The sequence below is a fragment of the Pinus tabuliformis genome, chromosome Q (assembly GCF_031772625.1).
Source record: "Pinus tabuliformis cultivar Carrire ecotype Pingquan chromosome Q, CPIR1, whole genome shotgun sequence".
Taxonomy (NCBI): domain Eukaryota; kingdom Viridiplantae; phylum Streptophyta; class Pinopsida; order Pinales; family Pinaceae; genus Pinus; species Pinus tabuliformis.
Window position 1 is genome coordinate 800,962,951 of NC_142296.1, and position 72,089 is coordinate 801,035,039.

The window sequence follows — 72,089 nt, forward strand, 5'->3', positions numbered from 1 at the left end:
TAAAGTACTTCACTCTTCTTATATGATAAATGAAATCCTCATCTACTACAGACTTCACACTTTAGGGAGCAATATGTTACACAAAATATTGTCACCATGACTATTTGCAGTTAGTATGGGTCTATCATCATTCATACTATCCTCCTAAGCAAGTCTCAAACCTCAGCTCTTCATGTCAAGCTTTGAAAATGAGAGAAAGACCTTAAAAAACATTAAAGCTCTAGTTCTGCACTTTCTCTCACTGTTTCCTGCGGTCCCGCACCCCCTATACATGTTACCTGTGGACTTGCCCGCTCTGTCTCTAAAGAAGTGGGTGTGGACCCCTGCGAAAGTCAAAAAGGCGCAAGTTTATTCTTAAAAACTCACTTTGGGTTAATTCTAGATGATTCTAGAAGGAATCTTGACGTGGATGGTTCGCTACTAGGTGGTTCATGCATCCCAAAAGAGAAGGAGCTAATCCCTTGATGAGAGGAGCTTATCCCTTTGAAGGAGGACCTAGTAACTTCCCTCCATTGCACTATAAATTAAGGGATTGGGCTGGTTACTAGAGAGGTTAGAAGCTGAAAATTTTTGAGGGTAGATGCTGGTGGAATTAAGATTTCCTAGTTAAGCTTGAGAGGAGAGATCACATACCTTTTGGCTTCATTGGGAAGAGAGTGAAGCTTGTCAAAGTAGAGGAGACTTCTTGATGGACCCTGGGAGGAGCTTGTACAACATCAAGGCACAGGTTGTAAAGTTCTTCTTTAATTTAAATTAATACAATCAGATTCATTTTTCTCAAAAAATTGTCTTATGTGATTTGTTTCATGAATTCCTTGATCATCATGATAAGTATGCTTTATTATATTGGATTTTTAGGTGCTATTTAATTTGTGTTCTTGTTTGTGTTTGAGATTCTCTACAAGGGAGCTCATTTGGATCAATGGAGTGAGGCTTCCACAAACTTGCATTGGACCCAAGGTAGGCCTAAAACGCTTGTTTTCCTTTATTTATAAACTGCATATTTAGAGAAAGATAGAAGTTTATTGGTTTGTTTGTCGCTAGATATCATTAGATACTAGGGAGGTCGGTCTTGTCCGCAAGAACGACTCATTCTGTGTGATAGCCGGGGCGCGACATGGAAACCCCAAAATTTTGGGCATCAAGGTGCAACATGGAAACAACAAGATTTTGGCTGCAGGAGTGTGACATGGAAACCCCAATTTTCCCAGGCTTCAGCGCCTTTTCTATCGCGGCGTGGAAACCCCAAATTTCCCACCCCTAAGCAATAAGAAATTGTCATCTGGAGGAAGAGGCAAAGGCGCAAGAGTGGGAGGGTTGTCCGGATTTGTTTGTGACAAGAGCGAAGCTTTGAATCAAGATGACCAAGGGTTGAATCTCAATGGATCATGGTAGCAAGGCCACTCTACCACTTACAATACCCCGTCGCGTATTTAATTCATCTGCAAAGGATTCTTCTCAACGACCATTTGGAATTGAACTTTAAATCTGCCCCGACGCCCCTAGGGGCAACAAAACAATGCCCCTACTACAGGTCGAGATGCAGTCGAAGAGTGACATGCACCACTTCTAGCGTGGATTCTAACTTAGAGGCATTCAGTCATAATCCAACACACATTAGCTTCGCACCACTGGCTTTTCAACCAAGTGCGATGACAAATTATGTGAATCAATGGTTCCTCTTGTACTAAGTTGAATTACTATTACGGTGCGGTTCATCAGTAGGGTAAAACTAACCTGTCTCACAATGGTCTAAACCTAGCTCACGTTCCCTATTGGTGGGTGAACAATCCAACACTTGGTGAATTATGCTTCACAATGATAGGAAGAGTCGACATCGAAGGATCAAAAAGCAACGTCACTATGAACTCTTGGCTGCCACAAGCCAGTTATCCCTGTGGTAACTTTTCTGACACCTCTAGCTTCAAATTCCAAAAATCTAAAGGATCAATAAGCCATGCTTCCACGGTTTGTATTCGTACTGAAAATAAAAATCAAATGAGCTTTTACCCTTTTATTCCACACGATATTTCTGTTCTCGTTGAGCTCATCTTAGGACACCTGCGTTATCTTTTAACAGATTTGCTACCCCAGCCAAACTCTCCACCTGACAATGTCTTCCACCCCGATCAACCCGTCGAAATATTCATTAAGGCCAAAAACAGGGGCAATGCCCCATCTCCACCCCACAGAATAAGTAAAATAATGTTAAAAGTAGTGGTATTTCACTAGCACCAAAAACGGATCCCACTTATTCTACACGTCCCAAGTTATTTCATAGAGTCGGACTAGAGTCAAGCTCAACAGGGTCTTCTTTCCCCGCTAATTCTGCCAAGCCCATTCCCTTGGCTGTGGTTTCACTAGATAGTAGATAGGGACAGTGGGAATCTCGTTAATCCATTCATGCACGTCACTAATTAGATGATGAGGCATTTTTCTACCTTAAGAGAGTCATAGTTACTCCCACCGTTTACCCGCGCTTGGTTGAATTTCTTCACTTTGACATTCAGAGCACTGGGTAAAAATCACATTGCGTCAGAATTCGTTGGGACCATTGCAATGCTTTGTTTTAATTAAATAGTTAGATTCCCCTTGTCCCTACCAGTTCTGAGTCGACTGTTCGATGCCTAGGGAAAAGCCCCCGGTAAGGGGCATTCTATGCCCATAGCCCAATCGGCATGTGACTGCTCACCCTCGCCACGAGAGCAACTCAGGTAGACTGCCGATAGCCCACAAGTTTAGGGCATAGACCCCTATGCCTAGCCCTCAGAGACAATCCTTTTCCCAAAGTTACGGATCTATTTTTTTAACTTCCCTTACCTACATTGTTCTATTGACCAGAGGTTGTTCACCTCGGAGACCTGATGCGGTTATGAGTACGACTAGGCATGAACTGTACTCGGTCCTCCAGATTTTCAAGGGCCACCGAGGGTGCACCGGACACCACAAGACATGCGGTGCTCTTCTAGCTGCTGGACCCTATCTCCGGGCGAACTCATTCCAAGGTGGGCAAGCTGTTAAAAAGAAAAGATAACTCTTCCTGGGGCCCCCGACGACATCTCCGGATTTCCTAACGTTTCCACCCACCGCTATGTCCCGGTTCATGAATATTAACCTGATTACCTTTTGATGCTCATGCAGAGTGCACCCTTGATACAAGGCTTCCCCATCTCTTAGGATTGACTAACCCATGTCCAAGTTGCTATAGCTCTAAATCTCACTCTTGAGGTTTGTGATGCTGCACTCATGGCCCAGGGCAACCCCTCCTTCCAGACCTAGTCCAAAATTTAAAACAGTGTTTTATTCCCTATACGCGACATTTCCTAGAGCTAAACGTGTGTATACGCGCGTCTGTGTATACCCAACCCGTGTATATGTCTTAAAACACTTAAAAAAATTAAATCTCCTTAATTTCGGGTGGAGATCGCAGGTTTTACTTGCTGATCACCTCTTAGTGCCCGTGGCCCAACTGTTCCCAATGAATTCCCAACTAAAAAACTACTTTGGGAGAAGTATAAAAGGGCTTCAATGGGAAGGCCTAAGGGAGGAGAGAAGAGAGAGAAAGGTTATTATGCTGAGATTTCCCTGACCAGGTCTAAAGATCCTAGTGCCTCTTGCACTTCCCCCATTTACAGGAAACCCTTGTTTCCTTGTGTGATGATGTCTATCTACCATTTGAGATATCATGGAGTAAGTCATGGAAGGAGTTTGTTAAATGCTTGAGACTGGACAAATCTGGAGGATGGTTCCGCTTAGAGCCAGTGAAAGGATGAATCAGGTGAAATTATTCCTTTCTGTACTTTATTTGTCTATAATAAAAAGAAACACTTGTCTTTGTTCCTGACATAAATCTTCTTCATGTTTATGATATCCATGTCATGATTCATATATGAATGGTTGTTTAATTGCATAACTAACTACCTTTCAATATACTATGAAGATGATTTCTTTATGATGTTTAGTCCATATGCTACTGTACTTTCTTGAATTGATTTTTTTGCAGGTTGAAGGAGCAAAAGGAACTCCAAGAGGGTTTGGACCCTGGAAGGATCTTATCGAATGTAGGACCCCCAGGTATGCCCCTTATCGTATAGTTTGCTTATCTTAGCATTATGGCTATATGGAATATGTGTTTCTCTATGTAGACAACCTCTGATCTCCTAGGTTTTCAACCCAAAGACCCTAGGGGAATTTGTCCCTTAACAAAGTTGGCGACTGCACTGGGGACAACAGTATTGTTGTTCCTAGTTTGGGTTTATTCAAGCCAATCAGGGCTTAGCTGTCTGTTTGCTTGCTGTTGCTGTGTAGTCTGTTCCTATAGGAACTTGAATTGTAGTTTGGTCAGTTTCTTCAGACTGCTTTTTGTTTTTTCTTGAAATCTTTTATATACGTTGTTTTTCTTGTTTACAGAAGCGTATATACACATGTTTCCTTAAGTAAACCCGCGTATACGCAGGTTTCCTTAGGCTCATTCATGTATACACGCAGCTGTACATCAATACAGTTGTGTATATCTTGCAATTTTCAAGATTTTTTAAATATTTTTGTTTCTGAAGTTCTGTCTGCTGGTTTGGTTCAGTCCTGAACAGTTACTTTTCTGTTACAGCAAGTATCTGATTTCAAATTCTCTCTGATTTTGGAAAGTGTTGGTCTTATTGGTTTTATTGCAAGAGTCATTGTTTTGTTAAGCACACAAGATTTCTTGTTAGGAGTCTTGGCTGCTCTATTTTGCCAGAGCAGAAAGGTTGATCTCAGTCTTTGTGTCAAATCTTGTTTTGGTGACCTTTTGTCTTTGCTTGTTAAAACTACATTTTTGTGACCATCTACTTTTCTTGCCTTCAAAATTTGTTGATTGACACTTTCTTGAAAATTGTCTTTTTAATCTTTTGGTCTTTGTTGCCCAACCTCTCATTGTTGTTTTTTATTGTTGAAAGCATCTTGAAACACATCTTTTTTGTTGAGTTTTCATCCATTTTGTGTTGTCAGCTTGCAAAGTGTTTGGTGCCGATTTTTCAATCATAAAGTTTCAGCCTTGTTGAGAGCACTTTTGAAAAGACGTTTTTGCTTTTGCTTTTGAATAAAACTTTTTGAAAAAATTAGTTTTGCTTTCTTGAACTGTGTTTTGATTTAGTTTCCTTTTAGTGAATGAAAGTGCGTTTTTGTTTGTCTTGAAACTTGTTTTTAGTGTTTAGACGAAATGAACGGTAGCAACTCATATTCCATCTAAACATTTTAAGTGGCAAAATAAAAATTGATAAACAAGTAACTTTCATTTCTTGATTTAGAGTAGTCTTAAGTCTTGCATCAGCATGTACTTATTGCATTAGGATAGAGTTGCACATCTTTTTAGGCATATATAGTTTTGTTAACTTTTGTGAGTGTGGAGCATGAGTAAAAGAAAATAAAAGAAGAATTTGTAGGTTTTTTTTGAAGTTCCTCTGAACCCAGTAGAAATTTCTTTCATTGAAAAACGAAAACAAGTGCATTTGCATGTAGTTTGGTTTTTATTAATTTCTTTTGCATCCAAACACTACTAGTTTCACTTCCGCTTATCCCTTGACTTAAATAACATCCCTTTTAAAAACAAGTGCTAATTAAAATATACTAGAACCTTTTATAATTGTCAAGTTAGACACACCAACAAGTTTTAGGATATTTTAGGGCCTTGGATTAGGCGAGTGGAGAGATAACTCTCCAAGGCCATTTAAACTGTCAAACATAGGAGTCTGAATAGTGAGTGAAAATCCAGTAGCATTAGGGAGACCAGGAAAGCTTCGGATCTGGGAGTTAAGCACGAGGGTTTTTGAAGACAAGGAAGAGAGATACCCCCTCTACTACTTGTCATATCTAACCTCGAGACTGTTCTGCCTGGTTTCTGATACGAGTTGGTAACCTTAGTTGCTACTCCTAGGGATCTACACAGGTGGCTGTGGAGGGGAATCCTGTGGCACCTGAGGTCGATGTTGTATCACTCTCAATGATACTACTGGAGGGCACCCTTGCAAAGCTTGGGGGCTTGCACCAACCCAGGCTTTTGTTAGGAGGTTAGCGTAACTTCCTCTGATACCTTTGCTGATAGGACTAGGCCGTCATTATCCCAGACTATCTTCGGAAGGCCCCTTACTTCACTTTCTTGTATTTTGGTGTCCGGTCCTCATCACCAAAAGTAGAAATACTTAAAGTTGTTTGACTGGTTGATATCTTTTAAGGACTTTTTAATGTGTGCTATGTGCTCCTAGTTAGCCTAGCTTTCAATTTTTTGAGTTTTTAGCTAGATCTTAATAAAAAATTCAAAGTGGCTGACCGATCACCTAGACGATCTCAAAGACTTCATGGTCTTTCACCACCAAGTTTAGAGCCTTCTCCTAGAAGGCACAGAGGTAATACTACCGGTGGGTTTTTTCCCGTGGCAGCTGACGCATCGGGGATTGATCCTCCTCACAGAGACATTAGTGTTCAAAATAGGCCTAGTACTTCCACAGAACAAGAGAGGAACACTCCAGTTCTTTCTCGAGTTCTCTTTCAGACGGAAGATAACATAGAAGTAGAAGAATTTCAAGAGTCATTAGCGGCTCCGAATTCTCCCTAACCTTCTAGCTATCCGAAAGTATTACAATACGTTGGGACTCTGATGCATAGACCATCAAGTCCAGGTCATACTACACACTTACCATCGATGACCACTACTAGAAGCATGGCTTCTACTACAAGTACTACAACTATGCAGACTCCAAAATCAGTCCAAGGGGGAGGAACCATTTCTATCCCCTCTTCATTTGTATTTGGGTCTTTTGCTAGCACATATTTTGTTGGGTCTACCTCCATTCCTTCTATGAGTGGAAATTCCCAAGCCAATTCTTTTAGTACTGGATTCTTCCCTTTTGGCACCCATTCATAGGGTATTCCATCAGTTCCGTTTAGTGCCTCCACATCCATGATGGGTGGATCGGCTTCATTCCAGGGTTTTCCTTTCGGAAGTGGTCATATACCACATTCCAACCCGACAATAGGATCTATGCCTTTTTCTTCTACAGGACAAAGTAGCAATCCTTTCCAAGGTTGGACTAACCCTGTGGTTAGTGGCATGGGAACTGGGAATCTGTTTTTTGGCCAACAAGGGAATGGGCCGTACTCCACAGTTAGCTCATTTCGAAGTATTCCTCCCTTAGCTACTTCTTGGAATCCTTATCAGGGGTTATCCACTCCTTATAATCCTTTAGGAGGAAGCTTCACTGGTCATGGAGGTTTTGCTGTCGGAGTTGGTCAAACTCCAAGTTTTGCTGGATCACAAGGCTTGCGTTTTGGTTCAGCTGGTTCTGTTGGATACTTTGGGTAGCCTGGTGCCTTTCAAAATCCAGGCCAATCAAAACTTTGGGAGCTCCGCCCAGTCAGGGTGGAACCCCCAAGGTCCTCCTAAGCTTCCTTTTCTGGCAACTTTGAACTTGCCAGATCTCACGAAATTAACAAATGATCCAATCAAATACAACTCGGCCTGGTCTCCCGTTCCAACCAAACTCCCTTTGAACATTCCAAAATTCAAAGGGAAGGGCGGTGAAGACCCAGGCGACCATGTAACCACATTCCATTTGTGGTGCTCATCAAACTCCCTTATTGATGACTCGATTAGGTTGAGACTTTTTCAATGCACCTTGACTGGTAATGCAACCAAATGGTATATAGAGTTGTCAAGGGGCAACTTTACATCTTTCGCTGACTTAGCTAATATTTTCTTAAATCATTTCTAGTTACCCGTCCATTATGATGCCGGAACAGAACTTCTGGCCAATTTCCATTAGGACACGGCAACTCACATTTATGACCATATTCAGGAATGGAGACGGAGAAAGAGGCTCATTAAAGCTGAAATCCCTCCGGAATACTGTCTCAAATGGTTTTTGAAATCTTTACAACTTGAAATCTCTAAGGATGTCTCCATGTCCGGAGTCTATTCTGAGGAGAAAGCTATTTTTAGGGCCCAACAATTAGAATTGATTTACTCTCAATCTCGGATCCTTCAAAAAATCTTGTTGGATGCTCCTGGGTCTAAGGTTGATATAGCCAAGTCGAAGCCAGGTCCCCATGCGGATGGTATCATTAGATCAGTAGACACAAATGCGGTGAACTTGTTGAGCCAATTGCAGTAGTTGTATTTGCAAACTACTCCTAACAACCAAGTCACATCGTCTAACCCTTCATCTTCCCAACCCTCTTCAGTTAATGCTGTCCAATCTACCAACCCAAAGGAAATCAAAATTCCAATGGGAAGAAGAAAGGACGAGGTAAGAAAAAGAGTCAAGATGGGAAGATTGATGCAAATAATCTTGGCAATAATGCTGGTGGTGGTAGAAATGAGTCTAAAAAGAAAGTCAAGTTTCCATGCAAGTTATGCGGTGGAGACCATTTAACCCATCTCTACCCCAATATTGAAGATGCTCAGCACTTGTTAGGGTAGCAAGGGACTTCTAGTTCTCAAGCTGTGTTAACCAACCCTTTTCCCCAAGGGCAGCAACTTCTTTCTGGCGCGAGTTCAAACCCTGGAACCTCCGTAGGGGGCAACCAGGAAGGGGAAAAGTCATCAAATGTTTTCATGATGGGTTCCAATGTCCATGTGGCCACACAGTCACGTGATTATGGTGAAGGAAAAACTTCCAAGGATAAAATAGTTCCTGAAACTAACAACCCACTTCATATTGAGCGACCCTTTGTCGAGACTATACCATGGGTACCGAAAGGTTCCACTAAACGTGTGACTATCAACCCTAATATTAGGGCAGCCCGGAATTACTCCATTGTTAAGGATCTAGCGCAGAGTCCATGTGCTATGTCCGCTTTAGAGGTGCTCCAGTCATGTCCCACTCAAAGAAGTATCTTGCTGTCGGCAATGGGGGCAGTGGATCCAAACAATTCTTTAGCTCTCACTTTTGATATGCATAATGTCAAAAAGAGACTTCCTCATCATATGGATTTCCAGATAAAGTCTACCTACTAGAAAACTAACATTTTTCGTACTTTTATTGATGAAGGAGCTTCCACTTGCGTCATGTCGATGTCATGCTGGAAGGCTATTGGATCACCTTCGGCTGTTCCTTCACCTACCCTCTTGACTGCATTTGATGGTCATTCTCATAAGCCGCATGGGATTATCCCAGCCTTTCCCATATTTGTTGGGTGGAAGGTTGTCAATATTGAAGTAGAATTCATTGATGCTAACCTGGACTACAATCTCCTCTTAGGAAGGAACTGGGTATACGAAATGGATGCCGTTGTTTTGACTCTATTTCGTGTCATTTACTTTCCTCATGAAGGGAAAATTGTTAAGGTTTATCAATTGGATTACTGTCCAGTCGATCCTCGAGTAACTTTGGACTCTACTATTCCCTTAGTGGATAACCCACGTCTGCCTACTGAGAATTTAGGAGTCGGGATGTACTCTTCATTGATGGGTACGTTTGATCTTCCCCCTCCTATGGCTAGAATATATACAATTTCATCCTCCAGGGACCCTTTATGGAAAGAGTTTGTTCAAGCTCATTATTTTTCGGATCCTCGACCCTTATCTTCATCTGTGACCACATTGGATGATGACAAGGTGGGTGAAATAGAATCTTCTACGTCTACTGCAGAGCTTAGATGTGAATCTACTAATGACTCTGCAGAGAACCATTCTACACCTTCCTCTGAGAAAGAGGTAGATGGTGATGTGGCTCGTTCTCAGACCAGTAATTCCACTTCTGCATTGGATTTCTAGGATATTTTTTTTCCATCTGATGAAGTGATATTCGAAGCAATGACAGTTGTAGATCAACCTTTGAAATATTTACATCGTCGGTCATGTTTTTATTCCCCGTTGCATGAAGTCGAATCCAGGTCCTCTAGTCCAACTAGCGATGTTTGTACGGGTCCTTTGGCTCCAAAACAGTCATTCGCCGAAGGAAGTATGTTGATTGATGTGATAATAGTACCAATAAACGTCCCTAGGAGCAAGTGGGCGGAGCCCCCTGACGGGCTCTAACTTAAGAAGTACTTTGCTTTTAGCTAGGCAATGGCTTCTTTGTACATTGTGTATATTTGTACATATCTCATCCAGAGTTTTTTGATATCAACACTTTTTGGTCTATTGTGGCAGGTGTTGATGGATGATTTGGTCTATTTTGGATTCACCGATGGTGCTAGTCGGCACACTCGGAACCTCGCTTCCGCAGCTTGGGTACTCTATTATCCAACTGGTCAGTTGATGGTATCAAGGGGAGTATGCATTAGTACCGCTTCAAATAATATGGTTCAATATACTGCCATCATTAATTTACTATTTGAGGCAATTTCTCATGGAATCGACTTGTTGGTAGTTTATCTTGATTCACAATTGATAGTGTCGCAATTGAATAACATTTATCAGGTAAGGGATCCATGTTTATATCGCCAGTATTTAAGGGTGAGGTTGTTACAAAGATCATTTACTTATAATTATCTGCACATTCCAAGATCTCATAATTGGTTAGCTGATTCTATAGCTAATCAAGCATTAGACTGGCACATCAATCATTCATCACAATAAAATCAAGCATCAGAAAGTCGAACTGTATATATATATATATCATAAAACATCTCGAGTTTACATAAGTCTGTCCAAAAAATATACGAAATTGGGACTCAAATTCCCATAATCATGTCTAGTACATCTAATGCCCTGGCTCAGGATGAGCGGCTAAGTAGGAAGCTATCGCATTGGCCACACGCCTAAAAGTACGGACCCAGTCACGTGGCATTCCAACCACATGATGCTGCATATCCTCAGGAAGATCCTCTACTGCCACCATCAGTACTTTGTGAGTGAGTCTCACCAAGTGCCGCTAGACTATGCGAAGTAGTCGCTCTGTATCTGCAGCTGCCTCTTCGGCCCCTCGGTCACGACGTCTATGCCATGGGAAATCATCTAGTTGTACCGGCCCAATATCTGGAACATGATCATCATATTAGTCATTTGAATCCTATCAAAAACATTTTTCAGAATTCATTATTATATTGGAAAATCCAAAAAATATCATAAAATCAAAAAATACTTACCAATTTCACCCCATGCTGCAGTCGGTGGTAATACTAGGTCAGGATCTCCTCGGAAATCCAACCCAGCATAAGGGTAGTTGTCTATGGCGATGATCTGCTGATCCCACCAGGAAAAGAAGTCATCGTCAAATGCAGTCTGTGGGACTTCCCCACCTCCTAGACATTTCATCAGGTCAACCCACCTGCCCATGTGTGGATCTCGTGGGGTGCTGATGGAAACTGCTACCCAAGGGCAAAGTGTCAGACCCTCTCAAAAAAGAAAAAACAAAAAATAGTCCCATATCCAAATTTTTTGGTCTACCCTCTCTTGATGGAAGTAAGTTGGCTTTTCAAGCTAGACAGAAGAGGAGTACACCAGTCAAACACAGTGGTTAGACAGTCTACTGCCAAGCTTATGGTTAGCTGTGATGCCTGGTGCAGAGAAGCTGATCTTTTCACTCTAGCTATGGTGAACAAGATTATCCTCATAGATAAACTCTCCACATGTGCGATTGAAATCTGACTTCCAACTTTTTTGTATGTCCCGGGCAATAGATATGTAGGTAGTCCTCCATCGAGAGACTGCCTCGTGTCCTGCCCCTGGAATGTACTACCTCTCCCCTTTGGGAAAGGCCCATGATGAAATAAATGTCATCCACTTCTATCCTGAGTGGCATCTGGTCAATCATAAATGAATCATCATCGATACTCCAGTAATCAATGAGCATCTCAAGCAGACGTGTGTTTGCTTTCATATATGGCAATTTGAAGAATTTTAGCAAACCACATCCCCATAAGGCATCCAAATCATCAGGATCATTCATGACCTCATCATCCACTGCGGTATGCTCTATTTCTCGCCAAGTGACCGGCATCCTAAAGACAAAATGATTTTAAACCGTTAGTTTTTTTTGTTTCAAATGTTCGCGGTGTATACGCGGATCCATTTGCACACAGTCGCGTGTAGGGTCCACGTGTACACAGGTTTCATATACTCAACCCGCGTATATGCCACGGTGAAATTTTTGACAAAGAATTCAACGGTAAAACATAAATTAAAAATTCTAAAACTAGTCATAATTGATTGCAAGACAAGTATAAGAGTTACCTGGGGATTTTGGAAGAATCTGAATGGATGAATTTGGCGTATGGAAAAGTTTCTTCTTTTTCTCCTCTTCTCTGCTCTCAAACTCAAATGGTGAAAATAGTGAGTCCAAAATCTCTTTTATAGGTTTTGAAAATGAAAAAAAATTTCAAATTTTTTTTTTTTTGGCCTCATGTAAATTTTAACTTGGGAGCTTGGAATGTTGAGAATGGTTTGACTTTAAGGACATTTTGGACGTTTTTTCGATGGTTTCGAGCGGTTCCATTACTACTGACCCATCATGGCAGGTGTAATTTTCTCACTAGCATATAGGTTAGGGAAGCCATTTTTCCGTTGCATTATGCATACTAGCCTCCATCTATCGATACATTTTCCATAGGGTCGATCCCATCGTGTTATGGTTCGTAAACCATCTTCACTTGCTGATTCTTTAAATTATGACACGATGGTAGAAGTCATCCTTTACATGGGCATCGTAGTTAGCACCTCACTAAAATATGTTTCCCATGCTGCTCCAATTTGAGTAGGCTCGGGAGTCCTCTGTAGTCCCGCCATGACGTATGCGATGAAGACTCATTCCTCTTTGCCTCTTCATTTTTGTTCTGGCCTTATACCCTAGAGGCTCCTTGTGTTGAGTTGTACTACTGCATTGCATTTTTACCATTTGTACCTTTTAGCTTTTAGCCAACTTTACTTGGACTCGTGTTTAAGCCAACTTTTTACCATGACGACTGCAAAATCAAACTTGCATACCTTTGACTTCTGCAACTTGACATACCCTGACCCGTGGAAAGAATGCACCTTTGAGTGTCATCGACTAGTTTTCACCTCCCTGCATTGAGCATAGGAACGTTCCAATCCCAGGAACTAGATCATCTGTTTCACCGACACTCGTTCTTTCCACTGTCCTATAGAATTCTTTTATTATTTTTCCAGCTTAATAGAAAAAGACAAAAAATATATATATATTCCAAAAAGAGCGGGAACGGGACAATATTTCCATTTATTGTTGGCAGCTAGAGTCAGTCGTGTCGCCCTTGAACAAAGCACTCAAAACAAAGTCTCCTCCATTTGGGCAGGATTTAGTTTGACTTGGGTATGCCTTAACCTTGTTATTGAGTCAGTTCTCCCTCGATTGGTTATCTCTTCCAATCATATGGAGGGTTCGTTCATGCCTCCTGCATGACGAACTTATACAGAGTCATCATATGCTGCCACATAGTCACATTGAGTCGTGCTTTTGTTCAAGGGAAGTTAGCCTGAGTCGGCCTCTCTGCGGTGTCTCTTGACTCATTTTCTAGTCAGCCATCCCTGGTTGCCAATATCATGTCTATCATCACATCAGCTATATTGGTCATTTACTCGTGCCAGTTTGAGAAGGTCTCCATTGACTTCTAGCTGGCGGGTCTTGTCCTTATCGACGACAACATCTTGCTCTGAGGACAGGCCTAAAGCTGCACCTTGGCCCTATTTTCATTATTGATAGGTTACCTTGTGCTTAGCATCGATCAGCATCATGGGTCTTTGACTGAGTGGTTTCAATTTTTTTGACATCAGCTTACATTATCACACATGGGGATTCGTGCAGTACCTTGGTTTCCATTTGACCTTATTGGTGGATACCTCACCTCTGTGTCAGCTTTCATTATTGGTTGGTTCAGAGGGTTTCTGTTGTGCGCTAGCCACATCTTGTGTACGCCGAAAATGTACTTCGGTTGGGTTACTACATCTTTTTCATCTGATTCCTTCCACATTATTGGCCTACGGGTTACACTCACGCTAGATTGACGAAGAATTCCTTAATGCCTTCCTTCTAGAATATCTTTCCCTATCGACTTCGACTCATTGCTTTGGGGCAAAGATCTAGAGTCCATTTGGTAGTACCTTGGGGTTTGTAGTCATTAGTGGCAGATCCTTCGCTATCGACAGTGGGAAACCATCATTGTCTCCTGATTGATAGATTCTTAAAAAGTGTTCGACTCCAGCTCATCTATTCACACTTGTTAGATTGTACTGGGTACCTTGACGCTCATTATCATTATCGGTGAATAGTCTCACATTTGTTAACGGTATACATCAATGACCGGTAATCAAGCAATTTCTCACATGGTTGAATCGAGATCATTTATTCCCATAGTGCATAAATGTACCACGGCGGTCGGTGAAGACCTCAGGTTGCAGCAGCATTCATTGGTTCACTTGACAGTTGCTCCTGTTGCTGCTAGTTGATACCACCCCACCTTATATGTTGCAGTTATTCATGGCGAAATTCTATATGCTGGCATTGGAGTTTGCAGTGTAGTACCATCCTATTCCATCATGTTCAGTCGGTACCTTTTGTGATCAGTCTTTGATATCAGTGATCCGGTTTATTCTTCAGCATCATTGACATTCTTATATGTGATATTCAGACATGTACTTGTTCGATCATGATCAGATGATCCATTATGTATTTTCCAGTTCTTTATACTTGTATACTTAGTGGATCCTATTGTACTTGATATGTAGACATGCTTTACTTTCTCTGAGCATGGGTATGCCCGCTTCAAATAGTGTTTCGTTTTTATCTCCTTTTGTGGCTTGGCAGGCTGAACTCTAGTGAAGTCCTTCTCAGTTTTTGGCAGATTTCCTTTCCATGTACTTGCTTAATATATTTTGGCCATCATGTACCCCTTCTGACCTCATATATTAGGGGGCATCTTTTATAGCTCCAAATCTCACTCTTGAGGTTTGTGATGCTGCACTCATGGCCCAGGGCAACCCCTCCTTCCAGACCTGGTCCAAAATTTGAAAAATAGTGTTTTATTCCCTATACACGACATTGCCCTGAGCTAAACGTGTGTATACGTGGGTCTATGTATACCAACACGCATATATGTCTTAAAACACTTAAAAAAAAAAAATCTCCTTAATTTCGGGTGGAGATTGCGGGTTTTACCTGCTGATCACCTGTTAGTGCTCGTGGCCCAACTATTCCCAACGAATTCCCAAATAAAAAACTACCTTGGGAGAAGTATAAAAAGGCTTCAATGGGAAGGCCTAAGGGAGGAGAGAAGAGAGAGAAAGATTATTATGCTAAGATTTCCCTGACTAGGTCTGAAGATCCTAGTGCCTCCTACACTTCCCCTATTTACATGAAACCCTTGTTTCCTTGTGTGATGATGTCTATCTACCATTTGAGATATCATGGAGAAAGTCATGGAAGGATTTTGTTAAAGGCTTGAGACTGGACGAATCCGGAGGATGGTTTCGCTTGGAGCCTACGAAAGGATGAATCAGGTGAAATTATTCCTTTATGTACCTTATTTTTCTATAATAAAAAGAAACACTTGTCTTTGTTCCTGACATAAATCTTCTTCATGTTTATGATATCCATGTCATGATTCATATATGAATGGTTGTTTAATTGCATAACTAACTACCTTTCAATATACTATGAAGATGATTTCTTTATGATGTTTAGTCCATATACTGTTGTACTTTCTTGAATTGATTGTTTTGCAGGGTAAAGGAGCAAAAGGAACTCCAAGAGGGTTTGGACCCTGGAAGGATCTTCTCGAACGTAGGACCCCCAGGTACGCCCCTTATTGTATAGTTTTCTTGTATTAGCATTATGGCTATATGGAATATGTGTTTCTCTGTGTAGACCACCTCTGATCTGCTAGGGTTTTAACCCAAAGACCCTAGCGGAATTTGTCCCTTAATACAAGTGTTGTTCACATGGAACCTTTTCCCACTTCAGTCTTCAAAGTTGTCATTTGAATATTTTCTACTAACACCAAGATCTTCACTGTGGGCCGATACACCCAAGCTCACGCCCAAGGTTTCTCAACGACCCCCATGTCCTCCTACTCATTGAAGCTAGGCAATTGCTCCAACAGTTGAGTATAGGTTGCACGCTTCAGCACCATCCATTTTCGGGGCTAGTTGATTCGACAGGTGAGTTGTTACACACTCCTTAGCAGATTTCAACTTCCATGACCACCGTCCTGCTATCTTAATCAACCAACACCCTTTGTGGGATCTAGGTTAGCGCGCAATTCGGCGTTGTAACTCAACTTTTGGTTCATCCCGCATCGCCAGTTCTACTTACCAAAAATGGCCCACTTGGAGCTCTCGATTCCATGGCGTGGCTCAATGATGCAGCCACAACCTCTTACCTATTTAAAGTTTGAGAATAGGTCGAGGGTGTTATGCCCCCGATGCCTCTAATAATTTTCTTTACCCGATAAAACACTAGCGTGATCTCCAGCTATCCTGAGGGAAACTTCAGAGGAAACCAGCTACTAGATGGTTCGATTAGTCTTTCACCCCTATACCCAAGTCAGACAAACGATTTGCACATCAGTATCACTACAAGCCTCCACTAGAGTTTCCTCTGGCTTCGCCCTGCTCAAGCATAGTTCACCATCTTTCGAGTCCTAACAGGTGTGCTCACACTCGAACCCTTCGCATAAGCTCAAGGTCGGTCGACGATGCACCCCCCCAGAGAGGGGATCTCTCCCGTTAGCTTCCTTGCGCCACACAGGTTTTCAAACCCGCCGAATCACACACATGTTAGACTCCTTGGTCTGCGTTTCAAGATGGGTTTAATGGAAAGCCCACCAACCAACACCACGAGTGTGCAGGTGCACATGTCCCATCACAAGGGCGCACGCTTCGTTCCTCGACCACCACAACGGCAAACTGTCAGGCAGTAATCCACCCGTGCTTGTGATGATGCAGCAACCCATGTTGGTTTGCACCTTAAGTTGAGCGGCGAACCAGCATGAGCCGTTCCACATCCAACCGAGACGCAACGACAGCCTCCATCTGCTTCCCTCCCTACAATTTAAAGCACTCTTTAACTCTCTTTTCAAAGTCCTTTTCATCTTTCCCTCGCGGTACTTGTTCGTTATCGATCTCTCACTCGTATTTAGCCTTGGATGGAATTTACCACCTAATTAGGGCTACATTCCCAAACAACCCGACTTGCCGATAGGGCTGTCCAGGGAAAATTTAAGAACCCACCCTAAATTTATAAATATAATAAATGGGCGAATCTCCATGGTATATAGGAAAAATGGAAGGCGATTTTATCAATAATATAATATGTATATATAATTTTTTGGCAAATCTCTCACCAGGCATGACGAATATTTTACTCAATTATAAAATCTTGTAAGATCTTAGCGAGTCTTTCACTAAATAATAAAACTTTGTAAAGTCCTAGTGAATCTTAGCATAGGCTACATGCTGGTTTATTTCCCCCATTTAAATATGCTACATTCCAGGTGAATACCATGGGTCAATACCATGTGCCATTTTGGTGAATACCATGGGTCAATACCATGTGCCATTTTTATTTTTATTAATTCTAATATTAGGGTTAATAATGGTTTTTTGCATGGTATTAATAACAATCTAGTCCATGGTATTTGTCCCATAGTATTTTGGCCATAGGTTTCACCTAAATATAACCCATTTTTTTATTGTTCGTAAATATAAGGTGACTTATGGAGTAAATATAAAAAAATGTTTTATTTGTTTACCATACCTCTCGTTTATTTATATTTTTATTAGTTTACCATACCTCTTTTACAAATATGGTATTTGGCCCATAGGATTCACTTAAATAAAACCTCTTTCTTGAGCCTTCATAAATAGAACAAGGGTTATGGACTAAATATAAAAAGAGGTTTTATTTATTTACGATACGTCTAGTTTATTTATATTTTTATTTATTTACCATACCTTTTGAGTAAGTATAAAAAGACGTTTTATTTATTTACCATACCTCCACTTTACTTATATTTTTATTTGTTTACACCCTTACATGTGTATAAGGTGACTTATGGAGTAAATATAAACTAGCATTTGCACCTTATGTTGCAAAGGAAACGCCGTAAGGCATAGAATGGTGGAGAATAGCATAGAGTGGGGAAGAATAGCTAATCAAATCCGTCAAAATTAAGATTAAATTGATTTATTAATTTTTCATTTACATACATTGAAATCGTATGCAACGTGGGTTAAGAATCTCAAGAATCTCAAGTTATCATTCAGATAAATTTCTATAGTCCATGCTCTATTTTAAATATTTTACTCTTTTGTCATAATTGGAAGAATCTCAAGTTATTATTGAGATAAATAAATCTCCATAGTACATACTCGTATATATATATATATATATATATATATATATATATATATATATATATATATGAATGAAGATCTCTGCTACGATTTATATTACTGTGGCAATGCCATTTTTCTCTCGCAAAGTTGCATCCATTAGTTTTTTTAAGACATTAAAAAAATCTAGCTACTATGGTTTGTTATGATCGATGGGTTATCTTTCAGATTATATTGTAGATGGTGTTAGATACATTAAATCATTTTGAAATAAACATGGAAAAGAACTCGAAACGTGCTAAATAAATAAATATGTTACATCTTTATAGTTGCATATTTAAAATGATAAAATAAATATCTTACATATTTGTAGCTGCATATTTGAAAGGATAAACGAGAATTTGAAAATGTCGAGGGCATTGCCCACACTTCAAAAGATAACAACAATTAAAATTGCCTCCGGGGAGAATTTTATTAACTTGTCGTATGCTTACGGCCAATGATCTTCACATTCAATCTTGCTTAAAGTGTACTCACCCACCGTGCTACTTAGTTTAAAGAAAATGAGAAGGTCACGATCATAAAGTCACTCCATGGAATGGTCCATGTTAATGAAAGTGAGGATTTTGTAGTCTTTTCGCATGGCTAATTACCTTGAAGATTGTCTTGAATTGTATGTGGTTGGGAAAATATGGGGAAAATAATTAGGTACAATCAACCAATGCAATATCAGAAGGCACTTACAGAGGAGAAAATGCATTTCTGTTTGGTGAAATGTATTTCCATGTATGCTATGGCTAGAAACGTTTTGGTTCCATATAATATACGATTGAGCTCATCTAGTAAGTTCATTCATGACTGCCTAGAAGACTTAGAACAAAGCAATTGTGTCAATAACATGTGTACACAAAAGAGGTATGGGCACCTCTGAAGGTAACTCTGGAAGATGCGGCATAGGGGAATGCATCTTCTTAAAATCATTGCATTCTATTACTCTTGTCGGGTCCTAACTGTTTAGGAAGAAATATCAACCTCCTTCGCATAGCAATTGAAAATGAAGTTGGAAGACTCCACGTTTATGAAAACTCAAATATTACTGTGAACATGCTTAATGGAAAATCTGCTTTGCGAAGAATTCAATCTGTTATGGATCACATTCTAGAAATGAAGATCAGATTACATTCCATCTCCTTTACTCATATTTTCCATGAGCCCAACTCCCAGGCAGATTCCTTATCCAAAGGTGGAGGGGACCTAAAACCCTATGTATAAGGAGGATACCTTTTAGATATGAATTGAGAAACGTTGCAGATGCATAATTGGATCTCGGAACATGCCAAGCCATTTCAATCAATTAGATAACCTCCCTTTGTGGTAACTAAAACTCTAAAATTCTTTCCGTTGACCTAAACAAACCCAATGCTACCTCTGCTTTCAAGAACAATTGTCACAGTATTTGGTTTCATTTCATCAAAAGATACCATATTAATTTAAAGTATCCATGACAATAAACGCATAACCAACAATTTTTCTACATCAATCATCAACAAATTTACTCATTTTATGATTGCATAATATCATTTCAATAGGAAGCCCACAAACCAACATTACTGAAAATACAATAAAGATTACCGATGTATACATTAGCTTGCACAAAACTATACTAATAGAAGGATCCTTTAGGCAAAATTTGCAAGTTTTTCTCTGTTCAAGAGTGGAAAATATGCTAATTAAGTCTACAACTGGATTCTAGAAATAAAAATAAGGTAGGGTCGGTAGGTGACAACATCATGGTAGTTTCCTTTTCACCCAAGTGAATGAATCTAGAAAAAGCCAATGTTTACATTTATCCTTGTTGATATTTATGTTATAGAGAAAGGAATCATTGAGAAATAGCCACAAATATCAAGGAACACCGAGTTTTTGCAAAAGTACTGATATTGATATTTTCCCACCTTTGTTTGGACTAACTGAAATGCGTGATTCATGTTACATTTCCTATTTTTTTGTGATTGATTGCTTGTACTAGTTACTACTAGTGTACACTTTTTTGGGGGGATGAAACTCAATGCTCACAATGATGGCTACTCTACATTTCTTGGGACTCATTTATTGCAACTATTGGGTATTGTGTTCCCTAGAATTGTTAAATTTGCAAATCTGAGTAGTACACAAGTTTTATTTCTTATAAAATTAATGTAAAATTAAATATTTTCCACTTGAAATAAATCTTTATACTCAAATATTCATATGATATCACATAAGGATTAAATTTTCTAAAAGTTTGGTTTAGATACTATTGAACACAATTATCTAAAGTTTGGTTTGGAGACTATTGAACACAATTATCTAGATCTCCATCCTAATTGCACACATATTCCTCGATAAATGTTAACTTTAAGCCGTGACATGATTTTTCCAAACAAGCTCAAAAGTAAAGTGTACTCACCCACCGTGCTACTTAGTTTAAAGAAAATGAGAAGGTCACGATCATAAAGTCACTCCATGGAATGGTCCATGTTAATGAAAGTGAGGATTTTGTTGTCTTTTCGCATGGCTAATTACCTTGAAGATTGTCTTGACTTGTATGTGGTTGGGGAAATATGGGGAAAATAATTAGGTACAATCAACCAATGCAATATCAGAAGGCACTTACAGAGGAGAAAATGCATTTCTGTTTGGTGAAATGTATTTGCATGTATGCTACGGCTAGAAACTTTTTGGTTCCATATAATATACAATTGAGCTCATCTAGTAAGTTCATTCATGACTACCTAGAAGACTTAGAACAAAGCAATTGTGTCAATAACATGTGTACACAAAAGAGGTATGGGCACCTCTGAAGGTAACTCTGGAAGATGCGGCATAGGGGAATGCATCTTCTTAAAATCATTGCATTCTATTACTCTTGTCGGGTCCTAACTGTTTAGGAAGAACTATCAACCTCCTTCGCATAGCAATTGAAAATGAAGTTGGAAGACTCCACGTTTATGAAAACTCAAATATTACTGTGAACATGCTTAATGGAAAATCTGCTTTGCGAAGAATTCAATCTGTTATGGATCACATTCTAGAAATGAAGATGAGATTACATTCCATCTCCTTTACTCATATTTTCCATGAGCCCAACTCCCAGGCAGATTCCTTATCCAAAGGTGGAGGGGACCTAAAACCCTATGTATGAGGAGGATACCTTTTAGATATGAATTGAGAAACGTTGCAGATGCATAATTGGATCTCGGAACATGCCAAGCCATTTCAATCAATTAGATAACCTCCCTTTGTGGTAACTAAAACTCTAAAATTCTTTCCGTTGACCTGAACAAACCCAATGCTACCTCTGCTTTCAAGAACAATTGTCACAGTATTTGGTTTCATTTCATCAAAAGATACCATATTAATTTAAAGTATCCATGACAATAAATGCATAACCAACAATTTTTCTACATCAATCATCAACAAATTTACTCATTTTATGATTGCATAATATCATTTCAATAAGAAGCCCACAAACCAACATTACTGAAAATACAATAAAGATTACCGATGTATACATTAGCTTGCACAAAACTACACTAATAGAAAGATCCTTTAGGAAAAATTTGCAAGTTTTTCTCTGTTCAAGAGTGGAAAATATGCTAATTAAGTCTACAATTGGATTCTAGAAATAAAAATAAGGTAGGGTTGGTAGGTGACAACATCATGATAGTTTCCTTTTCACCTAAGTGAATGAATCTAGAAAAAGCCAATGTTTACATTTATCCTTGTTGATATTTATGTTATAAAGAAAGGAATCATTGAGAAATAGCCACAAATATCAAGGAACACCGAGTTTTTGCAAAAGTACTGATATTGATATTTTCCCACCTTTGTTTGGACTAACTGAAATGCGTGATCCATGTTACATTTCCTATTTTTTTGTGATTGATTGCTTGTACTAGTTACTACTAGTGTACACTTTTTTGGGGGGATGAAACTCAATGCTCACAATGATGGCTACTCTACATTTCTTGGGACTCATTTATTGCAACTATTGGGTATTGTGTTCCCTAGAATTGTTAAATTTGCAAATTTGAGTAGTACACAAGTTTTATTTCTTATAAAATTAATGTAAAATTAAATCTTTTCCACTTGAAATAAATCTTTATACTCAAATATTCATATGATATCACATAAGGATTAAATTTTCTTAAAGTTTGGTTTAGATACTATTGAACAAAATTATCTAAAGTTTGGTTTGGAGACTATTGAACACAATTATCTAGATCTCCATCCTAATTGCACACATATTCCTCGATAAATGTTAACTTTAAGCCGTGACATGATTTTTCCAAACAAGCTCAAAAGTAAAGTGTACTCACCCACCGTGCTACTTAGTTTAAAGAAAATGAGAAGGTCACGATCATAAAGTCACTCCATGGAATGGTCCATGTTAATGAAAGTGAGGATTTTGTAGTCTTTTCGCATGGCTAATTACCTTGAAGATTGTCTTGACTTGTATGTGGTTGGGAAAATATGGGGAAAATAATTAGGTACAATCAACCAATGCAATATCAGAAGGCACTTACAAAGGAGAAAATGCATTTCTGTTTGGTGAAATGTATTTCCATGTATGCTACGGCTAGAAACGTTTTGGTTCCATATAATATACAATTGAGCTCATCTAGTAAGTTCATTCATGACTGCCTAGAAGACTTAGAACAAAGCAATTGTGTCAATAACATGTGTACACAAAAGAGGTATGGGCACCTCTGAAGGTAACTCTGGAAGATGCGGCATAGGGGAATGCATCTTCTTAAAATCATTGCATTCTATTACTCTTGTCAGGTCCTAACTGTTTAGGAAGAACTATCAACCTCCTTCGCATAGCAATTGAAAATGAAGTTGGAAGACTCCACGTTTATGAAAACTCAAATATTACTGTGAACATGCTTAATGGAAAATCTGCTTTGCGAAGAATTCAATCTGTTATGGATCACATTCTAGAAATGAAGATCAGATTACATTCCATCTCCTTTACTCATATTTTCCATGAGCCCAACTCCCAGGCACATTCCTTATCCAAAGGTGGAGGGGACCTAAAACCCTATGTATAAGGAGGATACCTTTTAGATATGAATTGAGAAATGTTGCAGATGCATAATTGGATCTCGTCACATTTTTCCTTATTATATTGGTTCCTTTTGTTACAAAAGGAAGCCTCACTTAAATATTTTGAACTTAGTATTCATATTACTTTTTTAATAAGATCTCCTTCTAGAGTGAGTTAATATGTATAAAAAAGTAACATGTCTTATCCTTTCTTGGAAAAGAGATTCTTACAATGCATTAATATTATGTCAGTACAATATCATACCAGCTATAACATCAACCAAAGCCATGCCTGAAAGAAATTCTAGGTAGAAAGGAGCGTGTGGAACTTCAACCCATTTCATGATATTTCTAATAACCAAATGAAACATTTCTACCATGGTAGGTCATAGGGAGTGGGATTATTCACATGATTAGAAGCCAATTTATTTTTGTTTGTAGTAGATATCCTTGTAGGCTAATAAGGACTGTGTAGAAATCCAATCACCAGATTAGTGCTCATCATGTGGGGTTGATTTTGAAGATCCTGCATAACCTTATTACAGTTGGGTGGTTCTATTCATTTTTCATGAATGAGAATGTTCGTTTGTAGATCTTATTATGATTTTTATTTTGTGTTGGCAAAGCTTCGAGGTCCAATTGTATCTCATTCCCACCTTAGCTTGGGAGATCGACACCACTCACTTCCAAACTTTTAACGTCGTAGTCTATCCCATTTTTTCATGCCATTTATGTCCATGCAATTGTGGTTTTGTAGATTAATCCCATGCAACCTTCAATGCAATTTAGCTAAGTTGAGTCATTCCAAATTTGATCTCCTCAATTTACTCAGACACACCTCTCATAGAAGCACTATCTCACATCATTGCCAATTTATTCCTTGTAGAGACAATGATTGATTCTATTGACTATTGCTTGCTAGAAGAAAGCATTATCTCACATCATTGCAAATTTATTCCTTGTAGAGACAATGACTGATTCCATTGACTATTGCTTGCTAAAGGAACATCTGCAATTACTTTTGAATATTAGTCTGAGTTTAATCACACTCTAGGGTTTCCTATATGGTATTTCTTGCTAGTTTTTAATCCCTAATTTGATGTAGATACATAGACATCTGGATGACTTTTCAATCTGTTATGGATCATATTCTAGAAATGAAGACCAGATTAAATTCCATCTCCTTTACTCATATTTTCCATGAGCCCAACTCCCAGGCAGATTCCTTATCCAAAGGTGGAGTGCACCTGAAGGTTGGTATGATCGAGATCTCTGAAGTCAATGACGGAGTATTAATCGATAATCCTTCCCCTTTTTCTTAAGACCACTAGTCTTTGTATTGTTCAAGTTCTTGTTAGTGTTTTGATATTTAGAAGTTCTATATGGACAATAAGTGCTTCAAGGATTTTACAGCAATCTCGTTCACGACAATCGAAAATGCAGAAAAAGGATAATAACATATTGTTAAAAACAAATTACAATCCAGAAAATCTTAGCAGCACAAATATAGAAAATTAGAAAAATGATAACTTGGACTTCCAGCAGCGACAGTAGGAGGTCCACTAACAAGCTTAAATGGCTCTTTTAATACGCCGGACAATGGGAGTTCATGATCTATATAGGTTGATTCCCTCATTAAAAAAAAACAAGGAATCTAGAATTAAAATGTTGGATATGCCATCAACACACATGGCTGATCCACCTTATGATGGACGCTATATTTGTAATTCTAAGACATCCGGATTATCGAAAGAAAGCTAACAAAAAGAATTCATGTTAGAAGCTAACTATAAGACTAGAATTCACTCGCGAAACCCAGTCTTTCCTGCATGAGCCCGGATATACAAATTCGTGGTATTGACACACGATAGAGCAGCAGAGCACGATCCATTCAATTTACGCTAACAAGACACCCTATTCATTCACAGGCCCACAGGATAGAGCAAAAGAGCACAATGCCTTCAATTTATGCTAACAAGGCACCCTATTCATTCACAGGCCCGTGCATTCACTCGCCACAACAAGAAACGTTCAACAAGAATTAATGGTTTGTTCTAAAGAATCTAGAAGAAGGGTCCGCTGGTCCGCTGGCCCAAAAAAATCAATAAGCATGTTGTACCCACACAGATTAATGAAAGAAGAGGTTTGGGCATTACAAAGGTTGGGGATTATAGCGTTTCAACTTTCTATTAATACAACTTCAATTGTTGTTGAGTGTCATTTCTATTAATACAACTTCAATTGTTGTTGAGTGCCATTCCTTACCGTTACAGCGAGTGGGGAGTTAGTAACTGCCTGGATTGATGGAGGCACATAGATTACACGATAACTTATTATTTCAGTTTTAGATCAACGATCAAAATTCGTTCAATCGTCTAACACCACAAATCTAGAGTGTCCGGCGGCTCGGGCAATTCATTTCAAAGGGAAACCCTTAGCGTAATTAAATATAATCCATTGCAATATATTGAATTCCTCTAACATCGTCCTCGGGACATTTCTAGTGTAATTCTTAGTTGATTACAGTACAATCTTCTTTTTTAATTGTAGTATAATCTTTTTGTTCTCTCCTCTGTGGCGTAGCTCTTTGTTTGATTGTGGTATAATTTTTCTCTAATTGTATTTTAATTTTTTGTCTGAATTATTATTTGAATAAAATCAGATAAGATGCACAGATTCGGCCGTTTGCACCAAATCAGGGGTGAAAGTTGTGGTTACGGACTTTACAGACGACAATAGGACAGATTTTCTTCTATACTTTCACACCTTCGCAAGCTTGGCACCCCCGGGTAAAATCGACCAACTTCTCAACATGGGGGCTGGCCTGGGCGTGGAGCATAAACGGTGAGCACCAATTCAAGAATCCCAAAAAAAATTCCTAGTGAAGCTAGTACGAGGAACATTATAACTGAAACAACCATAAGTTTGTCTACAGCTTGAATCTTTATTTGTTTTTCTATAGTTTGAATCTTTGTTCAATTCCTGACAGTGACATGATGGATATGTGTTTAATTGTTTATGACTTGAATATGATTACAACATCCCATGCGATTATCCAGGTAAAAATATGTCCATCAAAGTAGACGAAAGCAGTCACTATCCCGAGTATCTTGCTGTCCAGTTTCTGTATCAAGGAGGCCAAACAGACATTTCCTTGGTTCAAGTTACCGAGGTGGAGTAACCATGGACCATGGCTCATATAAGTATTAAATTTTATTTTTCTAATGGTTCATAAATAATGATTTTTCATTTAGAAATATAAAAAACTTTAAATTAAATTTTGATCAAAAATATTATGGCATTGGAACAGCTTGAGGCAATCAGTCACTCCACATCTTATTTGAATCTTTAGAGCTCTCAAGTATGAAGCAACACTTGATTTCCATTTAAAAAATGTTGTGTTATCACCATTTAACAAATTCTCCGTTTCTAGACACAACTTCTCTGTTTCTGGACAAATGATCAGTTTATTATTATGATTCTAGATGGATTCAGAATGGATCTGATTATTCAAACCAGGATGCTGACAATTTTATTTAAATAAAACAAAAATCCTGAGTATAAGATTGTGAGAGCAGCCTTTACCACTCAAATTAGGATCCTCTTTCTTTGCTCAACCAGGGGTAGGCAGAGGTCTCCAGTTGGACTGCCGACCGCTACAGAGGTTTTGCTGTTGGATTCATTCATAGTTTCTCTACCCCAAGGATATCGGCTCCAATTTATGTAATAATCATGGATACAAAATACTGTTTGAATCTGGAAAACCAAATGGAAAAAAGAACTTACTTTTTATATTTATGAGAAATACATAGGAGTTTCTTTGACATCCATTCCAACATCTAACTAGAATGATTTATACATTTTAGATTACCAACCTGTAAATTTAAAAAACCATCTTTCAATAGTTCTCTTCTCCACCTAAATATCATATAGAAAAATAGCAATTAACATAACAAAATAATAATGATTTTTCATTCGGAAAAATAAAAAACTTAAAATTAAGTTTTGATAAAAAATATTATCGCATTGGAACTGCTTGAGGCAATTGGTCACCCCAGATCTTATCTGGAATGTTTAGAGCTCTAAAGTATGAAGCACCACTTGATTTCCATTTAACAAATGTTGTGTTATCACCATTATCGCCATTTAACAAATTCCCCATTTCTAGACACAACTGCTCTATTTCTGGACAAATGATCAGTTTATTACTACGATTCGAGATGGATTCAGAACGGTTCTAGTTATTCAAACCAGGATGCTAACAAATTTGCTTAAATAAAACAAAAATCCTGAATATAAGATTGTGATAGCAACCCTTACCACTGCAATTACAATCCTCTTTTTCGACTCAACCAGGCGCAGGCAAAGGTCTCGAGTTGGACTGTTGACTGCTACCGAGGTTTTGCTGCTGGATTCATTCATAGTTTATCATTAATAGTTTCTCTACCCAGGGATATCGGCCCCAATTTCCAAGATATTCGATTGACTGCAAAGTTTTTAGTCGTTGCAACCAACCCAACAAACTTTTCAAACGGTGATGGAAGGCCATCTGGAACGAATTGTAACCGATTATTTTTCCCCAAAAATAAGCCTAATGACCAATCTTCGACAATAATTTTTCTTCTCCTCAGATCTGTGATATATACACAATGGAAATTGATTTGAGAACTCTGTAAACAGAGAATGAGAGACCAACAAATAGATCATACCCACTTTATCTAATGGTTTCTTCCTCCATCCAGAACAAACCCAATTGACCACTGACAGCCTCCAAATCGTTTAACATAAAATCTGAAGTAGATAGCGGTAACCACAGAGATTGATCTATAATATCTGTAAAGAAGTATATAAAAATCTGTAACCAAAGTATATACACACTCACTTCCGGGAGTAGAAGACCTGTTTCTGTCTGCTGACAAAAACGTCACCGCTGAGGATATTCCCGCCATGAGACGCTATGCATTCAGTCAGTTTCGCCATTATCCCTGTCTGGTCCTGTACAACATCCATACAATCAAAAATACCATTATGGTTATTATTATCTCCAACCAAGGAGGAAATGAGAAAATATATGTTGCTGGTTCCTTACAGGACACTGAATAACATGCACACCATTGAATAGGCTGGAAGCTGTGGATTGTATGGCTGTTTCTTCTCCGACAACCTTCCATGAACGATACGAACGAATTAACTGTGGTGGGCTTGTGTTTGACAGGGAGGGGGATCCCACTGCAGATGCAAATGAAGGTAAGTAGTGTATTATTAACCTCTCATTCTTCCAATTTCCCAAAAATTTCTTCATCGCTTCAGCTTCAGAATCAATTTCTTCATCATCGCTTCAGCTTCAGAATCAATCAACGATCAAAATTAATTCAATCGTCTAACACCACAAATCTAGGGTGAACAATAGGACACGGCGGCAGCTGGGGTAATTTATCTCAAAGGGAAATGCCTTACGGCGTAAAAATGTTTTATTTATTTACCATACCTCTCATTTATTTATATTTTTATTAATTTACCATACCTCTTTTATAAATATGGTATTTGGCCCATGGGATTCACTTAAATAAAACCTATTCTTGAAAATGGGCGAATGGAAGGTTGTAAGTCCTAATTTCAAGGGATAAATTTACCTTTTTTACCCTCTCCCTTAAAATAAGGTGGGCTATTTGAGGTGATTTGTAAAAATGTACTATGATACAAAATATTCGCCCACTAAAAATTTAAAACCCCTTAATTTCGCCAAAGGGCGAACATTCACCCCTAAAATTATCCTTGGGGTTGTCACCCTCTCAGGTGCCCCCTTCCAAGGGACTTGGCCTAGGTCCGCCACTGAGGACACTTCTACAGACTACAATTCAGGTGATGCTGCCACTCGATTTTCATGCTGGGATCTTCCCGGTTCGATCGCCGCTACTAGGGGAATCCTTGTAAGTTTCTTTTCCTCCACTTAATTATATGCTTAAACTTAGTAGGTGTTCTCGCCTGAGCTGAGGTTGCAAAGTTGGAGCTAAATCTACCCTACCTGATGGGAGGACAATAAAGAGAAAAGCAAGTTCGAGCAATGCCACACAAAGCCCGCATTAGCTAATACTGACTGCCCATCGAAGGGGACAAGATCATCGCTCGCCGACACACACCATAAAACATCACTTGAGGTATTTTAGCCAACTGCACCACATTGGGCACGGAAGACCAACTCCACTGCTCCCTAACACATTGAAGGGAGCACGTTTGAATGGGATGTGATGCCCAGATAGACGTGCCCTTGACCGAGGCCTTGGGCGCAAATTGCGTTCAAAAACTTGATGATTCACGGGATTCTGCAATTCACACTAAGTATCGCATTTCGATATGTTTTTCATCGTAACAAGAGGTGAGATATCCGTTGCCGAGAGTCGTTTCCACATATTACCAAAAAATCTACCACAACACTGAATAGGGGGTCCCACCACAACAAATGTAAGGCTAAGGACCAAAAGGAGGAAAGGAAGAAAAATGAAAGAAAGAGAAGCAAAGGTGCCTACCCCCTCACAGGGGGAGGCTCAAACAGAGAACAATAACCCCGAGCCCCACACCCTCGCAAAAAGGGGGGAAATGCATGGAACAAAAATTGAGAAGGACCAAGGTGGCCACCCCGGGAGCTCACACTACTTTTAATCCTTCCCAAACACCAGCCCACAACAATTCTCCCTTTCCTCTGTAGAGCTAGGGACTGAAAGGAAGAAGGGAAGAAAACAATTTGAAAGAAATAGAGATCAAATGTGGCTACTTGCGCACAAGGGGAGGCTCAAACAAAGCACAAGCCTCCCAAGCCCCGTGCCTTCACAAGAAGGGGGGATTTGAAGGGGACGACGATCGAGAAGGACTAGGGTTGCCATCTCGGGATCTCGCACTATGTTTCGTCTTTCCCAAACACCAATCCACAACAATCCCACCTTTTCTGCATAAATCCAGGGGTTAGAAGGAAGAAGGGAAGAAAATAACATGAAAGAAAGGGATTTCAACCATGGCTACCGGCTCACAAGGGGAGGCTTCAAACAGAGAACAAGCTTCCCCAACCTTGTGCCTTCGCAAAAAGGGGGTAACTGCAGGGGAAAGTGATCGAGAAGGACTAGGGTGGCCACTTTAGGAACTCGCACTGCTTTTCGTCCTCCAAACACCAATCCATGACAATCCCACCTTTTCTCCATAAAGCCAGGGGCCAAAAGGAAGAAGGGAAGAAAACAACATGAAAGAAATAGAGATATCAACCATAGCTATTGGCTCACAAGGGGAGGCTTCAAATAGAGAACAAGCTTCCCCAACCCTGTGCCTTCACAAAAAGGGGGGAACTACAGGGGACAATGATCGAGAAGGAGTAGGGTGGCCACCCAGGGAACTCACACTACTTTTCATCCTTCCCGAACACCAATCCACAACAATCCCACCTTTTCTTCGTAAAGCCAGGGGCCAAAAGGAAGAAGGCAAGAAAACAACATGAAAGAAAGAGAGATATAAAATGTGTCTACCAGCTCACAAGGGGAGGCTCAAACAAAGAACAAGCTTCCCCGACCCCGTGCCTTCACAAAAAGGGGGGAACCGTAGGGGATGACGATTGGGAAGGACTAGGGTGGCCACCCTCAGAATTCACACTACTTTTTGTCCTTCCTGAACACCAATCCACAACAATCCCACCTCTTCTCCATAAAGCTAGGGGCCAAAAGCAAGAAGGGAAGAAAACAACATGAAAGCAAGAAATATCAAACGTGGCTACCAGCTCACAAGGGGAGGCTCAAACAGAGAACAATTTCCCAAATCCCGTGCCTTCACAAAAAAGGGGGAACTACAGGGGACGACGATCGAGAAGGACTAGGGTGGCCACCCTCGGAACTCACACTACTTTTCATCCTTCCTGAACACCAATCCACATCAATCCCATCTCTTCTCCATAAATCTAGGGGCAAAAGGAAGAAGGTAAGAAAACAACACCAAAGAAACAAAGATCCCAAGTAACGGGAGAAGCTCAACAGCATGCCAAGTTAGATGTCTGCTAACCAAAAAGAAATCAAACAAGGCACCCAATCAAAAAGCATCCCACCTCTTCAAACCCTCGCACATACATTATGGCACAACACACTTTCTAGCTTAAAACATAACAAACAACAATCAAACAACCAAGCAAACAAATCAAAACCTAAACTTGACCACTAGAAAATACAAGGGCCGCGACGAGACCAGTGTCTGGAGCATGTTACTGAGAGTTAAACAACCCCCCAACCCGACACAAGGCTTCAAATGACAAATATACTACTAATAACAAACCCACCCCACTATTGCACCCCTTTGTGTACAAAACACCCAACAACCTTTCCAGCGAGAAAGTAAACGGGGGTCAAGAATCAAAATCCAAAGAGGAGTTATCATGGGCCAACACTCAATGCTAGAGAAAGCCACGCACCACAAATACATCGATGGTGCAAGGCCACTAAAGGAAGGGACACCCGCAAAGTGCACACCACGAAACAAAGAAATGACCAAGTCCCACAAAAAACCCACAATCCAAAGAGAGGAATAAAGACACAACCCACTACTTCTTTTTCCCTTAGAAGGGGAGTGGCTCATGAGAGGACGAGGAATTCCCTCAATGGCAAAGCCACAAGATAATATTGCCACCCTCATGCCCATTGGCTGGGAAAATTGCAATCTCGATGGAGCTCAGACCGAGGGAGGGGTTTTTCATTCCCTGGACACCCAACCCTTCTGCGATGTCATGTCGAGGAACGGTCAGGAGGACTAGGGTGGCCAACCCAACAGGTTGAACCGCTCTTCATCCATCCTATACTGACCCCACCCTGACAATTTCCCCTCACGGAAGGTTTGAGCTACCAGGCACGCATGTAACCACTCCCTTGACCTAACCACCAGCAAAAAAGCTCACCCAAGCAACACATCAACCACCGCCGCCTTTTCAAGAGAACCAACTATGGAGGCCCGCACCCTTGGCCCATTCCTTCGAACGAATAAAAGATTGAGCACCGCCACTACAATGAGTCTAAATTTATCCATCGTATTTCCCAAGCACCTCAACTGCCGCAACCATGCCCAGCCGAATAGATTGTCGGAAGGGCCCCCAAGAAACAAGCTTCTGAACCCCCTACAAAAACACATTGGTGGAAAGAAAAACAAAGGATGGGTGGGACAAGCACAAGCATCGCTTGCAAACACACACACGAAAAAACAAGCGTTACCTCAAGAAAAGCAACCAACAATGTTCTCGCCAAACACCAAACCTGCTCCCCTAGAGACACACCACACAGTCCCACATTGCAATTGAATCCCAACCAAACTGAACCAAAAAAGAAAACCCCTACTATCAATGATCCTACCACAGGTTCACCTATGGTAACCTTGTTACGACTTCTCCTTCCTCTAAATGATAAGGTCCAATGAACTTCTCATGACGTCAACAACGGTGAACCACCATTGTCGACGCAATCGGAACACTTCACCGGATCATTCAATTGGTAGGAGCGACGGGCGGTGTGTATAAAGGGCAAGGATGTAGTCAACACAAGTTGATGACATGCGCTTACTAGGAATTCCTCGTTGAAGACCAATAATTGCAATGGTCTATCCCCATTACAATGCAATTTGAGAAGATTTCCTGATCCTCTTGATCCAGGAAGAAAAATTCATTGGTTGCATTAGTGTAGCATGCGTGTGTGCCAAAACATCTAAGGGCATCACAGACTTGTTATTGCCTCAAACTTCCATTGCCTAAATGGCCATAGTCCCTCTAAGAAGTTGGCCGTGAAGGGGAACCTCCACGTAGCTAGTTAGCAGGCTGAGGTCTCATTCATTATCGGAATTAACCGGACAAATTTCTCTACCAACTAAGAACGGCCATGCACCACCACCCATAGAATCAAGAAAGAGCTCTCAATCTGTCAATCCTTACTATGTTTGGACCTGTTAAGTTTCCTTGTGTTGAGTCAAATTAAGCCGCAGGTTCCACTCTTGATGGTGCCCTTCCATCAATTCCTTTAAGTGTCAACCTTGAGACCATACTCCCCCGGGAACCCAAACACTCTGATTTCTCAGAAGGTGCTGGCGGAGTCCTTAGAGCAACATCCGCCAATCCCTGGTCGGCATCATTTATGGTTGAGACTAGGAAGGTATCTGATCGTCTTCGAGCCCCCAAATTTTGTTCTTGGTTAATTAAAACATCCTTGGCAAATGCTTTCACAGTGGTCCATCTTTCATAAATCCAAGAATTTCACCTCTGATAATGAAATACTAATGCCCCCGACAGTCCCTATTAATCATTTCTCCAGTCTCAAAGGCCAACACAATAGGACCAGAATCCTATCATGTTATTCCATGCTCATGTATTCAGAGCATAAGCTTGCTTTGAGCACTCTAATTTTTTCAAAGTAATAGCGCCGGATCCGCGACCCAGCCAATTAAGGCTAGGAGCACGTTGCCGCCAAAAGGGATGGAAGGGAAAGTGAACATTGAGTAGGCAAACTGACCTTTACAACCCAAGATCCAACTACGAGCTTTTTAACTGCAACAATTTAAGTATATGCTATTGGAGCTGGAATTACTGTGGCTACTAGCACCAGACTTGCCCTCCAATGGATCGTCGTTAAGGGATTTAGATTGTATTCATTCCAACTACCAGACTCGATGAGCCTAGTATTGTTATTTATTGCCACTACCTCCCCATGTCAAGATTGGGTAATTTGCACACCTGCTGCCTTCCTTGGATGTGGTAGCCATTTCTCAAGCTCCCTCTCCAGAATCGAACCCTAATTCTTTGTCACCCATCACCACCATGGTAGGCCTCTATCCTACCATCGAAAGTTGATAGGGCAGAAATTTGAATGAAGCATCGCCAGCACAAGGGTTGTGTGATCCATCGAGTTATCGTGATTCACCAGAGAAGTGGGCAAGCCTGCGCCAGCCTTTTATCTAAAAGATGCATCCCTTCCAAAGAGTCGGGACTTGGTGCACGTATTAGCTCTAGAATTACTATGGTTATCTAAGTAGTATGGTACCGTCAAAAAAACTATAACTGATTTAATGAGCCATCCGCAGTTTCACAGTCTGAATTAGTTCATACTTAGACATGCATGGCTTAATCTTTGAGACAAGCATATGACTACTGGCATGATCAACCAGGTAGCACCCTCCCACTTCAAATGGAATTCCAGGCACTCTCTTACCAAGAGCCAACATGAACACCCATCAAGTCAAAGAGATGTGAAAATATCATGTAAAACTTTTATGCCTTGCACCTCTTGCATCCCAAGAAGGAAGCACACGCAACATGCCAAGGACATGGCGAACAAATGTGTAGACCTGCCGAGCCACAATGCACCAAGGCCACTCTGGAGTTTACAACCATGCCCCAACCAGTAGGAAAATGAGTGATCACTCACCCACTCCCTTAGAAATGCATCCAAAAGCCTCCATGCCTTGCATCAAGGCCACCTGGGAGTCCAACCGGACAGTAGCAACGGTGGACCACGATGTCTCGATCGCCTACGACAGCCTCGATGCAAAGGAAATAAATGGAGAATGACCAACCATGCAACCTTTATATATTATAAATGAGCCCCAACCCTCCCTGCCCCCACACCGAGGCCACCTAAGAATCCACCCAGATAGTAGCAACGATGGACCTCGATCTCCCAATCCCCTGCGACAACCTCGATGCGAAGGAAAAGGAAGGAAATAAAAAGAGGATGACTGACCGTAAATCCTATCATAGAGAGGCCATACAAACCTCGGTGCCCCACATCGATGCCACCTAGGAGTCGACCCGGACAGCAACAATAGTGGACCTCGATTAGATGATCACCTGTGGCAACCATGACACAAAGGCAAGGGAAGGAAATAATACAAGACAAACCGAGCCCACAACCTCCCTTAGAAATTCCACCCAACCCTCCCCTCCCCGCACAGAGGCCACCTAGGAGTCGACCCGGATAGCAGCAACGATGGACCTTGATCGCATGATTGCCTACGGTAGCCTCAATGCAAAGGAAATAGAAGGAAATAAAACAAGACTAACCGAGCCCACAACCTCTCTTAGAAATGTTGCCCCCTGACCCTCCTCGCCCTGCACCGAGGCCACCTAGGAATCCACCCGGACAGCAGCAATGATGGACCTTGATCTCCCGATCGCCTGTGGTAGCCTCGATGCAAAGGAAAAGGAAGCAAATAAAAAGAGGGCGACCAACGGCAAATCCTATCATAGAGAGGCCATACAAACCTCCCCGCCCCACACCGATGCCACCTAGGAGTCTACCCGGACAGTAGCAACAGTGGATCTCGATTGAATGATCGCCTGCAGTAGCCTCGACACAAAGGCAAGGGAAGGAAATAATACAAGACAAACCAAGCCCACAACCTCCCTTAGAAATGCCCCCCAACCCTCCCTTCCCGGCACAGAGGCCACCTAGCAATCCACCTAGACAATAGCAACAATGGACCTCGATCGCATGATCACCTGTGGCAGCCTCAATGCAAAGGAAATGGAAGGAAATAAAACAAGAACAATCGAGCCCACAACCTCTCTTAGAAATGCTGCCCCCCGACCCTCCCCGGCCTGCACCGAGGCCACCTAGGAGTCCACCTAGATGGCAGCAACAGTGGACCTCGATCACTTGACCGCCTGCGGTAACCACAATGCGAAAGTAATGGAAGGAAATAATGTTGCGGGAAAAATGCCTATGCAGGACGATCCTATCCACCTAAGGTGTGACAGCGCCTTAGCAACAAACGAATACAGCTATTATGATTTCTTCCTTTATGAAATGTGAAAGAGGGGAGATCGGCAGACTTACCGTTGTCTTCCGGTTGTCCCTCGAACTAGATCCTCTTCTCTTTGTGTGTCCACAGCTACTTGCCTCCTCGCTTGATCAAGAGAACAGCTACTTGAATCCCACGAGATCACAAGAGAACAGCTACCTGTGACAAGAGAACAACTACTTACGACAAGAGAAGAACACAATACAAAGGCAAATATACATATTCATAAATGATTCAGGATTAGAAGTAAATCAAATATACTAATGCAATCATACAAAATACACCAGCATATAGGAAAGAATCAAGATAGCTTTATTGAAAGTAACAGGGTTCAGGAAGAGATACAACCCATGGGGCTCCAATCCAGCATCTCCTTCCCAGCAGAATGGAATTCCTTCTTCAGCTCCCTTCAAAGCATAACACACCCAATGTTCCAGCCACAAACCAACAGCAATTCTTTGCAAATACCAAATTCCAGCCCCCTTGATCTCATGTAGGAGAGATCTATATATAGGGATATTGGAGAGAGGATGAGTCAGCTTGAGGCTGGTATGAAACTGACTAGTGTCCTCTCCCTCTCTCAGTTCTTGAGTCCACTTGGAGGTTCTTGCTTCCACTTGGAGATTTGGAACCTCTTACTCATCACCAGTCAAATTCCCTGATGCAAGTGTCATTTTGGAAGCTTCCTGAGCATTGACACCTTGAGAAATGAGCCTGCCACTTGTCCAGTTACGCTCAACGCAGGTAGCCTTTGTTGCAGTTGACATTCAACGCAGGTAGACAGTGGAGCAGTTGACATTCAGCGCAGATGCTCAGTGGAGCAGTTGACATGATCCAGAATTGCCTTGTTTTTGAGTGTTTTCAGGTGGAGAACTTTTGTGAATTGTTGTGGTTTGCTGGCCTTGTTCCTCTAGGGGTAGGAACAACATGTTTAGGGACTTTGGATCCCTTGATTATTGACATTTCATGCTCAGTGATGCAAGGCACAAAAATGTCTATAACAGTTGCCCCCTAAAGTATGAGGCCGTTTATCGGGTGAAATGCTTTATCCAGGAGGGTCCGAAGTTCATCTATCTGCTGGGAGGAGACCTGTAATAAAATACAATACAATACATTATGATTCATACTGTTTTCATGATCTAGCTGAGGCAGGCATTCCCATGCTCAGCTTTATAAATTCATTTCTGTACATAGAACAGACGATCGTCTGATGGTAGACTGATAATTTTGGTGAAATTATCATCCTTTGATTAGGATGATCATCTGCTGCAATGATGTACATGTCAAATGTCTTTATTTTTCCTGAATATATATCGCAGCCCGGATGGATGAAAACTAGATCCGGGGTCTTCAAACTGGTTTGATCTTCACTCTAAGTACAAGTCGATCCATGTGAGAATTGCGTTGAAGTCGAACATGGAAAGACATCGCTTGATTACCGGTCAATGATGTAAACCGTTAACAAGCGCGAGAGGAATCACTGATAATGATAATGACCCTCAAGGTACTGCAGTACAATTCACGTGGTGTGAATAAAGGACTTGGCGTCGAACACCACGCAAAATCTTCTGGTCGAAGGTCCTTGATGTATACCTGTCGCCGGAAGTGAGAAACTTGCCATTGAGGCATGCAAGCTTCAAAGTACTGAAAGGGGTTGTTCCTAGATCAACTCCTTGGATAATGAGCTGATGTCGACAAGGAGCGATCCGTCAAAGGATGGCCTTAATGAATCCCACATCAGTGACACGGAACGGAGCTAATGATTTTAATGGAGGTGAAAACAATCTGTGACATATGATTCAGGGTGGCAGTCATGAATGGATGAAGGATAATGTATGGCAGTGGATGGGACCCGGTTGACTCTTTCTGAACGACTTCTCTTGAACATATGTCGACACTGATGCGATGGATCGGTAGCATTACCCAAAATATGGATGGTATGGCGAGACCATGGTGATGTGACCGGTGAATGAAACAACCCAACCCGATTGTGGTACGGAGGAAAAGTTTCATGTTCAAGAGCGACCTGCTACCATCAAAGTTTTCTTGATTTTTTCCCAATTTTTCCCCAGTCATTGCTGACCAGTACCTCTTTATTTTTGTCAAGCTTGAGGAGGATAACATATGCTTGTTCTATAACCTGCCCTTCGGGCAAGCCCATCGCTATGTTTTAACGAGCTTAGCGATAGTGAAACTCGTTCTCGTCTAAAGACAAGTTTGTCGCTATTTAATAATTTTAACGAGTCTAATGACAAAGATAACTCGGTCCTTTTCATTTTTAGAGAGTCTGAAAAGGTACATAAAGTTAACTCCAAAATTCCTTTTTCGTCATCTAATCCCTTAAGTCCGAAAAAGTATAAAACAATACAGAAGGGATGAGTTTTCGATATCTTTAACGAGCCGAACAAAACAAGCGCTCGATCTTTTTGTGCAATAATCCCTCAGGTCCAAAAAGATTAAAATCTAGAGGAGGGATAGCTCTTCCTGTCCTTTAACGAGCTGGAAGGCCAAAACTCGGCAATCTTTTCATATTTTACGAGTCAATTGAAAAGAGCTTAAAGAAGACTCGTCTTTTGAGGAACGAGTGATAGGCAGGGATAGCAACTGATTCCAGGTACAGGTTGGAATTTTCCAATCACGGCAGTGTCACAAGGATGGCTAGGTGAAATCACTCTTCGTAGCTGTCCCTCAAAATGGGTAAACAATCATATGGGGGTGAACGATCAGCCAAATAAAAAGTGGAGGTGGCAGGTGCAAACATGACCAAGGCTTTTATGGCTGATAAATTTACGATCACAGCGGTTATTTACCAGGATAGGTTCATTTTTTAGTTAAAAATGAGCTTAAACACTGGAGGAAACTCTGCTCACTGCTTATATTTATTTTTTAACGAGCATGAAGACCGCGTTAAAACTACTCGGATCTTGCGTTTATTTTTTAACGAGCATGAACTTTATGCTAAAACTGCTCAATTACCCAGTCATAAGATAAGAGTGTCTCATGAAAGATCCCATTTTTTATCGAGCTTGCGCCTTACCAAAGCTATGCTCCCTCTCCTTTCTTTATGCAAGTTCGGAAACGGCTAATCCTACGAGTTTAAAGGGTTAGACCTACAGGTTTAAAGGGAGGACCTAAAAATTTAAAAAAATAAATAGTCGCCCCTTGCTTGCACTCCAAAAGGTTTGCATGCCCCCCGGTATAAAACAGAGTTTCAAGGTTACCTCTACTTACCCTCCGCCAAAACATTTGTTTTAATCGAGAGAGGCTTACCTCTTTCAGGTTACCCAAAGATTGTCTCGTTAATCTTTCAAACAAAACACTTCCTCAGCAATGTCTACCGAAATAGACAAGGGTGAATGACTGGTGCCAAACACATAACTTTGACAAAAGAATCCTATTCTAGAACAAACCCTCTTCCAAATAACGGACGGGGTACGGACTAGTCATATTCTCCTGCGGAAACCTATCCTATACCCAAAGTTCTCCTGTCGAAGCAGGCCAAGACGCATGCCCCCTGGGTTCCAGTCATATCCTCCTGGATTACTCGCGCTCATCAGGAGGACGGACCGTGGGTTGAGACACTTCTTGCATGAATATACCATTTAGGGATGGTACATGACTATTTGCGATGTGTGATCCGGGAAACGAAAGTTGGTCCACGAGCTTGACCATTCTTCCTTCATGCGGAAAACACATTACTCTAAAGAGTGAGGAGACTACAGCTCCCATGCAATATATATAGTCTCGTCCAAGGAGTAGGTTATAATCCAAGGGTCCTTGAACGACCATCACGTTCATTTGAATGGTCTTCCCTTTCAATGTTATAGGCACATTGGGGAGGATCCCTAAAGGTCGACTGGTTCCTTTATCAAAACCTGATAGATGTCTCATCTCAGGTAAAAGCGCTGGCGAACCAAGCGCTTTCCAAGCAATAGAGGAAAGGATACTCACAGATGCCCCCTCATCAATGATAGTGCCAGCCATTACCATTCTGTATATTTGACAAATAATTCTGAATGGTACACTGGCTGGCAACCGGGGTCTGCCTAGTTGGTTCCAATCAAAGGATACAACCAGGTTGCTTGGTGGTGGGACCAAATATACGGCCAGATAGCGCTCTGATGAACTTCCTTCCTGCGACAAAGGAATTGTGGCATTGCCCCCTTGATTATCAGAGTCAGTGCTGATGAAGAGAACCTGGACGGTGTCGTCTGTTTTCTCCTCTGTGATGGTGTCATTCGAAGATGGAGCCTCTGAAGGCAAAACCGGGTCGACTGCCGTATCAACCTTTTGACTTTAGTCAGGCATGGATCTAGATGGTTCTTCTTCAATGACAGGTGCTTCGGCTGACCACCTAAGTGGCTCAGCCGGATTCTCAACTAGTGAGGGACTTGGCAGGAGTCTTTGATATCCAGGAGGAAGATTCGCTCGTAAAATCGGGCGATCTTCCAGAAATCTTTTTGCCTCATCTAAGAAGGGACAACAGTGGATGGCGTGATCGCCTTCACACAGTCTACAGGGAAATTTAGCTCTCCCGCTCTGTCCTGGAGCTTCACTCCCACTAGTTGACGGTGAGCAGTCGACATGGCTATCAGAGGTCGATGCTACCGAATTGTGCAAACGGGGGGAACCAGTCTCTTAGTATCCTTGGGATACAGGGACAATATCTATGGAAGTGATCTCCCCTGCATATGACGCATGTCGATTTAGGCATTACGAGTGAGGTGTGTGGATTTTTGTTAGATGACACTTGTTTGCCCCCAGTCGCCTTAGGCTCCTTCTTCTTCTTCTCTTTCTTCTTCTTCTCCTTCTTCTCCTTAGGAACCCGATTTTTAATTCGACCAGTCCCTTCAAGCGAAGAGGAAGGAGGGGCGGAAGATGAAGTTGAAGGCTGGGAGGCAACTCTTGTCTGATCTAACTGTTGACTCGACTGTTCAGGAATGGTGGTATTCTGAACGACATTGGTTGAAAAGAGCCAAACTGGTAGACCAATTGTCAGTCCTGGAAGCGACAATGTGGCCATGTGGGGTGCACCAACATCTCCCCAAGAGGAGAAGGGACTAGGATTTCCACCCAAGGGAACTCCTTGGTTGGTGTGCTCCATCTTTTCAACCTAAAGATCAACGCAGGATTAAAGGGTGATTGTTCCGTTTGAAATAAATTGTTAACGACGCTTTAGACACAACTTGCTTTTTCACTTTTAAAGAGTCGAGAAAAAGCTAAAGATGACTCTAGTCTCCTTCGATGTTTTAACGAGCCCGAAGTGACAAATGCTCGGATGGACTTTTTCTGTTATAGAGTCTGAAAAAGGCCAAAAAAAACTGCTCTGGAGATCTAGGCAGAGGGTGTGCCAAACTTTTCGCAAAACCACAAAATACTTTTTACGGTACGGGTGGTCGATCTTCGTGAATGCTGTGTTCACTGCATTGCGATCAGTAGGGTGGCCGACACGACTTCCTAAGGATAAAAGATATGTGCCTATAGGGGTCTCCCAATATATACGCGACGGTACGTGGGAGCACAAATCCGTACTAGTGCTACCGTCTCTCAGGAGGAATCACCCACCTTCTTAGAGATCGACAGTCACTAGGCTTAACGAAGTCGGAACACGTCTCTAGCCTAGACCTCTATGTTGTGCGTTATGTTACAAAGCGTTGTTAGGTTCATTCAGTTTATTTTAGGTTGATATTTTTAAAGTTTGCCTTTCAAGGTTCACCACGAGATGTATGATACAAATTCCTAAATGCAGTCTAAGATGATATGCAAGCTTTATTATCTTTCAACTTTGAAAATCCTAGCTACTAAGGGAAAAGAGAGCGACTATCTTTTCTCAAAGAGCAAACAACACACTCTAATGCACTTTCCCTAAATCCAACATGCAAACTATCAAATGCAAAATGCACAATGCAGGTGTTTGTTTTCACTTTCTTAGTATAAATGCCTACAAAGAAAGCTTTTTGCACAACTTTGAATTTGCTTTTACAATGATCAATACAAACAAGTTCACTTTCTTCGAAATCAACAAGGGTAGAAGAGATTACAATCACTTTGCGATTTTCGAAACAAAGACTCGTTTTGATACTTTGAAAGAGACAAATTCAAACCAATAAGAAAAAGTAAAACTATAATCAATCTGAAAAACAGCCAATGAACTCTCTTCCAAGATCACTATCAATCAGATCTGAATCAAAGGCTACAGGATGATCACTTTACTTATGCAAAGGAAGACTGTAAATGACACCACAAACACATAAAAACATTCACAATCTTTTTGTACAAAAATGAGGCGGAATTCAAGCAAAGAAAAGGTTTATCAGACTGGCACCTATGCTGGTTAAAGGCTGCAAAAACAGAGATCAAAACATGGCAAAAGAGGACAAAGAACCCCAGCTGCACAAGGCCACACTGGTTCAGCGCAGGTCTAACACTGTCAGTTTGACATTCAGCACAGGTAGCCCCTTCGGGACCTGCGTTGAAATGCAGACTGCCTTCACAGTGCCTGCGCTGAAGAGAGAAACTCTCGTTTCCCTTGGTTCTTGGGTCACAAAATGCTCAAAAATCAACTTTTTCAGGCCAAATCAGAAACACAAGCAAGGTATAAACAGAGGGATGCTTTGATAGGGTACTAAAGACTATCACAAGGATCATCAAATCATTTGTGGATCTAGTTTAGATCATAGACAAGTCCAACAAACTGGATCAAAGCAGCAACTTTTACTATGCATCCGGGAAAGATGCAGTTCAATAGTAGCTGTCAAGTCTATGAAGTAAACAAATGACGGAAACACAAATGAAATGAATAAACAAGTTCTTCCCCAGTGGAGTCGCCAATTTGTTGTGGGGAAAAATGCCTATGCAGGATGATCCTATCCACCTAAGGTGTGACAGTGCCTTAGCAACAAACGAATACAGCTATTATGATTTCTTCCTTTATGAAATGTGAAAGAGGGGAGATCGGCAGACTTACCATTGTCTTCCAGTTGTCCCTCGAACTAGATCCTCTTCTCTTTGTGTGTCCACAGCTACTTGCCTCCTCGCTTGATCAAGAGAACAGCTACTTGAATCCCACGAGATCACAAGAGAACAGCTACCTGTGACAAGAGAACAGCTACTTGCAACAAGAGAAGAACACAATACAAAGGCAAATATACATATTCATAAATGATTCAGGATTAGAAGTAAATCAAATATACTAATGCAATCATACAAAATACACCAGCATATAGGAAAGAATAAAGATAGCTTTATTGAAAGTAACAGGGTTCAGGAAGAGATACAACCCATGGGGCTCCAATCCAGCATCTCCTTCCTAGCAGAATGGAATTCCTTCTTCAGCTCCCTTCAAAGCATAACACACCCAATGTTCCAGCCACAAACCAACAGCAATTCTTTGCAAATACCAAATTCCAGCCCCCTTGATCTCATGTAGGAGAGATCTATATATAGGGATATTGGAGAGAGGATGAGTCAGCTTGAGGCTGGTATGAAACTGACTAGTGTCCTCTCCCTCTCTCAGTTCTTGAGTCCACTTGGAGGTTCTTGCTTCCACTTGGAGATTTGGAACCTCTTACTCATCACCAGTCGAATTCCCTGATGCAAGTGTCATTTTGGAAGCTTCCTGAGCATTGACACCTTGAGAAATGAGCCTGCCACTTGTCCAGTTATGCTCAGCGCAGGTAGCCTTTGTTGCAGTTGACATTCAACGCAGGTAGACAGTGGAGCAGTTGACATTCAGCGCAGATGCTCAGTGGAGCAGTTGACATGATCCAGAATTGCCTTGTTTTTGAGTGTTTTCACGTGGAGAACTTTTGTGAATTGCTGTGGTTTGCTGGCCTTGTTCCTCTAGGGGTAGGAACAACATGTTTAGGGACTTTGGATCCCTTGATTATTGACATTTCATGCTCAGTGATGCAAGGCACAAAAATGTCTATAACAAATAAGTGCAAATCAAGAGGCTCACTACATAATACAAGAACAACCAAACAGGAGGAGGGATCGAGCAGCTCTGCACCCCACACACCCTACGTACAGGAAACCTAGGAGATTTCCCACAACTTTACCAACTGGACAATGAATAATTTTCACCTACGGCCACCTCCACACAAAGGAGGGAGGTCAAAGCATTCCACCTCGAAATCCTTCTTCCAGATAGCCCCCACCATCGACGTAACAAGCCTCCTCCCCATTGGACCATGAGCACATACACAATTGAAACAACAAATTCCCATAAATGTTGTGACTTAACATTTTCAACCGAAAAAGCCTACCACACACGTGAGATGCAAGGAAAAAGCTGACCACTCGATCAAACATATGGGCCAACACATCTATCAAAACCTTAAAGCCAATGCAACCACAGACAATGTGAACTTTGAAAGGAATGCCAACCCTTAACTTTACAATAAGGAGAACAACACCTCACATCACCCAACGAAAAAAGAAAGCAAGAGAGAGGGTAGGTGGTTTACAACCAAAACCCTTCCACGTTCCTCTTAAATGTATGCATCTCAACCAACAATGCCAACACAAAAAGAGTACAAGCACAAGAAACCATCACCATAAACAGCTGAACAATGAAGAGTCTAGCTGCCACAGGGAGCCACACCACAACAACCCATACAACTCTGAGAACATAGAGCAAAAGGGGAATTGTTCACATATGCCTCCCGGGACAAGCATGGCCAACATTACCGCTCATGTGCTACCGAGCAGGTAAGGAGAGAAAATAAAAATCAGCCACCCTACAAACGACCCAAGGCCATTCTTGAGGCAAACCCGAAAAACCAACTAATTTACCAACCCACCATTCACACAAAAAGCAAAAACCTCCCCACCAAATAGGGAGGAGGTGAACAATATAAAGAGATCCAATTTCAATGGAGCCACACATGGCTACCCAGCCCAATAAAAATTTTCTATTCCCAACAACCGAGGGGCATGATAGCGACATAGGCACGATGGATTTTTGGGGTTTCCATCTGGGACCACAACAATGAAGGCTCAAAGGAGCGTTGAGAAAACTTTTAACATTTTTATCATTCGGATGGGAAAGAGGGATGGGGATAAGCATGGCCAACATTACTACTCATGTGCTACCGAGTGGGGATGGAGAGAAGATGAAAATCGGCCACCCTACAAATGACCCAAGGCCATTGTTCATGCAAACCCAACAAAACAACTCAATTACCAACCCACCTTTCACATGGAAAGAAAACCTATCACTTGTATCATTTGGATGGGCACAAGGGACTAGGATGAGCTAGGGAGCCACATCACAACAACCCATACAACTCCAAGAACTTAGAGAGAAGAAGGGGAATTGTTCACATATGCCTCCTGGGACGAGCATGGCCAACATTACCGCTCATGTGCTACTGAGTGGGGATGGAGAGAAGATGAAAATCGGCCACCCTACAAACGACCCAAGGCCATCATTCAGGAAAACCCAAAAACACAACTCAATTACCAACCCACCTTTCACACGAAAAGAAAACCTATCACTTGTATCATTTGGATGGGCATGAGGGGACCAGGACGAGCCAGGGAGCCACACCACAACAACCCATACAACTCCAAGAACTTAAAGAGCAGAAGGGGAATTGTTCACATATGCCTCCTCGGATGAGCATGGCCAACATTTCCGCTCATGTGCTACCGAGTTGGGATGGAGAGAAGATGAAAATCGGCCACCCTACAAACGACCCAAGGCCATAGTTCAGGCAAACCCAAAAAAACAACTCGATTACCAACCCAACTTTCACACGAAAAGAAAACCTGTCACTTGGATGGGCACGAGGGGACCAAGACGAGCCAGTGAGCCACACCACGACAACCCATACAACTCCAAGAACTTAGAGAGAAGAATGGGGAATCGTTCACATATGCCTCACGGGATGAGTATGGCCAACATTACCGCTCATGTGCTACCAAGTGGGGATGGAGAGAAGATGAAAATTGACCACCCTACAAACAACCCAAGGCCATAGTTTAGGCAAACCCAAAATAACAACTCGATTACTAACCCATCTTTCAAATGGAAAGAAAACCCGTCACTTGTATCATTTGGATGGGAACGAGGGGACCAACATGAGCCAGGGAGCCACACCACAACATCTCATACAACTCCAAGAACTTAGAGAGCAGAAAGGGGAATTTTTCAATATTCCTCCTCGGACGAGCATGGCCAACATCACTGTTCATGTGATAATGAGTGGAGATGGAGAGAAGATGAAAATCGACCACCCTACAAACGACCCAAGGCCATATTTTAGGCAAACCCAAAAACACAACTCAATTACCAACCTGCCTTTCACACGCAAATAAAACTTCTCACTTGTATCATTTGGATGGGCACGAGGGACCAAGACTAGCCCGGGAGCCACACCACAATAGCCCGACAACTCCAAGAACTTGGAGAGTAGAAGGAGCCTTGTTCACATATGCCTCCCAGGATGAGCATGGCCAACATTACCGCTCATGTGCTACCGAGTGGGGATGGAGAGAAGATGAAAATCGACCACCCTACAAATGACCCAAGGCCATTCTTCAGGCAAACCCGAAAAAACAACGCAATTACCAACCCACCTTTCACATGAAAAGAAAACCTATCACTTGTATCATTTGGATGGGCACGAAGGACCACAATGAGCCTGGGAGCCACACCACAATAGCCCATACAACTCTAAGAACTTGGAGAGCAGAAGGGGAATTGTTCACATATGCCTCCCAGGACAAGCATGATCAACATTACCACTCATGTGCTATCGAGGGGGGATGGAGAGAATATGAAAATCGACCACCCTACAAATGACCCAATTCCATTCTTCAAGAAAACCTGAAAACACAACTCAATTACCAACCCACCTTTCACACGAAAAGAAAACATGTCACTTGTATCATTTGTATGGGCACGAGGGGACCAAGGCGAGCTAGGGAGCCACACCACAACAACCCATACAACTCCAAGAACTTGGAGAGAAGAAGGGGAATTGTTCACATATGCCTCCCAAGTCGAGCATGGCCAAAATTGCCACTCATGTGCTACCGAGTGGGGATGGACAGAAGATGAAAATCAGCCACCCTAAAAATGAACCAAGGCCATCGTTCAGGCAAGCCCAAAAAAACAACTCAATTACCAACCCACCTTTCACACGAAAAGAAAAATTGTCACTTGTATCATTTGGATGGGCATGAGGGACCAAGATGAGCCTGGGAGCCACAGCACAATAGCCCATACAACTCCAAGAACTTGGAGAGTAGAAGGGAATTATTCACATATACCTCCTGGGATGAGCATGGCCAACATTACCACTCATGTTCTACTGAGTGGGGATGGAGAGAAGATGAAATCGGCCACCCTACAAATGACCCAAGGCCATTCTTTAGGTAAACTAGAAAAAAGAACTCAATTAACAACCCACCTTTCACACAGAAAGAAAACTTGTCACTTGTATCATTTGGATGGGCACGAGGGACAAAGGCGAGCCCAGGAGACACACCACCATAGCCCATACAACTCCAAGAACTTGGAGAGCAGAAGGGGAATTGTTCACATCTACCTCTCGGGACGAGAATGGCCAACATTATTGCTCATGTACTACCGAGTGGGGATTGAGAGAAGATGAAAATGCCCTACAAATGACCCAAGGCCATTCTTCAGGAAAACCCAAAAAACAACTCAATTACCAACCCACCTTTCACAAAGAAAGAAAACTTGTCACTTGTATCATTTGGATGGGCATGAGGGACCACGACGAGCCCGAGAGCGACACCACAACAACCCATACAACTCCAAGAACTTGGAGAGCAAAAGGGGAATTGTTCACATATGCCTCCCAGGACGAGGATGGCCAACATTAATGCTCATGTGCTACCGAGTGGGGATGGAGAGAAGACGAAAATCGGCCACCTTACAAATGATCCAAGGCCATTCTTCAGGCAAACCTAAAAAACCAACTCCATTACCAACCCACCTTTCACATAGAAAGCAAACTTGTCACTTGTATCATTTGGATGGGCACGAGGGACCAGAACGAGCCAGGGAGCCACACCACAACAGCCCATACAGTTCCAAGAACTTAGAGAGCAGAAGGGGAATTGTTCACATATGCCTCCCAGGATGAGCATGGCCAACATTACCGCTCATGTGCTACCAAGTGGGGATTGAGAGAAGATGAAAATCGGCCACTCTACAAATGACCCAAGGCCATTCTTTAGGCAAACCCAGAAAAACAACTCAATTACCAACCCACCTTTCACACGGAAAGCAAACTTGTCACTTGTCTCATTTGGATGGGCACGAGGGACCAAGACAAGCCTAGGAGCCACACCACAACAGCCCATACAACTCCAAGAACTTGGAGAGCAGAAGGGGAATTGTTCACATATGCCTCCTGAGATGAGCATGGCCAACATTACCGCTCATGTGCTACCAAGTGGGGATGGAGATAAGATGAAAATCAACCACCCTACAAATGAACCAAGGCCATTCTTCAGGAAAACCTGAAAAAAAGACTCAATTACCAACCCACCTTTCACACGGAAAGAAAACTTGTCGCTTGTATCATTTGGATCGGCACAAGGGACCAATACAAGCTTGGGAGCCACACCAAAATAGCCCATACAACTCCAAGAACTTGGAGAGCAGAAGGGGAATTGTTCACATATGCCTCCTGGGACGAGCATGGCCAACATTACTGCTCATGTGCTACCCAGTGGGGATGGAGAAAAGATGAAAATCAGCCACCCTATAAATGACCCAAGGCTATTCTTCAGGCAAACCCAAAAAACAACTCAATTACCATCCAACCTTTCACACGGAAAGCAAACTTGTCACTTGTATCATTTGGATGGGCACAAGGGACCAAGACGAGCCCAAGAGCCACACCACAATAGCCCATACAACTCCAAGAACTTGGAGAGAAGAAGGGGGATTGTTCACATATGCCTCCTGGGACGAGCATGGCCAACATTACTTCTCATTTGCTACCGAGTGGGTGTTAGTTTCGATACCTTCATCCCTCCATCAGTGATCAAATTCTCTTGTTGCATTGCATGTTAGGTGTCTCATCTGATCAACTGCATTCCATTAGTGTCATGGATCATCTGATGGTAGTGGAATATTATACATTTTCCCTCATGTTCTTTACCTACTGGCCCATTTTCATACATTTAGATCATGTGCAGTGATTTTTTGTCCTTAAATCTGCAAAAGTCATTTTTAGGGTTTTAGGTCTCATTAGGTCTAGGGTTTCATCAATAAGGTCTTGTCAACGCTCAATGCTGGTTAGAAGGTGCATGAGGAGGTCAAATAAAGTCTCAACAACAATAATTTTAATAACCGCATGCTCAGTGATTGATTTTTCATCAAAACCTTGTTTTGAGGAAAAACAGAGGTTTTTATGTTTCATGTACAAAATCTCATGTAATTTCATTTTTATATATGTAATAATTTCAAGAGGCAGCCCTGGTCACCTTGCCAACCCTCTGTAACTCCAGTTCCTAGAAAAGAAACAAAATTTCAAAGCATTTAGTCCATCAAAGGAAAAAAGTAAAGCAAACTACCCAAAAACAGGGTTTTTTAAAAGCAAGTGAAAATCAAACATTAGGAAAGTGGGTTTTCTTGAGTCAAAAATTAAAGCCATTGCTATATAAAGTGTTTTCATGACCAAGAAGGCTCATTTGTGTCCACAAGTGAAGGATATCAAGTGAATTTCCATCTTGAAATCCGAGAGAGTGATTTTCCATTCAAAACAAGGGAAATTGCAGGCGCGACACACCTGGGTTAGAGCGCAGTGCACCGAGCCAGTGTGGCGCACACAGAGTGTGGTTCGTGCTCAAATTTTGTACTGGTGCGGTGCACTGAGGTAGCGTGGTTCACCTATGAGGTGGCACGACACACTAGTCTACAATGCCCTAACTTCACACACAACTTCCTCCAAACTCTCAAAATCGCTAATTCTTCATTGCCCAAGTAAGTTCACACTCCCATATGCTCAATGCATAAGCTTGCTTCAGTCTTCTTGGTGATTCAACAGAAATATTGAAACCCTACCTCCTTGCTCTTCTTGTTGAAAAAACATTGCCTAGGGCTTATAAATTGTTGGTTTTGCTGCTAAATCCCATCCCTATCATTTTCACTCCCTCACTCCCTAACTCCCTCACTTCATTTTCTCCCTCCCTTTTCATTCATATTTACCCATTCCCTATTCCCCATATCCCTAAAATACTAACCCTAATCCCTACCTTCACTTATCCCAAACCCTAAATATTATTCCTTAAACCCTTTTATTCCCCAAAAACCCTACAAACAACATACCCAATCTCTCATATATAGTCCTTCCATAGTCCCTCTTTAATTCTTATCTTTTAACAACAAATTCCTATTGTCACTCTAAAATCTCTTCATACTCATCTAAGAATCCCCAAGCATTCAGAAATGAGGAAATAGCCAGTGATTGTTCCAGAGAAATTCATGCACCAAGGAGACCTCATAAGAGTGGAAAACATAACCAGGAGGAGCCTACTTCACTTGCTGCACTGTTGGCCTGTCCTCTTGGTGTCACATGCTTCCAACATCAATCTTGTTACCAATTTTGTGAGATGGTGGAAAGAGTCAAATACCACCATGAGCTTTCCAGACTATTTGTACTCCATCTTGACAATGTACAAGTCAATTTGGCAGGCGTGACATTCACCTTGACACCTGAGACTATTGCTTAAGCAACTAGTACTCCGAATGTAAGTGAACAGTGGAATAAGGGGTAGCTGGTTGACAGAGATCATTATGAGCCTTATATCAAGGCTAGTTTTCAGAGACATGTCAGTAGGGTCTTCCCCTTCAGGTACCTATAGGATACATATGCTCCCTTGATGAAACTCATAATCAAATATTTTAGCTGTGAGGGCAGATTTTCTCATCTGTACACCTATCATACCAGATTGTTGATGCACTTTACTAAGGTAAGGATGATGAACCTCCCCTATTTCATTTGTTGGAATATTGAGAAGATGACCACATTAGTGCAAAGGAAGCCTCCTCATCAGCAGTATAACAACATCTATCACTTTGCACTAATCAAAATTGTGGTTTTGCATTACCTTAGTCTACTGAATGTTTCATGGGAATATTTCATCTCACGTGAGGTCTTCACTTGTCCTCAAGTTCCCCCATCATTTTTTCATGAGGCAGGAGAGCCTTCACATCAACAGGAGGTTCATGAGACACAAACCACTAGTGTGGTAGTGTTTGTCACATACCAAAATGGCACCAGGAGATTGTTTGTAGCAACAAAACAAGTACTATCTCCACCTGGGGTGGAAGGGATCTCATTTCCTCCATCAGAAGAATAGGTACATGACAAGGGTAAGAAGCCCTTGCATGATGAGGGACCTTCAGGAGATCCAGAGGCAAATTTCATTCTTATTCAGGATGATGACACTGATTTGAGCTCAAAGCTCAAAGAGATCATCCGGGAGCAGCAAGATGACATTCATCATTTGTCTCTCAACCTAGAAAGAGCCAAGTGGATAATCAACTGTTTGGAGCAGAGAAACAAATAGTTATAGGATCAGCAAACCATTATGGAGCTCCAAAACATAAAGGAAAAATGGCAAGCTACCAAGAGGAGGAAATCCAAGTTGACAACACTTAAACAAGAAATTCAAGCTGATCATAAATCTTAGCTTGAGAGGACAAATTTTCACTTGGAAAAGATGTTGGAGAAGGCTAACAGAGAGAAAAGGATTTTGAGGCACATGGCCTACCACTACTTGGTGAGAAACAAAGCCTGCAAAGCGAGAATCAGGACTTTGAAGATCAAGTTGAAGAAAGCATTGAGGAAGAGAAAAGAGCAAGATAGAATCCAAATCTTGGCTAAGGTTTCCTTAGCCTAACCAACACCTGATGAAGGACACTTAGCCCAAATTTCAAGAAATTTAGGAAACTTTTTGTAAATTTTGAATTTTTGGCCTTAAAAACAGGTTTTTCTGCCTGGTGTGCCGCGCCACCTTGTGCGCGCTTTTGCTAGGACCTCCTTTTGAGGAAAACTTAGCATTTTTGGATTTCTCATGGAAAAATATGGATACCCTGATATGGCCAAGAAATTTTGACAAGTTTTGAGCTTCCAAAAGGGTCAAAAACACATCAAAAATGACCTTTCTGCCTCTTTTTGGCCACATAGGAAGCAATGTTAGGAGAATTCATTTTTGGAGGGGCAAATGGAGACCCAATTCAGAAATTATACTTGTTCTGGAAAGTAGACAGGTAGACCTTTCCAACAAGCCCACTTGGAGAAACTTTTGTGAATGAGAAGGCCTCCAAAAGAAGCTCCAAAGTAGCATGGTGCACAGGGACAGGAGCGTGGTGCATAGGATGAAATTTTCTCATTTTGGCCAAAAAATTCTGTTTTTCGCCTAGTTTCTTCACAATTTGACTTTTCTCTTTCTAATAGTCAAAATCATGATGTAATTTGATGTGACTTGATGGATTATGATGTAAATATGAAAATTTTTCACTCATAGAGGTAGATTCATCATGAAATGGTAGTTTTCAACTGAATGAATCAGTTTCCTAGGGTTTAGAGGCATGCTGTTCCACTGCCTACTTTTCAGTTCTTAGTTTAGATCTTGTTGAAACAGATCCTAAACTCATGAATTCGACCCCTAAATCCTAGCATAAGTTGTTGGTTGCATATATCTAGTAGTTTTTCAGTCATTTGTAAAGGTTGGACTCTTGTGAATGCTTTGAGCATTATTGTACATTCATTTCAGTAGTTTGGCAAAGGAATAGACAAGGGTTTGCAGCACTTTATGAGATTCTTGTGGCAACTTGATTTGGTATTGTGTTTCCTTATGTAATTGCGAGTTTACATGTGTTTTATGTATGCCATCATCTCCCTCTGTTCATCTTAACCAAATGAAACAATGATAAAGGTAGAATTCATTGAAGTTGCAGTGCTCTACCTAGGGTTTATTTAGTTATTTATGTTTTTGAGCTGTTTGAATAGGATCACTGAGAATTTCATGCCCTCTCCAACTCCTCACCAGTCTAAAAGCTCTCCATCTCACTCAATTTGAAGTACTAAGTCATTTGCCTACCTCGCCCCATAGAGATCTCTGCAAGACTCTGTCCATTCCCCGAACCCAAAACTGCCTTTCACATTTGAGCCAGCAAACAAAAATTAAATGCAATCACACTCTTCTAAGCATATACCTAGCCTAAAATCAGTCTTTAAATTATTCATCTCAAGCCTCATTGATCATATTTTACTGAGATTAACAAGGAGAGAGCCCTCTCCCAATCTGGTAGGGTTAGCTACTAGGTTAAGCATGGTTTGATGTTACCCTAGATCATGCCTTTCTCAGCCTGAGGTAGATTTAGGCCCTAATAGTGGGGATGGAGAAAATATGAAAATTGGCCACCCTATAAATGACCCAATGCCATTCTTTAGGGAAACCCGAAAAAAAAAACTCAATTACCAACCCACCTTTCACACGAAATGTCGACCGAGGAACCAAAACGAGCATGGACAACATTACCGTAATTTTGATATGGGATCATGTGTCTGGACGCGCCCTCACATTGAACAACCCACCTGGATGAGTTTACATGAATGCCCTCAAATGACCTGCCTAAATGACCCACCTGAACAAGTTGACACGGACGCCCTCAAACGACCCGCCCGAACGAGTTTACATGGGCGCCCACATGATTGTAACGAAGGGACAAGGGAGAGCCAGGCAAACAAGCTACACAAATGTGCACAAAGCCAACCTCAGGTCAGAACGTAGCATTTTTGATACAGGCTCATTGGCCCGTGCGTGCCCTCCCCCGACCCCTACCGAACGAGTTAACACAGACGCCCTCAAACGACCCGCCCGAAAGAATTTACATGGACGCCCACACAATCGAAACGAAGGGACAAGGGAGAGCCATGAAAAAGAGCTACATACACGTGCACAAAGCCAAGCTTGGGTCACAACTTATCATTTCTAATATAAGCTCATTCACCTTGGCGCGCCCTTGCCCGACCCGCCCGAACGAGTTTACACGGACGCCCTCGACCAACCTGCCTGAACAACCCACCCGAACGAGTTGACATGGAATCCCTCAAACGACCTGCCTAAATGACTTTACATGGGCGCCCAAATGACCATAATGAAGAGACAAGGGAGAGCTGGGCAAATGAGCTGCACGAATGTGCACAAAGCCAACCTTGGGTCACAACTTAGCATTTTTGATACGAGCTTGTTCGCCTGGGCGTGCCCTCACCCAACTAGCTTGAACACGTTTACACAGACACCCTTGCCTGACCCGCCCAAACGAGTTGACACGGACGCCCTCAAATGACCCACCCAAATGAGTTTACATGGGCGCCCACACGACCGTAATGAAGGGACAAGGGAGAGCCGGGCAAACGAGCTACACGAACGTGCACAAAGCCAACCTCGGGTCACAACTTAGCATTTTTGATATGGGCTCATTCGCCTGGGTGCGCCCTCGCTCAACCCGCCTGAATGAGTTTACACGGACGCCCTCGCCCAAACGACCCACCCAAACGGGTTGACACAAACACCCTCAAACGACCCGCTCGAACGAATTTACATGGGCGCCCACACGACCGAAATGAAGGGACAAGGGAGAGCCGAGAAAACGAGCTACATGAACGTGCACAAAGCCAACCTCGGTCACAACTTAGCATTTTTGATACGGGCTCGTTTGCCCAGGCGTGCCCTTGCCTGACCCGCCCTAACGAGTTTACATGGACACCCTCACTCGAATGAGTTGACACGGACATCCTCAAATGAACCACCAAAATGACTTTCCATGGGCACCCACATGACCGTAATGAAGGGATAAGGGAGAGCTAGGAAAATGAGCTGCACGAACATGCACAAAGCAAACCTCGGGTCACAACTTAATATTTTTGATACGGGCTCGTTCACTTGGGCGTGCCCTCACCCGACTCGCCCGAACAACCCACCTGAACGAGTTGACAAGGACACCCTCAAAGGACCCTCCTGAACGTGCACAAAGCCAACCTCGGGTCACAACTTAGCATCTTTGATATGGGCTCATTCGCCCAAGCGCACCCTCGCCCAACCCGCCTGAACAAGTTAACATGGATGCCCTCAAACAACCCACCCAAACGAGTTTACATGGGCGCCCACATGACCGTAAAGAAGGGACAAGGGAGAGCCGGGAAAACGAGCTGCACGAACGTGAACAAAGCCAACCTTGAGTCACAACTTAACATTTTCGATACGGGCTCGTTTGCCCGGGTGCGCACTCACCTGACCAGCCTGAACAAGTTTACATGGGTGCCCTCTCCCAACCCACCCGAACGACCCGCCCGAACGAGTTGACACAGACTCCCTCAAACGCCATGCCCGAATGAGATTACATGGGTGCCCACATGACCGAAATGAAGGGACAAGGGAGAGTTGGGCAAAGAAGCTGCACAAACATGCACAAAGAAAACCTCAGGTCAAAACTTAGCATTTTTTATATGGGCTCCTTCGCCCGGGCGTGCCCTCACCAGACCTGCCTAAATGAGTTTACACGGATGCCCTCACCTAACTTGCCCGAACAACACGCCCAAATGACCCACCAAAACAAGTTGACACGGACGCCCTCAAATGACCCGCCCGAATGAGTTTACATGGGCACCCAAACGACTGAAATGAAGGGACAAGGGAGAGCCAGGAAAACGAGCTGTATGCATGCACAAAGCCAACCTCAGGTCACAACTTAGCATTTTTGATATGGGCTTGTTCACCCAGGCACGCCCTTGCCTGACCCACCCAAACGAATTTACACAGACGCCCTCACTCGACCCACCCGAACGAGTTGACACAGACGCCCTCAAACGACCCACCCGAATGAGTTTACATGGGCACCCACACGACTGAAACAAAGGGACAAGGGAGAGCTAGGCAAATGAGCTGCACGAACATGCACAAAGCCAACTTCGAGTCACAACTTATCATTTTTGATACGGGATCATTCGCCCGGGCACACCCTCGCCCGACCCGTCCGAACGAGTTTACATTGATGCCCTCGCCCAATCTTGCTGAATGAGTTGACACGGACACCCTCAAACAACTTGCCTGAACAAGTTTACATTGGCGCTCACATGACCGTAACGAAGGGACAAGGTAGAGTCGGGAAAACGAGCTGCATGAACGTGCACAAAGCCAACCTCCGGTCACAACTTAGCATTTTTTATACGAGTTCATTTGCCTAGGTGCACCCTCACCTGACCTGCCCAAACAAGTTTACATGGATGTCCTCGCTCGACCCGCCCAAATGTGTTTACACGGATGCCCTCACTCGACCCATTCGAACAACCCACCAGAACGAGTTGACATGGATGCCCTCAAATGACCCACCCAAACGAGTCTTCATGGTCTCCCACACGACCGAAACAAAGGGACAAGGGAGAGCCAGGCAAAAGAGCTGCACGAACATGCACAAAGGGCACCGCGGGTCACAACTTAGCATTTTTGATATGGGCTCGTGTGCCCGGGCGCACCCTCGCCTGACCCATCCAAATGATTTTACATGGATGCCCTCACCCGACCTGCCCGAACATCCCGCCCGAAAGAGTTGACATGGATGCCCTCAAACGATCCACCCGAACGAGTTTACATGGGCACCCACACGACCAAAAGGAAGGGACAACAGAGAGTTGGGAAAACGAGCTGCACGAACATGCAAAAATCCAACCTCGAGTCACAACTTAGCATTTTTTATACGGGCTCGTTTGCTCGGGTGCACCCTCGCTCAATCTTGCCGAACGAGTTTACATGAACGCCCTCGCCTGACCCGCCCAAACCAGTTGACACGGACGCGCTCAAACAACCTGCCCCAATGAATTTACATGGGAACCCACACAACTGAAATGAAGGGACAAGGGAGAGCTGGGAAAACGAGCTGCACGAACATGCACAAAGCCAACCTCAGGTCACAACTTAGCATTTTTGATATGGTCTCTTTCGCTCGGGCATGCCCTCACCCGACCCGCTCGAATGACTTTACTTGGATTCCCTCAGCCGACCCGCCCAAACGACTTGCCCGAAGAAGTTGACACGGATGCCCTTAAACGACCCGCCCGAATGAGTTTACATTGACGCCAACACAACCATAACGAAGGGACAATGGAGCGTCGGGAAAACGATCTGCATGAACGTGCACAAAGCCAACCTCGGGCACAACTTAGCATTTTTGATATGGGCTCGTTCACCTGAGTGCGCCCTCGCCTGACCTACTCGAACGAGTTTACATGGACGCCCTCGCTTGACCCACCCAAACGACCCACCTGAATGAGTTGACACGGACGCCCTCAAACAACCCGCCCGAATGAGTTTACATGGGCGCCCACATGACCAAAATGAAAGGACAAGGGAGAGATAGGCAAACGAGCTGCACGAACATGCACAAAGGCCACCCCAGGTCACAACTTAGAATTTTTGATATGGGCTTGTCTGCCCGGGCATGCCCTCTCCCGACCCGCCCAAACAAGTTTACACGAACGACCTCACCTGACCTGCCTGAAGGAGTTTACACGGACACCCTCGCCTGACCCGACCGAATGACACAACTGAATGAGTTTACACGAATGCCCTCGCCTAACCCACCCTAACAAGTTTACACAGACACCCTCACTCGACCCACCTGAATGACCCGCCCGATTAAGTTTACATGAACACCCTCGCAGGACTCACCTGAATGAGTTTACACAGATGCCCTCGCCTGACCCGCCTGAACGACCTGCCCGAATGAGTTTACACGGACACCCTCAAATGACCCACCCGAATGAATCTACATGGATGCCCTCACCCGACTCGCCCGAACGAGTTTATTCGAATGCCCTCACCCGACCCGCCCAAACGAGTTTACCTGAACACCCTTGCATGACCCGCCCGACTCGCCTAAACTAGTTTACACAAATGCCCTCGCCTGACCCGCTCAACCCACCCGAATGATTTTACATGGACACCCTCACCCAACCCACCCAAACAAGTTTACACCGACGCCCTCACCCAACCCGCGCAAACGAGTTTGCATGGATACCCTCGCTCGACCCGCCCAAATGCCCACCCGAATGAGTTTACACGGATGCCCTCGCCCGACCCGCTCGAACGAGTTTACGCGGATGCCCTCAAATGACCCGCCCGAACGAGTTTACACAGATGCCCTCAAATGACCTACCCGAATGAGTTTACATGGGTGCCCACACAACCAAAACGAAGGCACAAGGAAGAGCTGGGAAAATGAGCTGCACGAACGTACACAAAGCCCACCATGCGTCATAATTTAGCATTTTTGATACAAGCTCATGTGCCTAGGCACGCACTGAATGACCCAACCGAATGAGTTTACACGAACGCCCTCAAACGATCCACCTGAACGAGTTTACATGAGTGCCCTGGAATGACCCACCCAAAAAAGTTGACACAAACGCTCTCGAACGACCCGGCTGAACGAGTTTACACGAACGCCCTTAAACGACTCGTCCAAATGAGTTTACACAAACGCCCTCAAATGACCCGCCCGAATGAATTTACACTGATGCCCTCAAATGACCCGCCCAAACGAGTTTACATGAACTTCCTCAAACGACCTACTTGGATGAGTTTACACGAATGCCCTCAAAAAACCCGCCCAAACGAGTTTACATGGGTGCCCACACTACCGAAACGAAGGCACAAGGGAGAGTCGGGAAAACGAGCTACACGAATGTGCACAAAGCCCACCCGAGTCACAACTTAGAATTTTTGATATGGTCTCGTGTGCTGGGGCGCGCCCTCATACTGAACAACACGATGGAACGAGTTTACACAGGCGCCCTTAAACGACCCTCCCGAATGATTTTACATGGCAAACGACTCGCCTAAACAAGTTTACATGGCAAATGACCTGCCCAAACAAGTTTACATGGGCACCCTTAACTGAGCTGCCGGAACGAGTTTACACAGGTGCTCTCAAATGACCCCCTCAAATGAGTTTGCACAGGCGCCCTCAAATGACCCGCCCAAATGAGTTTGCACGTCCACCCTCAAACGACCCACCCGAACGCGTTTACATGGTAAACGACCTTCCCAAACAAGTTTACATGGGTGCCCTTAAATGACCTGCCCGAATGATTTTACATGGTAAACGACCTGCCCAAATGAGTTTACATCACAAATGACCCGCTCGAATGATTTTACATGGAAAATGACCCTCCTGAACAAGTTTACATGGATGCCCTCAAATGACCCGCCCAAACAATTTTACATGGCAAATGACTTGCAAGAACAAGTTTACACAGGCGCCCTCAAATGACCCACCTGAATGAGTTTACACGGCAAACAACCTGCCTAAATGAGTTTACATGGTCAAAAGACCCGTTCGAACGAGTTTACATGGGCAAATGACCTACCCGAAAAAGTTTACACGACAAATGACCTACGCGAACAAGTTTACATGGGCTCTGACACACGACCAAAAAGAAGGCACAAGGGAGAGTCGGGCAAATGGGGAGCACGATCATCCACAAAGCCCACCCCTGGTCACAATTTAGCATTTTTGATACAGCCATGTGTGCCATGGCCGCCCTCACATGTCACGACACGACCCGACCAGACCCGAGTGTGCCCTGGGTACCCACACACGACACGTCCAGACCTGCCTGAACGAAACTTGGGGTTTCCATGGGTGCACGACCCGAATGAAATTTGGGGTTTCCATGGGTGCATGACCCGAACGAAGGCACGAGGGAGTGTTTGGAAAATGGGTCGGATGAACATGTAGAAGACACACAGGCGGTCACGACTTAGTGTTTTTGGCACGACCACATGTGCCTGGGCACCCACACACAGCATGACATGACGCGACCGGCCTTGGGCAAGTTGAAACGACCCACTCGAACGCATTTACACAGGTACCCACACATAACACGACATGACCCGACCTGAACAAAATTTGGTTTTTCCTTGTATGCACAACCAGAACGAAATTTGGGGTTTCCATGGGTGCATGACCCGAATGAAGGCACAAGGGAGCGTCGGGAAAATGGGTCGCACGAATGTGTAGAAGGCACATGGGTAGTCATGACTTAGCATTTTTGTCACTGCCATGTGTGCCCAAGCACCCATGCACGACATGGCCTGACCCGCCCGAATGAAATTTGGGGTTTCCATGAGTGCATGAAACGAACGAAGGCACGAGGGAGCGTTGGGCAAACGGGTCACATGAACGTGGAGAAGGCACACATGTGGTCATGTATTAGCATTTTTTGCACACCCACATGTTCCCGACCACCCACAGACAGCACAACATCACCCGACCCGACTCGCCCGAACGCGTTTGCACGATCACCCACACACGACATGACTCAAGCCGCCTGAACAAAATTTGGGGTTTCCATGTGTGCACGACCCAAACAAAATTTTGGGTTTCCATGGGTGCACAACCTAAATGAAGACCTGATGGAGTGTTGGGCAAACGAGCCGCATGAATGTGCAGAGGACACATGGGCAATGACGACATAGAATTTTTGGCACGACCACATGTGCTCGGGCGCCCACACATGTCACGGCATGACCAGACCTACCCTGGGCGAGCCAACCCGACCTGCCCGAACAAAATTTGGGGTTTCCATGGGTGCACGACCCAAACAAAGGCATGAGGGAGTGTCGGGAAAATGGTCCACATGAACGTGCAAAAGGCACATGGGCGATCACGACTTAGCATTTTTGGCATGGCCACGTGTGCCTGGGCACCGACACACGGCATAGCATGGGATGACCCGGCCCGCTCGAAGGAAATTTGGGGTTTGAATGGGTGCACGACCCGAACGAAGGCATGAGGGTAGGAATATCTTTGACTCTAATACATAAATATACCTGGTGTAACATGCCCTTAAGGTCTTCAACATTTTATTTTGACTCTTTATAACACTTTAACATGTGCTAGGCCTATTTCAATGAGCAAGAAACTCAATGATAAATATATATATATATATATATATATATATATATATATATATATATATATATATATATATATATATATATATATATATATATATATATATATATATATATATTTCTTTTCTTGAATAAATACAAATATCAAAAGTACATTTATGAAGACCGAATCCAGTTACACTTTCTTCAACACCCCCTCTTAAATAGGGAGGTATTCATAAATCATTACAAGGTGTTTGGCTACTTTTCAATCTTGAATAATTCACATAAGAGAAACCGGATTGGAAACCCATCTGTTATAGCATCATATTAGCCAACATTGTTCACAGCAAGGCCTTGACTAATAACTTTATCTCACATAAGATTAAAGCACAATGTTGGTGAGGCCAATGGCTTATAAACACCTTCATCATTATCTCTAAAGTTACATACCCACCCAGGTGTTCCCTGAGTATGACCTTCTAGGAAAATTCTTGTCTTAGGTTCCCAGCCCTCAAAGGATATTGCTCCTCTTGCCTACTCTTGTCTTGGATGCCCTACACATCCTCAAACAACATTAGATGCCAGATGATTACCCAATACTCCCATTCTTTCTTGCCAAGTGAAGACAAGAATGTTGTGTCTATCTCTTCCCCTTGATTGAGGGAGACATGCCCAAGTTTCCTCTGACAATGAACTTGCCCAAGCTCCTTTGTAGTTGGGAACTTGTTAGAACTCCCTCTTAGCTAGGGACTTGTCCATTCATCAACAACGTCTTCTTCGTGGATCCTTCAGCTGCTTGATCTCCTTCTTTCCTTCGATGTCATGAAGTCTTTGTTTGAAATTCTTCTTGGAAGGGTACTGGCCATCGATCACTTTCCCTCCTAGTTTTTCATGTCATTGCTCCCTTCGTGGAAAGTGGCCTTCTTGATATATATCAGGTCATTTTTTTCATCTAGCTACTCCTTTTTCATGTTGTCTATCCTTCATAATACTTATCACATGGATGCTTAGTTGTACTTGCTTGTTCCCATACATTGATTTAGTGGCCCCTCATGACTTCATCGTGATATTGCTTCAGCATCAAAGGGTGCCTTTATTGGACGGACTCTTCATCATGACATATTTGTAGAGTTGAATCAGTTATCTGCACCTTACTATCTCCAAGGCCTTTTTAGGTGTCAAGGGTCCTTTATCTTTTTCTTCCTTTGTCAGAGTTGCCATGCCTTCTTTCTGACCGCGATGTTCTTCACATGCTTGATCTCTTTCTTCATTTGCTTCTTCTTGGATTGATTAGTAAACCACCTTATACTCCTTATGAGAGCACTTCTTCATGTTGACCTTTACTCCATTGTAGTACATGCCTCCGAGCATATCGTTGGTGAAAGAGATCCTTTTATTCCTGATCATGATTCTAGAACTTTTCCCATGACCCAATCAATATATATGATGACATGACTTAAAATTTGATACATACATACCTCATCTTGATTATGCATTTATCATCTCGACTTTATTTGATAGTTCTCCTCAATTGGTGTAGCCTTTCTTGCTTCATCTACCCTCGCCTGTATATCATCCTTTCTTGAATTCCATAAATGGGACCCCCAATGAGACATCTACCCCTTTAAAAGAATACTTTAAGCAAAGAGGTTGATTTAGTCATAGGAGGATCTTCCTTCTTTTGCTTCTTGTTGTCTTCTTTCACTTCTTGAGTTACATGAGCTTCTTCCCTTTTTCTCTTGTTGTTGTTTTCCTTCTTAAGTTTAGGACAATCCCTTTTGTAGCATCCATATTCTTGGCATCCAAATCATTGGACTTTGGACATGTAGTGGTCCCAACCAATTTGTTACGTTCCTTGCAAAAATATGTTGAGGTATACTCAGAAGGGGACATATACTTACTTGATAGAGTTTGAGATGCAGTGAACTTGCTTTCTTCTTGAAGACTTGATGGCTTGCCTTCCATAGATCTTAATGTTCTTCAAGTTTGTTTCTTCAAATGGACTTGCTTGATGACTTGACTCATAGTGCCTTTCATTTTTCAAGATGGTGTAGCTTGATGTAGGTCCCTCTTTGATTTTTTCTTCTTGTAGGTGCCTTTATATAAGGCGTTTCTTCTTAATTTGTAGTCTTCCATGACGAATGATAGATGGTAGACCTTCTTGTCGTTGATGTGATTGAGACTTCTTGGCTTGATTCTTCAACCTTGTGGATGTTCTTGAGATTCACTTTCCTTGACGTGTCACCTTAGCTCCGATACTGCGTTGAAGAATTTGGGGCAATGGGGTATAGCGGGATTCTTCTAGACTTGATAACAATTTGTGAAGCTCTTTTACAATTTATCTTGTTATCTTGATCTTCTTCTCTTCTTATTAATGCATGTGTGTTTACTTCATCAAACTAGTGCCAAAAACATAAGAACAGGAACACAAGATGTTGGTTCTCTGCCAGGGAAAAACCTCTCTCTCTCAGAGAGGAAAACCCTTTCGTAAATTTCTCTTATTGAAGATTCTTATTGGTAATTATGAAGCCCTAGACCCTTGAAAATAATATTCTCCAAGCACAAGTCGAGTCCTTCCTCCTCTCTGCACTTTGTTTCTTCGGCACTTCGTTCCCCGACACTGTGTCTTTCTTTCAACTTTTGATAGTCCTTCGTGGACTAGCTCTAGAAGAGACTCCAACCTTCGATCCTTAGCGAGATCCTTTACCAATGAAGAAACCTTCATTCTCTTAACCAACTGAGCCTTTTTCTTGATGTGAGATCGCAGACTCGATGTACACCAAGTTTACTACACCTGGGGCAATTTCAATCGCGACAAGACATGGAAACCCCAAATTTCCCGCACTTGGGAGGCTTTCGACAAGGCAGGACATGGAATCCCCGGGTTCCCAGCAATTTGGTGACTTTTGTCGAGGAGGGACTGGGAGACCCCATGTCATGCTCCTATCCTAGTGGTAGTATTTCAACCACACATAAGCGGGTGCGACACCACCGTACGTTTCCCTTTTACCAATACTTGAGTACACGGTCTACGCCTACTTTAACACTCAATCAATTTTCCAATAAGTGTTCTTAAAAATGTAGCGAAAATAACTTACCATAAATTTATCTTCTTCAATTATTCTTTCAAACCATCATGTCGTGTGGTTGTGCTACATTGCCCATGGCCTGCACGACACAACTCCACACCTGAACTGTGAACCTATCCACTCGACTTTCCATTCCGCGACGCCCAAACTCTACCCATCGGTGCAGTCCATAGTGAGGGCGCATGGCCCGCACACAGTGCGGCCTGTCCGCCTGGATGGTAACCTGCCTCGCTCTGCCTATCTGCACTACCAAGCCCAACTCACCCGCTATAATCCGCCCGCTGGTGTGGCCCTCTTATCCGCGTCCTTATCTTCCTTCCATTTTTGCCCAACTCCTTCCTTCGCACTTGTTCTGCAATGTGGAAGTTTGAGTTCAATGTCGCTTCGTCGAACACCATCCTCCTTACTTATACGCATCCTTTCATCCAAGGGCCATGTCTCTTGGTGATAACAAGGGTGGAATCCATCAACATGCATGCCCGTCTGACCTGCCACATAACCTCAACACACCCCATTCCAACAAACCACCGCGTCCCTTTGCATGCATCGTCGCACCCATGGGTCAGCTCCAACACTTAGCCAATTACACCCGTTGTCGGACATCACACACCTGCCCATGTCCTAACTCGTCCACACATGGTCACCTCTTTCATCCAGGCATCCAACAAGGATCGCTTGCGCACCTTCCATCAGTGACTCGCCCATCGTGCATGTATCAAGGGGCATGCGCCATGCCCAACACGACACGCCCACTATGAGTGTGCCCATCACCATCGCGCATAAGCAAATTCCGTGCCAAGTCTTCGCATATAAATGAATGCTCACTCGAGTCGCATATAACTGAACACGAACGCCCATACTACGAGTTCAGTCATTTGGCTCTCTCAAGCACTCCCGACTTGAATACCTAACACCCTAGGCCACCCCCCCACCGCATATGTGGTAGAGGTTTCAAGCGTGATGGGACATGGAAACCCTAGATTTCATGCACTTGGGTAGCTATCGTCACGGCAGGGTAGGGAAACCCCGCTTTCCCCACACTTGGATGGCTCCCATTGCAACGAGGCATGGAAACCCCAAGTTCCACAGACAAACCAGGCAAGCAGTTTCCACCCCGCCGCGAAATGGAAACCCCGAGTTCGCAAGACTCGGGCGGTTCTTCATCATTTCGCAACATGGAAACCATGAGTTCCATAAACTTGGGCAATCTCGGTCGTGTTGCGACATGGAAACCCAAGTTCCCTACACTAGGGCCGTGGTTTTTGACCTGGGTGGGAGATGGAGACCCTAGAGGTTCCCGGAATTAGGCAGTTTCCCTCATGCCACAAAACAAAAGCCCCCGGGTTCCGCGGATTTGGACGGTTCTCTGTTATTCCGCGGCATGGAAACCCGAGTTCCCTACACCGAGGTCGCGGTTTTTGTCGTGGCGGGACATGGAAGACCCCAAGTATCCCATAATTGAGCGGTTTTCGTCATGCCATGAAATGAAAAGCCCCATGTTCGGTAGACTTGGGCCGTCATTCCCTGTCACACGATGACATGGAAACCTAAAGCTCCCTAAACTTGGGTGGTTGTTCCCTATCACACGATGACATGGAAACCTGAAGCTCCCCAGACTTGGGCGGTAGTTTTAGCTGCGACGCGAGCAACATGTGAACCTCGCGTTTCCCAGACTTGGGTAATAATTTTTGTCGTGACGCGAAATGGAAGCCCCGTGTGTCCTCTGACTTGGTTAGCAATTTCCATCGTGCTATGAAATGGACACCCTGAGTTTCCCAGACTTTGGCGGATTTTCGTCACCCCATGACATGGAAATCCAAAGTTCCACAGACTCTCGGGTGATTCAGGGTGTGCCACGACATGGAAACCCCATTTTCCTATACTTGGGTGGCTTCCGTCAGTGGTTCTAGCCATGCCGTGACATGGAAACCACGAGTTCCCCAGACTTGGCATCAGTTTTGAAACACCCCAAGTTCTAGAGACTTGCGAGCTAGTTTGCATCGTCATGGAAACCCCAAGTTCCTCCCCTTGGGGCATTGTTAAAACCCCACATTTCCATTGTGTCGTGAAATGTGGAAACCCTTGATTCCATCAAGGGCAGGAAATGGAAACCCAAAGTTTCCCTAGGCTTGGGCATCGCTGGTTTCAGTCATGGCATGACATGGAAACCCCAAGTCTCCCAGGCTTGGGCACCAGGGCGCGACATGGAAACCTCGAGTTTCCCCAGGCTTGGGCGCCACCGGTTTCAGTCGTGGCTCAACATGGAAACCTAAAGTTTCCCCAGGCTTGGGTGCCACCAGTTTTAGTCGTGGTGTGACATGGAAACCCCAAGTTTCCCCAGGCTTGGGTGCTGGGGCGTGACCTGGAAACCCCAAATTTTGGGCATGGCATGGAAACCCCAATTTTTTTTGTGCCGGGCAGAAGCCCCAAATTTTAGGCACCGGGTGGAAACCCCAAATATTGGGTGCGACATGGAAACCTCAAATTTTTTTGCACCAGGCGAAAGGCCCAAATTTTAGGTGCCAGGTGGGAACCCTAAATTTTGGGTGTGTGTTGTTGGGAAAAGTATCTATTCAGAACGCCCCTATCCCACTCTAAGTTGTGATAGTGCCTTAGCAACAAACAAGGAAAACTACTTGAGTATTCTTCTTTATGAAATGTAAATGAGGAGGAAGGATGTAACTAACCTGTGTCTTTCGCTAGTTTGTTGATCCAATCACTCCTCTCTTCAATAGCTCCCAGCTCCCTGCTCCCTTACCGGCCCAACTTCACCGAATTCCTGCAAGATCACAAGAGAGAGAAACTACACGAAGATATAGATATACATTCATAAAAAGCTCAAGATCAGATTAAGCTAAACATGCAAATATAACAAAACATCATTGATACACAACATGTAGGAGAAACTCAAATATTTTTATTGATATGATAAGACAGTCCAAGAGGAGATACAACCAAGTGAGTTCGATCCAACATCTACCTCCCAGCAAAGGAATCCCTTCCTCTCCTCCAACAAAGCATAAATCACCCAATGTACTAATCTCAATCTCAAACCAACAACAATTCTCTGCAAAGTACAAAATTCCAGCCTCTGGATCTCTGGGATGAGGGATCCATATATAGATGTAAGCAGAGAGGATGAGTCAGCTTATGTTTTGACTTGTGGCTTCTCTCTGTCAGTTCTTGCTTCCACTTGGAGACTGAGAGCCTCTTAATCATCACTTGGTCGAATTCAGTGAGGCAAGTGTCATTGGAGAAGATTCTGGAAGCTTCCATGGTCTTTCCACCTCGTTGAATGACTCTGCCACTTGTCATTTCACGCTCAACGCACCTGGGTAGTGCATTCAAGTGCGTTGCAATGCACCTAGCCAATGTATTTGGGTGCTTTGCAACGCAGGCAGCTAGTGGAGCTTCTGAATTGATCCTGATTTGACTAGTTCTGAGTGGTTTTTGGTGGAGAACTTCTGGGAGAAGCTGTCATTGGTTTACCTTTTTCCTTTAGGAGCTGTAACAACATCTTTAGGGACTTTGGATCCCTTGGATTATGGACATTTCATGCTTAAAGCTGTAAGGCACAAAAATGTCTATAACAGTTGCCCCCTAAAGTATGAGGCCGTTTATCGGGTGAAATGCTTTATTAGGAGGATCCGAAGTTCTTTCAATGCTGGGAGGAGACTTGTAATAAGATACAATACAATACATTAGTTTTCATACTGTTTTCATGATCTAACTGAGGCGGGCATTCCCATGCTCAGCTTCATAAATTCATTTTATGTACATAGGACAGACAATCGTCCGATGGTAGACTGATGACTCTGATGAAATCATCATCCTTTTGGTAGGATGATTATCTGTTCTGCAGTGCTGTACATGTCAATGTCTTTATTTTTCCTGAATATATATCGCAGCCCAGATGGATGAAACTAGATCCGGGGTCTTAAATCTCGTCCGATCTTCACTCTAAGTACAAGTCGATCCATGTGAGAAATGTTTTGAAGTCGAACATGGAAAGACATCGCTTGATTACCAGTCAATGATGTAAACTGTTAACAAGCGCGAGAGGAATCACCGATAATGATAATGACCCTCAAGGTACTGCAGTACAATTCACGTGGTGTGAATAAAGGACTTGGCATCGAACACCACGCAAAATCTTTCGGTCGAAGGTCATTGATGTATACCTGTCGCCGGAAGTGAGAAACTTGCCATTGAGGCATGCAAGCTTCAAAGTACTGAAGGGGGTGTTCCTAGATCAACTTCTTGGATAATGAGCTGATGTCGACAAGAAGCGATCCATCAAAGGAGGGCCTTAATGAATCCCACATCAATGACACAGAATGGAGCAAATGATTTTGATGGGGGTGAAAACGATCTGATGATATATGGTTCAGGGTGGCGGTCATGAAAGAATGAAGTATAATGTATGGTAGTGGATGGGACACGGTTGACTTCTCTGGATGACTTCTCTTGAACATATCGGCGACACTTATATGATGGATTGGTAGCATTTACCCCAAAGGCGGATGGTATGGCGAGACCATGGTGATGTGACCGGTGAATGAAACAACCCAACCCGACTCAGGCACGGAGTGGAAGTGTCATGTTCAAGAGCGACTTGCTACCAATAAAGGTTCTTTGAGTTTCTTCCCAATTTTTCCCCAGTCATTGATGACCAGTACCTCTTTATTTTTGTCAAGCTTGAGGAGGATAACATATGCTTGTTCTATAATTTAACCTTCGGGCAAACCCATCGCTATGTTTTAACGAGCCTAGCGATAGTGAAACTCGTTCTCGTCTAAAGACAAGTTTGTCGCTATTAATCTTTTTAACGAGTCTAACGACAAAGATAACTCGGTCCTTTTCATTTTTAGAGAGTCTGAAAAGGTACGTAAAGTTAACTCCGAAAGTCCTTTTTCGTCATCTAATCCCTTAGGTCCGAAAAAGTATAAAACAATACAGAAGGGATGAATTTTCGATAGTTTTAACGAGCCGAATAAAACAAGCGCTCGATCTTTTTGTGCAATAATCCCTCAGGTCCAAAAAGATTAAAATCTAGAGGAGGGATAGCTCTTCTTTTTGCTTTAACGAGCTGGAAGGCCAAAACTCGGCAATCTTTTCATATTTTACGAGTCAAATGAAAAGAGCTTAAAGAAGACTCGTCTTTTGAGGAACGAGTGATAAAATGGGTAGCAGCTGATTCCAGGTAAGGGTTGGAATTTTCCAAGCACGGCAGTGTCACAAGGATGGCTAGTGAAATCACTCTTCACAGCTGTTCCTCAAAATGGGTAAACAATCATATGGAGGTGAATGATCGGCCAATGGAAAAGTGGAGGTGACGGTGCAAACACGACCAAGGATTTAATGGCTGATAATGTTACATTCACGGTGGTTATTTACCAGAGGATAGTTCATTTTTTAACGAGCTTAAACGCAGGTTGAAACACTTGCTCGATCTTATGTTTATTTTTTAACGAGCATGAACTATGTGCTAAAACTGCTCGATTATCCAGTCATATGATAAGAATGTCTCATGTAAGATGCCATTTTTTATGGAGCTTGCGCCTTACAAAGCTATGCCCCGCATCCTTTCGTTATGCAAGTTCGTAAATGACTAATCCTACGAGTTTAAAGGGTTAGACCTACAGGTTTAAAGGGAGGACCTAAAAATTTAAAAAATAAATAGCCGCCCCTTGCTTGCACTCCAAAAGGTTTGCATGCCCCCAGGTATAAAACAGAGTTTTGAGGTCTCCCTCTATTCGAGCTGAAAAAACATTTGCTTTATCAGGAAGGGTCACCCTTTATTCGAGCTGACAAAACATTCGTTTTATCAGGAAGGGTACTACCTCTTACAGGTTACCCAAAGATTGTTCTATTCACAGAGCAAACAAAACACTTCTTCGGCGATGTCTACCGAGATAAACAAAGGTGAGTGACGATGCCCGCCAACTCACATAACTTTGACAAAAGAATCATATTCTAGAGTAACCCCTATCTCAATCACGGACGGGGTACAGACTAGTCATATTCTCCCGCGGAAACCTACCCTATACCCGAAGTTTTCCTGCCGAAGCAGACCAGGATGCATGCCCCCTGGGTTCCAGTCATATCCCTCCGAATTACTCGCGCTCATCGGGAGGACGGACTGTGGGTTGATACATTTCTTGCGTGAAGAGACCATTTAGGGATGGTATATGACTATTTGCGATGCGTGATCTGGGAAATGAAAGATGGTCCACGAGCTTGACCACTCTTCCTTCGTGCGGAAAACACATTACTCTAAAGAGTGAGGAGACGATGGATCCCATGCAATATATATAGTCTCGTCCAAGGAGTAGGTTATAATCCAAGGGTCCTTGAACGACCATCACGTTCATTTGAACGGTCTTCCCTTTCAATGTTATGGGCACATTGGGGAGGATCCCTAAAGGTCGACTGGTTCCTTTATCAAAGCCTGTCAGATTTCTCATTTCAGGCAAAAGCGATGGCGAACCAAGCGCTTTCCAAGCAATAGAGGAAAGGATACTCACAGATGCCTCCTCATCAATGATGGTGCCAGCCATGACCATTCTGTATATTTGGACGATAATCCTGAATGGTATGCTTGCTGGCAAACGGGGTCTGCCTAGTTGGTTCCAGTCGAAGGAGACAACTAGGTTGCTTGGTGGTGGGACCGAGTAGACGGCCGGGTGTGACTTTGACGAACTTCCTTCCTGCGATAAAGGAATGGGTGGGTTGCCCCCGTGCTTGTCGGAGTCTGTGTTGATGAAGAGAATTTGGATGGTGTCATCTTTATCCTCTTCAGTGACTGTATCATTCGAAGATAAAACCTCTGAAGGCAAGACCGGGTCAACTGCCGCCTCTACCTTTTGACTTTTGTTGGGTATGGATTTAGCTGGTTCATCTTCAATGACCGGCGCTTCAGCTGACCACTTGAGCAGGCCAGATGGATTCTCAACTAACGAAGGACTTGGCAAGAGTTTCTTATATCCAGGAGGGAGTCGTAACGGTGAAACCGGACGATCATCCAAAACTCTTTTAGCTTCGTCTAAGAAGGGACAACGGTGGATGGCGTGATTGCCTTCGCACAGTTTACAGGGAGATCTAGCTCTCCCTTTTTGTCCTGGGACTTCACTTTCGCTAGTTGACGGTGTGCTTTCAACATGGCTATTAGAGGTTGACGCCACCGGATTGTGCAAACGGGGAGACCAGTCCCTTAGTATCCGAGGGATGCAGGGACAATCTCTGTGAAAGTGGTCTCCCTTGCAAATGACACATGGTGATTTAGGCCTGGTCAGTGCAGTGTGTGGATTTTCATTAGACGACACTCGTTTGCCCCCAGTCATTTTTGGCTCCTTTTTCTTCTTCTTTTTCTTCTTCTCTTTCTTCTTCTTTTCCTTCTTCTCCTTAGGAACTTGACTTTTGGCTTTGCCAACCCCATCAAGCGAAGAGGAAGGGAGAGAGGAAGAATTAGAGGAAGTAGAAGGCTGGTGGGTAACTCTGGACTGGTCTAACTGCTGATTCGACTGTTCAGGAATAGTGGTGTTCTCAACGACATTGGTTGAGAAGAGCTAGACCGGCAAGCCAATTGTCAGTCCTGGAAGCGACAATGTGGCCATATGGGGTGCACCAACATCTCCCCAAGAGGAGAAGGGACTAGGATTTCCACCAAGGGGAATTCCTTGGTTGGTAGGCTCCATTTTCTCAACCTAAAGATCAACGCAGGAAAAAGGGTATGAATATTCCGTTTAAAATAAATTTTAACGACGCTTGGACACAACTTGCTTTTTCAATTTTAAAGAGTCGAGAAAAAGCAAAAGATGACTCTAGTCTCCTTCGATTTTTAATGAGCCTGAAGTGACAAGTGCTCAGATGGACCTTTTCTGTTAAGG

The 72,089-nt window shown here is 42.9% G+C and overlaps 1 protein-coding gene, 2 non-coding genes and 2 pseudogenes across 5 annotated transcripts; all 5 read right to left on the reverse strand.

Annotated features, from left to right (window-relative positions):
• Window positions 1-1,352: 1,352 nt before the first annotated feature.
• On the reverse strand, window positions 1,353-2,835 carry LOC149221913 (25S ribosomal RNA; annotated as a pseudogene).
• A 12,962-nt stretch (window positions 2,836-15,797) lies between these two features.
• LOC149221914 (25S ribosomal RNA) lies at window positions 15,798-17,278 on the reverse strand (annotated as a pseudogene).
• A 9,745-nt stretch (window positions 17,279-27,023) lies between these two features.
• On the reverse strand, window positions 27,024-28,815 carry LOC149221915 (formyltetrahydrofolate deformylase 2, mitochondrial-like). Of its 3 annotated transcripts, none has more exons than XR_016248885.1 (5): window positions 28,443-28,815; window positions 28,236-28,348; window positions 27,674-27,986; window positions 27,229-27,271; window positions 27,024-27,109 (listed from the first exon to the last, which is right to left on the reverse strand). XR_016248885.1 is itself a non-coding variant. In XM_089383056.1 (5 exons), exons 3-5 carry the CDS (start codon window positions 27,773-27,775, stop codon window positions 27,084-27,086), a joined length of 171 nt encoding a protein of 56 aa, XP_089239182.1. In that variant the 5' UTR covers window positions 27,776-27,986; window positions 28,236-28,348; window positions 28,466-28,815; the 3' UTR covers window positions 27,024-27,083. The 3 variants fall into 3 exon arrangements, 2 of the variants coding, with proteins under 2 accessions (XP_089239182.1, XP_089239181.1); XM_089383056.1 differs by having other exon boundaries at window positions 28,466-28,815; XM_089383055.1 differs by lacking the exons at window positions 27,024-27,109; window positions 27,229-27,271 and having other exon boundaries at window positions 27,545-27,986.
• A 784-nt stretch (window positions 28,816-29,599) lies between these two features.
• On the reverse strand, window positions 29,600-29,753 carry LOC149221916 (5.8S ribosomal RNA). Its single transcript, XR_016249757.1, has one exon. It is a non-coding gene; the product is annotated as a 5.8S ribosomal RNA (ribosomal RNA).
• A 2,956-nt stretch (window positions 29,754-32,709) lies between these two features.
• LOC149221917 (18S ribosomal RNA) lies at window positions 32,710-34,522 on the reverse strand. The gene has a single exon (XR_016249916.1). It is a non-coding gene; the product is annotated as an 18S ribosomal RNA (ribosomal RNA).
• Window positions 34,523-72,089: the final 37,567 nt, after the last annotated feature.

Excerpts from the sequence above, each read along its gene's own strand:
- LOC149221915 (XM_089383055.1), bottom strand. The coding sequence starts at position 28,655 with ATGAAGAAATTTTTGGGAAATTGGAAGAATGAGAGGTTAATAATACAC. Across the intron at positions 28,349-28,442 it reads TGCATGTTATTCAGTGTCCT|GACCAGACAGGGATAATGGC; the intron begins GTAAGGAACCAG and ends GATGTTGTACAG. Across the intron at positions 27,987-28,235 it reads CAGGTCTTCTACTCCCGGAA|ATCTGAGGAGAAGAAAAATT; the intron begins GTGAGTGTGTAT and ends TATATATCACAG.